The following is a 72,089-nucleotide window of genomic DNA, read 5'->3' as shown; positions in this document are numbered from 1 at the left end:
CCTTTCACATACTACACTTGTTAGTTTTCATCTGCAAAATCGTCAAGGATCAGTACTTGCATGTCATCATTGAGCAAATACCAATAACTGAATCTATGATGACAAGGAAATTTTTCTCCAAGAGAATCAGAATTTCAATTATTAACCAGTGGAAATAATATTACAAGATAAACCAAATAAGTTGGTTGAAAAAAAGTATAAAAAGAAATAGGTAAAAGAGAAGTACAATAAAATAAAGAAACACAAGGATAATGCTCCCTTCCAAATACTCTAAAAGACACCAACAATTGCTTAAGTAAAACAAGTAACAAGGTTTCAGTTAGAATCACTTGAAGGATGATCTACTTCTTACATCTCAATATACATATGTTGAATGTAGAACCTATTGTTTTCTAACTTTCAACAATCAAGAGGAAAATGAACAACTTTAGTTTTGTGTGGCTCATGTAAGACAGTACTATCATCTTAGTTTTGAGATAGAAGCCGTCGAAATCAGTTACAATAGAATAGTAGTCAATGGATAGAAGCAGCATATGTTAAATCATAATCTTTATAACCACAGTATGTGCATCTGTATTATTGTCAATTTTTCCTAGAACCTCTAGTATAACACAACAAAATAAACTGCAGACTCAGAGATATATAGAAACTGATCCGAGATAAAGAGTAGTTTAGTAATTAACTGCATATTATGTCAAAGTATATCAATGGGAAGGTCTCTTACCTGAGAAGAAACAATAAGCAATGAGTAAGGCTTGACCCGTGATGAAAACGATTAAAATAAGTACAAAATTTTCCATGGCAAAAATAATTAGCAAACAATTCGACATGATCCCATGGAAAATCTTGTCTGAGTAATTCTTAAGGACCTTTGAGAATCAAATAGGATTACTTAATGGTATATCTCAGCCCAAAACAGAAGTAGCAGTGTATATGTAACAAAAAAAGAATATCAAGAGATCAAGAAACATCATCTCATGTGCTTATTTAAATGTTAAATGGGATTAGCTAAGCAAATAAATCACAATGCAATAATGTTTGTTCTTTAAAGAAGATTTGAAAGTAAATTTGGATCAGAGTTCTGAAGCAAGGGATGATTAAAAGTAAAATAAAAACTAGCATCAAACATGTCCATATTAAACAGTCTCAAGTTGGATAATGTCAAAGTCCCAACACAAAATAATAGGATTTCAATTTTAAGATTTAAGAGTACAGATAGGATGCTGAAATATACTTACTTGAAACTCAATTTTCAAGAAAGTGTGATAGTGTAACAGCACAGGATTCCTAGGAAGAAAGTTAATATGTAGACAAATGGGTGAGAAAAAAAAGGAAAAAAGCAATACAAACTGGAAGAATAACAGCAAGGCAAATAATAGAAAAATTGGTTGACTTGTTCAGGGAGATGGCAAATTACCAGCAATTTCTCACTTGTTCCTCGAGCATACACAACGAATGCACAATAGTTCATTTGGAAATTGAGAAGAAATTGATTAATACAGTAGAAAAAAATAAAATACAAGACAATGGTGGCTTGAGGAGTTGGTCTTTACCTGAATATTTATACTTTGGATTTCATTTTCCATAAGTTCTTTTAGAAGAGGAACCAATGTTAATCGGCTGCCAGTGTAATTCGTTACGACGTAGTTATATTTTTTGTATTAAATTAGATACAACAAAAACCAATACGATGAGAACATATTGAGAAGAAACTCAGAGTATTCAATAAGAAATAATAAAGTTATACTAGCAAAATATATAAAAGAATGCATATTAGAGGCCACTAATCTTGGGTACAGAGGCAGACCTACCTTGTGAGTAGAGGGGTCACCAGCACCCGATAGCCTCGGCAAAAATTGTGTATATGTGTCTGCATATACATCCCGAAACTCTTATATAAATTAATTGTGCCCCCAGCATTCACAAAATATGAGCAGCTACGTTGGTCGAGCAGCCCGCTTGCACTCCTTCTGTACCTAGCCATCCAACATTCAAGACACAACTACGGCATAGTTACACATTTTTTGTTTCTCTTTTTTCATTTTTTGAATTCAACGGTAATAATAGTTCTCTGTATCTTGGCAGTTAACTTCATTTACATTTTTCTTTTATCTTTTATGAATTCAACATTAATTTAATAGTAGTAGCCAACTTAATTTATTTTTTTCTTTTACAAATCTCTCCCTCAAAAACCCCAAACCCAACTTCTATCCAATCTCCAGTATTGGAAAAAATGCACACTCTTGTGCATTTAACATTCACTTCGGAAAGTTGATGACCTTATTGCAGTGTTCTAAAGTCAGAAAAATAACAGAGAAGCCAAACACTTTTCTTATGCCTCTAAACTCTTGTGCATAATACCTAGGCATATATTGAATAGATATTTTAATACCTACAATAACTTCAAGAGAAATATTACCACCTTATTGATGCATCAAAGTCTGAAAATATATGCATATGCCAGATTGCCAATTATCAGGGAATTATTTGTAACACATGTCACAAAAATAAAAAATAAAAATAAAGTTTGAAATAGGGTAGTGCAAATCATAGCTAGTTAGTAGGGGCAAAATATTATCAAGATTCAAGATCTTGTCTAAATTGAATAACTCATTACCTGGTAAAATAGTCCTCATGATTACATCACAAGCTACGTAATTTTGAAGGCAGATATATGAATGCAACTGGTTTTGACATTTTAACAAATACCTAAAAACAATAATGAACAAAATTAGTTACCACATACTTGCATAGATATTTCTTGAGCTTTTCACAAATGTAACAACGACAAAGAGAGAAAGAATAAGGAAATTAGTAACCTTAACTATGTGAGTCACCTTAGGGTTTCTCCTCCCAATTTGTTGTACTTAATTTTGCTTCCCCTTCTCACCTTAACAGATATACCTTACTCTTCGATCGCAACAAGGAGAATTTTACGGAGATAATTGTTTTGGTAGGGTGGAAGGAAAAGTAGAGTGAAATCAAGTGGTTGAGGAAAGAGTTTGAAATTTTGATGAAGGCGAATGAAGTTAGCGAAGAGAGGGAAATGGAAAATAAGAACTTAGCTTTTGGAGGGAAGATGAAAATTAATGTTGTTGTTACGAAACAAATACTATAAAGTAAAGACAAGTATAGAGAGAAACTGATATATTATTCGAATTTAAACTGATGTACATAATGAACTGAAATCTCTTCTATTTATAGAAGAAAGGAAGCTGCTCTGTAAGCTGCTACTACAAGCTGCAGTGTAAGTTGTAAGCTGCTGTGTAAGTTGTTACTGTACCAGATATGGATAATCTTCTACTGAGAGCAATATTTATCCATAACGGAGTACTGAATGGATAAGCTTATTATACCCGGTATGGATAATCTTCTACTAGGGGTAATGTTTATCCATAACTGAGTACTGAAAAGATAAGCTTATTATACCTGATATGGATAAATTTCTACTGGGGGTAATGTTTATCCATAATCGGGTACCGAAGTGATAAGTTTCTTCAGGAAGCTTATTTCCAATATAGTACTAAATAGATAAACATATTTACGGTGGAGTCCCATATGGATAAGCTTCTTCAGGAAGCTTATTTACAACGGAGTACTAAATGAACATCCATAATATAATATATTTATAACACTCCCCCTTGGATGTTCATTAAAAGATAATGTGCCTCATTAAAACCTTACTAGGAAAAACCACGAGGGAAAAAAATCCCAGTGAAGGAAAAAGAGTACACATATTTAGTAAGACGCATTTCTAGGTGCCTCATTAAAAACCTTATAAGGAATACCCCATGGGAAAAACCTTAGTAAGGGAAAAAGAGTGCATCGCGTATTTTACTCCCCCTAATGAAAACCTTGTTTCAAATATTTGAGTCTTCGCATTCCAATCTTGTATACCATCTTCTCAAAAGTTGAAGTTGGCAAAGATTTAGTGAATAAATCTGCTGGATTATTACTTGAACGGATTTGTTGCACATCAATGTCACCACTTTTCTGAAGATCGTGTGTGTAGAATAATTTTGGTGAAATGTGCTTCGTTCTATCTCCTTTTATAAATCCTCCCTTTAATAGTGCTATGCATGAAACATTGTCTCCGTATAATATTGTGGGTCTTTTATCACATTCCAACCCACATGTTTCTCGAATGAATCACTGATCTCAATCATATGCATTCCCTGCTTGCCGGTTTGAAATCGAACTTTATGGGTATCGGATAAATAACCTGCATTACCAATATGATTTGCACCACTTTTGTTAGCATTAGCAAGATAAATAAGTGCATCATCTACACCGAGATAGAGTATTTCAGGACCAAGGAGTTCCTCGTCCTCTTCTGGAGGTCGGAACAAATCCTTATTTACTTCAAGTGATCGAACAACCATTGGTGTATTCAATGGGTGCGCTTTGTCCATGTAAAAGCGTTTTAAGACCCTTTCTGTATAGGCAAATTGATGGATAAAGATCTCATCTGCTAAATATTCAATTTGCAGACCAAGACAAAGTTTTGTCTTTCCAAGATCTTTCATCTCAAATTCTTTCTTAAGATATTCAATTGCCTTTTGAAGCTCTTCTGGAGTTCCAACAAGATTTATGTCATCAACATAAACAGCAAGTATAACAAATTCTGATGCCATTTTCTTTATAAAAATACATGGACAAATAGCATCATTTATGTAACCTTCTTTCAGCAAATATTCACTAAGGCGATTATACCACATGCGCCCAGATTGCTTTAAACCGTACAAAGATCTTTATAATTTGATCGAGTACATTTCTCAAGACTTTGAATTATATGCTTCGGGCATTTTCAATCCTTCAAGGATCTTCATATAGATTTAGCCAAATAAGTCATATAGGTTAAGACTTGTATCTAAATGGTATGACATCTTCAAGTGTCTGGACTGCTAGTCTGATCCTCACAATCGTTTACAATATTGTGCACTATATTGTATTAAATGTATCGTCGACGATCATTTTGTGTCAGTTCTGAAGCGACATAACTTGTGGAGATCTCATCACTTTCTTTATTTTCAGGTACCTGAACTTTTTCGGGAGTTTCATGAAATGTTATGTCGTGGGCTCTTCTAGAGCATATTTCCTCCTCATTATGATCATTTTGATCATTAGCTCCTACTATTTTTCAAGGATTGTTACCTTTGGAACCGATTGGTCTACCACGCTTATGCGTACAGTAAACTCTATCCTTCAGGGACTTTAATTTTAATAGGAGCATTTGCAGCTGAAATATGATATTTAATTTTAGATCAGCAAATGCTTCTGACATTCGACTTGAATTATCTTCTAAGTGAGGATCATGATAATTCGATTCATATAGCATATTTTTCAACTGCTTATTCCATCCCCCAAATGTTAGAAAAACTAACATATATCCCCAATCATCTTTGGGAAACATATCTTTGTGTATTATGGTAGAGAAATTAATCATATACCACGCAACAAAAGATAGTAAAAATATTTGGTTTCTGATCCTAAACCAATTGTGAAGGGAGGACTTATCATATATTGTTGATCTGATGCATACAAGTGCTGCTATATGCAATTTAGAAAATCTTAGACCAACACATGAAGCTTTGTTCTCATAAGCAATGTTTTAGACATTAATAGGAGGTATTCAATGCTAAACCAGCTTGGATATAAACCAGCATTATCAAGATGAACTATCTTGATTTCATAATCTGAAAATTATGCTCTTAATCGAGAAAAGCAATTCCAAATGCCAAACTGCAGGTTGACAATAATTTCACATGTAACCATCTCATATATGCACCTATAAGTGGTTCACATGATAGGTGAACGAGCCCATATTCACCTTTTATATATTTCAGAATTAGGGGTCTTAGTCCCAACTTTAGCTGGTATAATCAATTCATTATGAGAACAAGCAGCACATGAGAATTCCTGAAGAATCTTCTAGTTCTTTAGTATATGCTTATCTGAATTCTCAAATAGCTCATTTAAAAATGGCAAATGAAAACTTCAAGTTTATCATGTCATGTGCTATCTCTTAGTAAACTTCTGGTTTACTATGGCATAAACTTTTGCTTTAGTAAACTTCTGGTTTACTGTGATACATGATATAGTACAAATTAAAGAATAAGGCAGGTAACTTCTCACATACATATTATTTTACCCCTATGATTGTGGAAACATGAAGATTATCAATCTTCCAATCATTTGTAGTCTCAATATGATAGTCATTTGTATTAGTAAACTTCAGGTTTACTACAACATATGTTTTGACCATAATCATATAATATGAATGACATATTTATATATAAGCTCTTCGAGAGCCTTAATTTATTATCCACAATCTAATATTTATCTGGCACTACTGGTGTCATGTATTCTTTAGGCAAACATTTAGCTCTTCAGGAGTTATTGATATATTTTGTACTATCAAATATTGCTCAGACACTGCTGGTGTCATGAGAGAAAATCACAATCAAATAAACAATGTAAAACAATTGTTTAAGCACACGAAAACTCTTCTTCATAATATTTTTCCACTTCAGGAGGCAATTTCAACTGTGTTACTTCTTCAGGAGCAAATTTAAAATACGAAATATTGAGTATATATTCTCTCAATTATATTAACTCTTCTGGAGGTGAATTGTAATGTATTCACATCAAGAGCGCGTTCATATTTACCCGACTTATTAGTATTGTCACATTCACTTCAGGGAATGGATTAATATTATCAAAAGTTCTCATCCTTCAGGAAATCAAACATAATTATCTGAATGTGCATTAATCACATCAAATTGTGATGCCTCAACCTCTTTTAAAATATTTACTACTTCATGAGCAAATCGAGGCGTGCATTTAATATAGAGAATATTTATGTAGCTTATCTTCAATTGTAACTATAGAAAGCCTAAATTATCACTTCTGGTGATCATAGACATATACCACTTCTAGTGGTTAACAAAATATAATTACAATGAGATATATGAAATATAACTACTTCTGGTGGTTGTATATTTCTTGCAAACTCTGCTAGAGTTTAAGTTGATCTAATAATATTATCCATATTCTTTAAAATGACATAAATAAGATATATTATAGTAAACATCATTATCAAATCATAATTTTTCTTTATGTACAACAATTACATAACCATACTATCTATTACAAATAACAAAAATTAAAATATTTACATTTCTACAGATTCACCACCGATTACATGACTTGTTTCTCCTTCTGGGAGTGCAAAGTAATCAGCTACATCCAAATGCATGAAGTCTAAATTATCTTCAGAAATAAAATTTGCTTCAGCATTTTTCTCTGTCTTCTTCAGGGAGGCTTGATAAAGCTCAAACAGGTGCTTTGGCGTACGACAAGTACGTGACCAGTGCCCTTTTCCTCCACATCTATAGCATGCATTTTCTACATTTGGCGCTTGTACCGCTTCATGCTTTTGTTCTTTCCTTTTCCACTGCTGGTGGTGATGAGGCTTCTTTGGTGCATTATTATTACCATGATTGGGGTTTCTTCCCCGACCACGGCCATGACCATGACTGGGGCCACGACCTCTTCCACGTTTAGCTTGGTGGAAGTTCGTCTCATTCACTTCAGGGAATGGACAAGAACCAATAGGTCGGCTTTCATGATTTTTCATTAATAGCCCATTATGTTGCTCTGCTATAAGAAGATGTGAGATAAGTTCAGAATAATTTTTAAATCCCATCTCTCGATATTGCTGCTGCAGGAGCATATTCGAGGCATGAAAAGTGGTGAAAGTTTTCTCCAACATATCATGATCAACAATATTATCACCACATAACTTCAATTGGGAAATAATTCTGAACATAGCAGAATTATACTCACTGATGAATTTAAAATCTTGTAGCCTTAGATGAGTCCAATCATATCGTGCTTGTGGAAGAACGACCATCTTCAGGTGGTCATATCTATATTTCAAATTATTCTACAGTATGACTGGATCTTTAACAGTAAGATATTCCATTTTGAGGCCCTCATCAAGGTGATGGCGTAGGAATATCATTGCTTTGGCACGGTCTTGGTTTGATGCCTGATTTTTGTCTTTGATGGTGTCTGCCAGACCCATCGCATCAAGATGAATTTCAGCATCAAGCACCTAAGACATGTAGCTTTTGCCCGATATATCCAGGGCTACAAATTCAAGTTTAGAAAGATTTGACATTATTTAGGAAAAGAAAGTTCTTACCTCAGATACTTTCAAAATATTTGCTCGAGATGGTAGAGCTTCGTGCTGATAACGTGTTATGAAACAAAGACTATAAAGTAAAGACAAGTATAGAGAGAAACTGATATATTATTCGAATTCAAACTGATGTACATAATGAACTGAAATCTCTTCTATTTATAGAAGAAAGGAAGCTGCTCTGTAAGCTGCTACTACAAGCTGCAGTGTAAGCTACTATAAGCTGTTGTGTAAGCTGCTACTACAAGCTGCTGTGTAAGCTGTTACTGTACCAGATATGGATAATCTTCTATTGAGAGCAATATTTATCCATAACGGAGTACTGAATGGATAAGCTTATTATACCCGGTATGGATAATCTTCTACCGGGGGTAATGTTTATCCATAACTGGGTACTGAAAAGATAAGCTTATTATACCCGATATGGATAAACTTCTACTGGGGTAATGTTTATCCATAACCGGGTACCGAAGTGATAAGTTTCTTCAGGAAGCTTATTTCCAATATAGTACTAAATAGATAAACATATTTACGGTGGAGTCCCATATGGATAAGCTTCTTCAGGAAGCTTATTTACAACGGAGTACTAAATGAACATCCATAATATAATATATTTATAACAGTTGTCCCTTTTTAGTTTTTACTGGCAGATTTCTTTTAATTGCCGATAAAGATTATATTTTTGCTGCCTAATGTATATTTGCCGGTAAATGTTTTAGTTCAGGTAGTAAACTATCGTTAATTAGTCTATTGCCACTAAATAATTGTCGTTAAAAGTTTTTTTTTGTTGTAGTGAGACTTGGAGACAACATACTTTGATCGAACCATCAACTCGCTTTTTGATCTGCTCCAAACAAGCATTGTAGTTTCATTAGATCTGTTGTGTAACTAAGTGAGAGAAGAAAAAGATATAAACACATGTGAGACATTATATCAAGAAAAGAGAAGAGAGATATAGAGACTAAGCTATTGGTGTAAAGCTACGTCATTCAATGTGTACTCACGAAACAACGATCACTGAAAGAGAACACATTTGCAACCCAAGGGGACTGGACTAGGATTCACATTGAATCCGAACCAGTATAAAAATCTCGGTGTCTTTACTTCCTGCATTTAAATTCTGCATTTATTATTATTGTTTTATCCTTACCTCAAGTCAACTAATTGTTGATCTAGTCAACTATTGATAAAAGTTGAAAAAATAAGCAATCCACCTCCCCTCTTGTACTTTCAATTGGTATCAGAGCAAGGCTCACATTTTTCTTTTGTTTAACAGCGTGTGAGAAAAGATCATGGCAAATCAAGTTATTGTCGGAGCACTCTTCCAAGAAGGACCATCGCAAGTGAGACCACCATATTTCAATGGACAACATTTCTCTTACTGGAAAATGCTTATGGAAATATACGCAAAGCCTTATAATGTCAAGATTTGGCGAGTTATCAAAAAGGGGAACTACCCTCTGCCGGCTGCTGTTCAACCACCTATTGATCCTGAAGATATAGATGAATACATAGATGAGCAAATGACAGTTGTGCAAGTTAATGCTAAAGCAAGGAATCTGCTTTATAATGCTATAAGTGGTGAAGAATAGGAGAAAATCTCCAATTGTGATACAACCAAAGAGATGTGGGATAAACTTGAAGTTACTTATGAAGGAACCAGTAAAGTGAAAGAAACCCATATCAACATGTTGGTTCATGACTACGAACGTTTTCAGATGAAAGAAGGAGAATCTATTGAAGAGATGGTTTCTAGATTCAGCAAAATCATTAGCGATCTAAAAGCTTATGGCAAACCATACCCAAGTAGTGATCAAGTTACGAAAATTCTGAGAAGTCTACCCACCATTTGGCAGACAAAAGTGGTTACACTTGAATCATAAGATTTGAACAAATTATCGTATGACGAACTTTGAGGAGAACTTATAGTTTTTGAGAAAACTCATCTCAAGAAAACAAGCGAGGAAGAAAAGAAGAAAACAATTACTTTCAAGGCTACAACTGAAAGAGCAGACAATGATATTGATGACGACCCTGATGCTCTTCAAGAAGAAATCGCCATGTTATCAAGGAACATGGATGGTTTAATGAGGAGATACAAGAATACAAGAATAGGCAGGATACCATCCAGGCGAACTAGGCAATATAACGAACAAGACAAAAATGATGGTAAATGCTATGAGTGTGGAAGATTTAGGCATGTTCAAGCTGAATGTCCTAATCTTAAAAGGAAGGTTTCCATAGATTTTACCAAAAAGAAATCATTTGAAAGCTGGAGTGATGAAGACAATTCAAAACACGAAGAGATAGAAAATTTATGCTTCATGACAATACTGGAAAACGACATGAACAAACTCTCAGGGTGCTGGATAGATGAGGACACTTTAGATGACAATGAGAACTGCTTCATGGCACGAGGTGAAACAAGTGAGGTAAGATCTTATAATTGTGAAAAATGTAATAAACTGCAGGATATTCTTGACCTTACTTTGAAAGAGTCTCAAAAAATGATAAATGAACTAAAGATACTCAACAGAGGAAAGAAAGAATGGAACTCAAGCTTGAGTATGCGAAATTAAAAAAGAAGTACTTCAAGAAGAGTTTCAGGAATTGCAAATGCAACTCAATGGCATACGCAAATTCACCAGTCATAGCTCTGTCAAGTGGAACCAGGTGACTTACAAGTCAACTGGAGAAGGACCAATCAGAACAAAGTCCGCTAGTACTAACACAAATGGAAGATCCAAGAATGGATCAGGACCTACGTGTCACTACTGTAACAAAAGTAAACATAAATAATCTTTTTTCGATTTTGTAAATCAAATGTCTTGGGGTGGATTTGGAAACCCAAAAACAATCTCGAGTCTAGTAACACTAACCAACAAGTACCCAAGAAAGCTTGGGTACCTAAAAGGAAGTGATAATTATATTTTGCAGAAACACGACAGAAGGAGTCACAAAGGAAAATGGTACTTAGATAGAGCATGTTCCAGTCACATGACAGGTGACAAAAAACCTATTTAAAGAAGTTACAAAAATAGATGGAGGAAGTGTCAAATTTGGTGATGACTCAAAAGGAAAAATAGTCGATACCGAAACAGTTCTTTTCAATAATAACTATGATATCACTAAGGTTTATCTTGTTGACGGACTTAACTACAATCTTTTGAGTATAAGTCAGCTATGCGACTCAGGGTATGAAGTAAAGTTCAAGAAAACAGGCTGTCTACTGAAGATGAGACAGGTAAAATAATCGTCCCAGGAAAAAGATATGGAAATGTCTATATTCTTGATGGTTTTGAAAATATAGATGGTCATATTTGTCTAACATCCATATCTGATGATCCATGGTTATGGCATAAGAAACTTGGTCATGCAAGCATGCATCTGATAGAGAGACTTTTCAAGCATGATTCAGTTATTGGTTTGCCTAAACTCAATTTCTCTAGAAATTATATATGTGATGTATGTCAGATTGGTAAACAAACCAGAAACTCTTTCAAAAATAAAGATATTATATCTAATTCAAAGCCTTTGCAATTGCTTCATATAGACTTTTTTGGACCTACTAGAACTGCTAGAATAGGAGAAAAACGATATGCTTTTATTATTGTTGATGATTACTCACACTCTACTTGGGTGATTTTTCTATCTCACAACGATAAAGCTTTGAATTTTTTTAGATCTTCTGTAAAAGAGTCGAAAGAGAAAAAGGGTATCTTATTACAATAATTCAAAGTGATCATGGAGGAGAATTTGAAAGCAGAGCATTTGAGGATTTCTGCAATGATCAAGGATACATCCACAATTTCTCTGCTCCAAGGTCACCCCAACAAGATGGAGTTGTTGAGCGGAAAAATAGGACTCTGCAAGATATGGCAAGAACTATGATACTAGAATATTCATTGTCAAATCACTTCTAGGCAGAAGGAGTAAGTATCGTTTGTCACATACTCAATCGATGCCTCATAAGACCCATCCTGAAGATACCTTATGAACTGTGGAAAGGTAAACTACCCAATATAAGTTATTTTCATCCGTTTGGAAGCAAATGTTTCATCCATAGTAATAGTAAGGACAATCTTGGAAAATTCGATCCAAGAAGTGGCAAAGGTATTTTCTGGATTGTTCATTAAATAGTAGATCCTTTAGAGTTTATAATAAAAGCGCACTATGTGTAGAAGAATCAGTACATGTTATCTTTGATGAAAATAACACTTTGACCAAGAAAGGAAATATTGCAGGTGATGAAGATCAAATTCAAGAAATTAAGGAGACAAGCAAATCTCAAGAGTCGACTAATAAACCTGACGGTGTCATGGAGTCAACTAATGAGATTAGCAACATTCAACAGGAATCTCCGAAGGATTCAACTACTCATACAAGTAAAATTCGTCCAAATGAATGGAGAAGTGAACCAGAATATCCTCAAAAGTTTATCATAGGAGACCCAAGCGAAGGAATGAAAATTAGGGAAGCTCTCAAGAAGAAAGAAAACATAGCACTAATTTTCCAAATTGAACCAAAGAAAATATAGGAAGCTCTAAAAAACTGAAGCTGGTTACAAGCAATGCAGGAAGAGCTAGATCAATTTGACAAAATCAAGTGTGAAAACTGATGCCTAAGCCTGAAAATGCTCCTGTAATTGGAACAAAATGGGTTTTAAGAAATAAGCTAAATTAGGATGGAAATATTGAACAAAGACAGATTAGTAGCTCAAGTATACTCACAATAGGAAGGAGTCGACTACGACAGAACCTTTTCCCTAGTAGCTCGACTGGAATCAATACGATTTTTTTTGCATACGCATCCTTTAAAAGATTTAGGCTCTTTCAGATGGATGTCAAAAGTGCCTTTTTAAATGGTTTCATTGAGGAGGAACTATATGTAAAACAACCTCCTGGATTTGAAGATTCAAAGTTTCCCTACCATGTGTAAAAATTGACCAAAGCATTCTATGGACTCAAACAAGCTCCATGAGCATAGTACGAAAGACTCAGCTCATTTCTTCTTGATCACGAATTTACAAGAGGTAAAGTAGACACTACCCCTTTTATTAAAAGATCATCAAAAGGTAATCTCATTATTCAAGTTTACGTTGATGATATTATTTTTGGTAGTGCTAATCCTCTTCTATGCAAGGAATTTTCAAATCTTATGCAAAGTGAGTTTGAAATGAGTATGATGGGAAAGCTAACATTCTTTCTTGGACTTCAAATTCAACAATTTGAAGAAGGAACGTTTATATGTCAGACAAAATACATAAAGAAGTTGATTCAGAAGTTCCGTATGAGTAGTGCTAAAGCTATTAGTACGCCAATGAGTCCTTCAACGAGTCTTGACAAAGATGAAGAGGGGAATCCTGTTGATAAAACTAAATATCGTGGAATGATATGGCTCCCTTCTTTATCTAACTGCTAGTCGACTAGATATTATGTTTAGTGTTTGTAAATGTGCCAGGTTTCAGTCAGCTCCTAAAGAATCACACCTAACTGCAGTAAAGAGAATTATTCCATATCTTATTGGAACTGTTTCTCACGGATTATGGTATCCATGCTCTAACAATTTTAAACTAGAAGGTTTTTCAGATGCTGATTTTGCAGGTGATAAGGAAGACAAAAAAAGCACCAGCGGAACATGTCAATTACTTGGAAAAGCACTGATATCTTGGAACAGTAAAAAGTAAGGATCAGTTGCACTATCTACAACTGAAACTGAGTATATCAACATTGGACAATGTTGTGCACAATTATTATGGATGTTTCATCAATTGGGTGACTATGAACTATTTTTTAAACCCATTTCAATTTTCTGTGATAACTCTAGTGCTATATGCCTCTAAAAAAATCTTGTACATCACTCTAGGGCTAAGCATATAGACATCAAGCGTCATTTCATTAGAGATCATGTTCTTAAGGGAAATATAGAATTATCTTTTGTTGGTACTACTAATCAATTAGCAGATATTTTCACTAAGCCTTTACTTGAAGATAGATTTTGCTTTTTAAGAGAATTACTTGGTATTATTTCCATTGATCATTAATATTAGGACCTATGTGATATTGTTATATCTTGTATGCCTGATGTTTAAACTTTATCTTTTCATAGTCATTAATAGCGCCTCCGAATTCCCACTCTTTTCCTCTCCTTTCCCATCAGTTGCAGCTTTCAAAAAAGAAAAACCAATCATCATGCTTGTTCAACTGACACCCTTTCCTTTCTTGTACCCAACCGTCAGAACTCCCTTTTTTTAATCTCTGAAACACTCTTTCAATCTCCATCATTCCCATCACCTAAAACCCTCTCAGAAACTCTCTCCAAACAGTATATTCCATGGCTAAACACTCTAAAAATCCCTCAGCCTCCACCAGGAAAAGTACTCATTCCAGATGAAAACCTTCTTCGTGGCCTCCTGAACAAGTAGACCTAGGGTCCGACCACTTAGAAGGTTTTTGCTCCTCTCAGGCAAAACTCTCAGATCATTCTTATCTTTAGGAGAAAAAGCCCTAGGAAAAAGGTCTTTCAAAGAACCTCCTGAATCCTTTACTCCAAAGAAATCCAAAATAGATCTTTCAAGTTCTTTAGAATCTGACCTCAATTTCTGGGATTCTCCAAATAAGATTTTTTTCATTTCTCTGAAAGACAAGCCAATCGCTCATGGCAGAGTAGTCGACCTTGATGATATGGAAGCCCTAAACTGTAAGGTAAAAAATCTGTTTGTTTATCAAGGTTGGTCAAAATTCCTATTTGTTCCCCCTCCTAAAGTCTATGAACCCTTAGTGAGAATTTTTTATGCCAATCTTTGCTCTAGTAAGTCTGACAAGTTGGAATCCTCAGTGTTAGGAAAGCACATCGTTCTTGATTATGTCATGTTTGACTCAATTTTTCAATGTACGTGTTCTGGTTTTCCCATGCTTTTAAAATATTCTTGGCCTGATGACTTTGAAATCACCATTGATCAAGAAAAACATTGTATTGCTGAGTGTTCATCTGAATCCCTCCCTAACCAGTTAGGTCCAAGTGATGTTAGCTTTAAAACTCATGTTCTAGCCCATATTATTGCAACTACTCTGCTCCCTTGTACTAGCTCTTTCTCCACCTTCTTTCAACGAGATACCTTTCTTGTCTATTGCCTTGTGGCCATCACTCACATTCTTGAAGCTCACAATGCCTCTATCTCATCTCTGTTTCAAAATCTTATAATTTTAGTGCATTTGCTAGTATGGGATATGTGTGTGTGAAAGGCTTCTGGGTTAAGAAATAGGAAAGTGAAGTCAATCATGTTCAACCTAATCCCAAGATCAAAGCCTATGTTTCCCATCACAGGCTTAGTAATCCTAACCTTGCTGAGAAACTGACTACCATTGACAACCAGCTGAACACCATCAAAGATCTCCTTGCTGCTACTCAGTCCATTGTTGGGGACATACATGCAATCTCCAAAGAGAGGGTCTGATGTTTTAAAGATAAGGGTTGTGATTCTCAGAGTTAGGGAAAACACAGTCAAGGCATTCAAGGAAGTACACGATGTCACACACCCTTTTTCCTCCGCGGAATCGGGTTTATGACATTTTGGTAGGCAACTCATTCCTTTTGGAAAAGGGGGTTTGCAATTTGAAGAGTCGTCACCTAACGATTTAAGGTGCGTTAGGGCACCTATAGGGTTCATCTATAACTACGCTCGACAACCAGAGATAGGGTAAGGGCTTGAAATTATCCTAAGGGGAAGGTGTTAGGCACCCCCCAGGATCCACTAGTGTGGTTCCCGGCCAAACAGTTTTTTTATGAATTTGTACAATTAGCAAATAGCAAGTATGGATCAAATAGTAGGGGATTTAAGAACACAAATGTTTGAAAAGCAATTAATGAAAAGTAAGATTTTTGAAAAAAGAATTATAATCTAAGCATAAAGGAAAGGGGGTCCTAGGTTCCTTTATATTATAGATCACATCAATGCAATACCCGGTATGACACTCCTCAAAGAGGAGTTACACGTGGTATTAATACACTGATCATCATATCCATATCTACCCTTTCCCGCCCTGTGAAGGTAATTAAAGCGAGGGTTAGTCTCGACCCCTATTGCATGTTGTTACCCGTCCTTTCCTATCAGTCCCGAAGGAATTTAGGACTCATATCCTATATAAGAGGGTTCTAGGCAGACCCTCAGATTTAAAGGCAAAATACTAGGCGACAAACAAGAACACATAGGACTGCATTTAGGGGGAAAACACATAAAAACAAATAGAAGGCCCATATATACCTCCACAAGTAATGCACATGGACAACATGACTCAGACATATATAAGGTCTGAATTCAGGTCCTAAGCATGGTATCTAAGTAACAACTGCAGAACCAAATTTATTACATGACTCGGAAAAGAAGTTCGAATCAGGCTTGCCTACTAATTTTAACATGTTGGCAGTTAAATAAAGACAGTTATGGTTTTTTTATTTAAAGTTGTTACCTAAGGCTTGCCTAGGCGTAAAATAATATGCAGGAGGTACCAGAATTGTTGAAACAGTTTGGAAGTCATCTTTTACCTAAACATGTTGTTCTAAATGTTGATACGAATCTGAGAATGCAGAGATTGTTACCAGTTTTATTCAGAAAACATCACAACGTGAGATTATTATTTTTTAATTAACCTTTCATGAATCAGTAATTAACTAGGCATCTTAAACAAAATGTAGATAGGATCCTAGAACATGATATCTAATATGCACATGCAAATGGCACGATTGTCAAAAACAGGAATCCCTAAGGCATGATTTCTAAATGCGCACAAGAGTTGCAGAATTATTGAAATATTTCTTCTGAATGCACAAGAGTAACAACTTTTATGTCAATGTTGTTATTGTCCTAGGAGCAGGATTTCTAAGTGATAGACATAAAATATGGATCAGTGACGGATAAGATGTTGAAGCAAGAAACATGAGACCTAAGAGCATGATTTCGAATGCATGTATGAATCCTAAGCATAGTTTCTATTGCACAATTAGGAAAATAAACCTAATAATATGTTTTCTACCCTTAACAACTATAGCATGCATATTTACCCCCATCTCTTTTCACTAGCCAACCCCAATATTTGTTTACAACAGGTTATTACAGACCAACATTGAAATGAATTACATAAGTAGAAATGAAAATAAGAAGTTAAGCTATATGAAGCCTAATTAGGACTTCCTCCCTGAGTTATGTAATAAACCACCTCAAGTGTCAAGATTGTTCCATAGCCTTTCTCATATCTGGGTGTGTCAGAGTTTCCTAAAGACCTCAAGGGATCCCGGGCAGTGCTCACACCCAGATTTCATAGCCAAGACAGAGTAAGTGCAGTGTGGAAATGCCAGCTTTTATGTGTCCAAGTTCAAAAGGAGCTCAAGGGTCCCAAGGCAAGGCTCACACAAAAGGGGCAGAACCTAGTAGTCTAAGAGTATATGTGAGAGTGCTTGACATAGATTTAAAAGAGTTGAGTTGGAAACAGTTTTGACAAAGCATGTTTGAAATAAGTTTGCAAAACAACAGAAGAGTTGCTTAGGGAAAAAACAGTTTTGAAAGAAGAAGGGAATAAGAGCAACAACAACTTGGAACAAGCCAGCACACACAGAAAAGTTCAAAGAATAAGATCATTTCAACATTCACAAGCAGGAAAGTAAGGGGTTGGGGACATAGAGGGCCCAAATCAGAAACACATAAACATGGATGCGAAGGGAAGCATATAGACCAGCAGGTACAAAGAACAAATAGCAACTGATTGGCCTCCAGAACACAGAACTACTACTTCAAAGTGTTAACAAGGGAATCATGCTTGAAGTTAGAATAGTAATAGGCATAGAGATAGGGTATGAGAGTAGTCATGTTGCTTAGTACATTAAGAGTCTATGATGGCATACTAGTTAAAGGAAACAAACAAGAACTCAAATAGACATGATGATTACACTTAAACAAGAGAGGGCAAAACTTAAGCATGCTGAAATAAGCAGTAAACAAGAACGGTAATTTAAATACATAAGCCGTAAAATTAGTGCAGAAGGAGACATGGAGCACATAGAGTTGAGTTTCAAAATTGAACTAGGAACATACCAGTTAAAGAAGTAAAGTACAGAAAAGTAAAGCAAGTAGAGTTCCACAGTCTAGCCTTGGCTTTCAGCCGACTAGACAAGGAGTTAACACAAGTAGCAGAGAGAGAAGAGAGAATCTTATGTGTGTGTGTGTGTGTGTGTATTCTGAACTAATTATTCGTGTGTTAAAAGAGAATCAGAATGAGGTTTATATAGCATCAAGTAGAGTAAAGCATATAAGGTAAAGGAAATCAAGAGTTCACAAATAAGGCAAAGAGACCAATCAATCAGTCAATTAGGGCTTAACAAGATCAATTAATAGGCAGGATTCCGAGAGAGACCATTCAAATTAGGGAGAGATCAATTAACAGCCAAGTTACAGGTTCAATAAGGTACACAAATCAACGAGAGACCCTCTAGGAGTCGGTTTAGAACAATTAAATCCCATAAGCCAGGCTGATAAACCAATTAAGGCAAGTAGTACCAGTCATGAGTCACAAATAAGTAAAGAAATCACAGAGAAGTACCAATCTCGGTAAAAACTATAATTTGAACCCTAATTAGGCAAATAAAATCAGTCAATCCCTTTTAATTGACAGAACTAACGAATAACGGGCAAAATATTGAAATAATCAGTGAAATAAGTAGAAACCCTAGGGCTTAAAACATAGACACGAAGAATCAGTCGAACAAGTAAAAACACTTTAGGACTTTTGCAGAAAACTTAAAGGGAAGAAACCCTAGTTTGAAAATACTTAAAGAAGCAAACTTAAAGGCACGTCGACATATAAAGATTTGAACAAACAGAAGTCATAGAAGTCAAAACCTGAAGTATTGTAGCGTTTAAAAATCGGTCAGTAGTAAAGAAGTAAAAGAACCCAGAAGAGTAGCCATGGAAGTTTTTTTTAAAAAATGTTTCAGATACCCTGATATAACAAAAATGTCCAGACAACGATTAACTAGTAAAGAAGTAAAGGAACTTTTAGGAAAATCAATGATGAACTCAAGATCGTTCCAGATCTACGGAGATCTAAACCGATTCAAGTCCAAACATTGGGTTTCTTGAAGAAAAGAGAAAGGGTAAGAGAATCTAGCCTTTGAATAAGACACAGACCATAGACAGACTCTTGGAGAGTTTTGAACAAGATCTGGACTAGATCTCTTCAAAATCCTTCCATGAAATCACAAAAACGAGCAACCTATAGACGTAGGAGACAAGTATACGTCTCAAACAGCCATGAGAATCCATGGATCGAGTGAGGATCGAAGGGATTAGGGCTGGTTTTGGGTGGCGGCGGCTAGGGTTTGGTCTAGGTCTCAGAGAGAACTGGAGAGGAAAGGTGGTTTCAAGGCGGCCGTTTGGTGAAAATGGCTTAGGGTTTCGGGGGTTAGGTTAGATAAAAAAGGAAGGTTTGTTTTGGATCGTTGATCTCTTGAGATCAATGGCCAAGATTGGTTCGGGCTGGGCGGGTTATAAAATTGGGTTAGTTTAATTGGGGTGGGGTTTTAATTGGGCTGGGAATTGGGGTCCTTATTTGGCTATAATTGAAAGTCAATTTGGCTATAATTTAAATAGCCAATTTTTCCTATTTAATTTATAAAAAAATAGTAAAAATGTTTCTGAAAAATAATATAAAGGCTAAAATGATTTATAATACATACTTAGTAATTTAAAAATACAGTATCCAATTTTATGCATATAAAACATAATTAAATCTTAAAAGGGCTAATGTTGCAATTATATGCAATTTAGCTTTAAAAATACTAAATGTTATTATAAAAATATATAAGAATTAAATTAGCCATATTTTGGCATAAATATAGAAATCCAATAGATGAATTATCAAAACAATAATTTTGGAAATAATTATTGGAGATTTTATGGATAAAAAGGGAGAAAATAAATCAATTTAAAACCTTTAAATTATGGAAAAAATAATAAAACCTTGGGCATACTTATGTATGCATATATATGCTATTTTGAAGGTATTTTATTTTAAAGTTATTTACATATTTTAAATATATAGGGAAAAAATTGGGTATCAACAACTGCCCCTCTTTACCCAGGAAGGATGAAAGAGTTGTCGGGTAAAGATATGATGGCTAGTTTTGACCGAGCAAAATAGTTCAAGAGATTAGGCTGCACCCTGGCTTCTGAGTTGCCTACATATCCCTGGTTTTACAGGAATCAGGCTGTATGCAGTTTCGGATCCATCGGCGGAGTATACCGGTGAAGCCATTTCAAGAACGGACGCAATATCTAGGGCTGGGTGAGTGAAAGGTTTACGGGAATGGTTAGGTTTGATATTGCTGAGGGAACTGGAGCGGGATAGCTTCTGCTGGGATAGCCGTTGCTCACTGGGTTACCTGCCAATAAACGATACAAGCATATATTGCATAATTTAAACATGATGCAAATTCCCGTTGGACCATGAATGTTGTCTTCGGACGATGAGGATAATGTCCTTAGACCATGATATCCTGGGCCATGAAGCATATGATAAGGGATTCGCAGGCCATGAAATGATGTTCTCGGGCTATGAGGATGGTGCCTCCGAACCATGACGCCTTTGAATAATGATATGTAAAAGATTAAAAGAGATCCTCAGGCCATAACATGGTGTTCTCGGTCTATGAAAATGGTGCCTCCGAACGATGACGCCTTTGGATGAGTTGGCGATATTTCAGCCTATGAAGGATGCAATAGTATGATGCGGACAAGACAGAGCTTAGTCTTGTGAATTGAAGGGCAAAGCTTAGCCCGTAAGAGAAGCGAGATAAATAGTGCTTGGGATAGTGCTTAGTTTCGAAGAAAATTGGAGGCCGAGCTTATCCTTGAAGGCAGAATGATAGCCTTATGCAAAGATGCGAATGCAGATGGAGGTAGAGCTTAACCTCGGAAGGTATAATGGTAGCCTTATGCAAATCGGAAGGCAGAATAGTACCCTTATGTGATGCAAATGCAGATAGAGACATCGTTTAGTCTCGGAAGGCAGAATGATAGCCTTATGCAAGAATGCAGATGGAGACAGCGTTTAGTCTCGGAAGGCAGAATGGTAGCCTTATGCAAATCAAATGCAGATGGAGACAACGTTTAGTCTCGGAAGGCAGAATGGTAGCCTTATGCAAATTGGAAGGCAGAATGGTAGCCTTATGCAAATTGGAAGGCAGAATAGTAGCCTTATACAAAGATACAAATGGATACAACGTTTAGTCTCGGAAGGCATAATGGTAGCCTTATGAAAATTGGAAGGCAGAATGGTAGCCTTATGCAAATTGGAAGGCAGAATAGTAGCCTTATGCAAGTTGGAAGGCAGAATTGTAGCCTTATGCAATGCAGATGTAAACGGAGACAACATTTAGTCTCGGAAGGCATAATGGTAGCCTTATGCAAATTGGAAGGTAGAATAGTAGCCTTATGCAATGCAAATACAGATGGAGAGAGCGTTTAGTCTCGGAAGGTAGAATGGTAGCCTTATGCAAGAAATAAAATAACGAATGACAGTAAAGTTTTCTTAGCTGATAACAGATTGCGGCATTATAATTACTGGGAGCATCGTGACATACGGAACATCACTGGTATGTGCTGATAGCAAATGTTGGCAAGTGCAACGGTTCTGAGAGTTGTATTTTGAACAATGTTTGTCCCATGGGCGTACAATGTGTTTAATGATTTCGCTATCCTAGCGCCTGCATCCAAAGAGAAATCATGAGTTTTGTAGGGGAGAGGCTAGTTCGTATCCCCGCTGGCTTTTGCTTGACTCGTTCGACTTTGATCTGGTGATACGGTCTGTATCATTGGGTAGCATTGCTAAACAAAGCAGCTTCAATAATAAACATGTATGATTTTGTAAAACTATGACATAAGTGTATAATTAAAAATAACTTTAGATGAACCGACGGCTGTGACGTGGTTCAGGATATTACAACCTCTCTTGCTATGGAATTTTGAGGGTCCTCCTCAAAATTCTGCCCCAGTTTTCAATTGCGGGGGAAATGAAATTTTTACTGAATTGTGACCGAACCCATAGGGCTGCCTACGTATCCCCTCTTAAACAGGAATTAGGTCAGGCATAGTTCAATTTACATCATATAAGGAAAGCATAAAGATTACGCATAGTAACGCTTGACTACATCTGAATTGATCGGCTTTGGCTAGACTTCTCTGTCCATTTCTACAAGTATGAGGGCTCCTCCTGTCAAAACCTAGTAAACCATGTATGGACTCTGCCAGTTTGGAGAGAACTTCCCTTTGGCTTCATCTTGATACGAAAAAAATTTCTTTAACACCAGCTGCCCCGGTGTGAACTGTCTTGGCTTGACTCTTTTGTTGAAAGCTCTGGACATTCTGATCTGATAGAGTTGACCATGACAAACTGCATTCATTCTCTTTCCGTCTATAAGGGCTAGTTACTCAAAACGACTTTTTACCCACTCTGTATTATCGAGCTCAACTTCTTGTATGATCCTTAGGGAAGGAATTTCCACTTCATCGGGAATGACAACCTCTGTACTGTAAACCAGCATATAGGGGGGTTGCCCCAGTTGATGTGCGGACTGTGGTGCGATACCCCAGTAGAGCAAATGATAACTTCTCGTGCCACTGTTTATGCATCTCTATCATTTTCCTCAATATCTTCTTGATATTCTTATTGGCGGCCTCTACAACTCCATTTATCTAAGGCATGTAGTCTGTGGAATTCTTGTGTTTGATCTTGAAAGTTTTGCACATAGCTTTCATCAAGTCGCTGTTGAGGTTGGAGCCATTATCAGTAATGATTGACTCTGGAATTCCGAATCGACAAACAATGCGGTCGCGAACGAAGTGTTCCATGACTTTCTTAGTCATTGCTTTGTAAGATGTTGCTTCGACCCATTTGGTGAAATAGTCGATCGCTACTAGGAAAAACCTGTGTTCGTTGGAAGCAGTAGGCTCGATTGGTCCAATAACGTCCATTCTCCAGGCGGCTAACGACCACGGTGAGTTTGTTGTGTTAAGCTCGCTTGGAGGTACCTTTATCATGTCTACATATATCTGACAGCGGTGGCATTTCCGGACATATTGGATGCAGTCCGTTTTCATAGTCATCCAAAAGTAACCAACCCAGAGTATCTTCTTTTCTAAGACAAAATCGTTCATATATGGACCGCAGGTCCCAGCATGAATTTCCTCTAGTAGCCTGGATGCTTCCTTTGCGTTGACACATCTTAACAATCCTAAATCGGGAGTCCTCCTATACAGGATTCCTCCACTATGAAAGAAGTTAGTGGACAATCTCTGAAGTGTGCGTTTCTGAGTAGGATTAGCAAGCTCCGGGTACTTTCTTTTAAATATTCCTTGATATCATGAAACCAAGGCTTTCCATTTGCTTTCTCTTCAACATGGGCACAATAAGTTGGATGATTGTGGACTTTCACTGGAATGGGATCAATGAAATTCTTGTCGGGATGTTATATCATGGATGATAGGGTAGCCAATGCATCGGCGAACTCATTCTGGATTATGGGAACATGCTGGAATTCCATCTTCGTGAACCTCTTTCTCAATTCCTGTACTTGATGCAGATACGGGAGTATCTTAGAGTTCTTGGTCGTCCATTATCCTCGTATCTGATGTATAAGCAAGTCTGAATCTCCAATCAGCAGTAGCTCTTGAACGTTCATGTCAATGGCCATTTTGAGTCCTAAGATGCAGGCTTCATACTCGGCCATATTGTTGGTGCAGAGGAACCTGAGTTTGGCAAACACCGGATAATGCTGACCGATTTCTGATATTAGGACTGCTCCTATGCCAACTCCTTTGAGGTTTGCTGCTCCATCGAAGAACATTCTCCAACCGTCATAGGATTTTGCAATGTCTTCTCCTATGAATGATACCTCTTCATCAGGAAAATATGTTTTCAGGGGTTCGTATCCTCCATCTACGAGGTTTTCAGCAAGGTGGTCTGCTAGTGCCTGTCCCTTGACCGCTTTCTGAGTTATGTAAACAATGTCGAACTCACTCAATAGGAAAACGATTAGTATGATGGTACTTAATAATGAAAAAATTATTATGTGGTGATTAATAATAAATAAATTGGTAAGTAGATTATTTATTTTACAGGGCATTTCTATATTAAAATAGTTTAGTTCATGCACCACTAAAACCACATTATTATGTCTCATAAATTAATACATAAATTCTCACGTAATTTAATGGAAAAACTATTTTTCTTAATTCATCCAACCAAAGTTGCACTGTATCCTACGCAAAACAGGATGCTGCCATTATTTTCCTAATCCATCTAATTTTAAATATTCAACCACAGTTAAAACTAAGTGGGTTGTCACTTTTATTAAAAGAAATAATTACTCTCTTTATTACTTGTGGCAACAATGCTATCAAAATTGATTCATATTTTACCTTCTTACCCAATTTGGCCCACTTTGTATATAGTTTGATTTGAATTCTTTTTTTATCCTTTAGTCCAATGAAAAAGATCCAGAAAGTTGGGAGGACCCTTTTAATTTCAAGCCAGAATTGAAGATTGAATATTAGGGTAAAAATTTTGGGTTCGTCCAGTTGGTGCGGGGATAATGATTTGTGCTGGAACTCCACTCACTCATCGTACGTTGCATGTGCTATTTAGATTTTTGCTGCATGAATTTGATTGGGAGATTGATTGTACTTTGTTCTCGATGAGATTTTGGATAGATGTCGCATGCACAATATTTTATCAGCGGTATCACAATTTAAAAAAGTAGACTAATAAACAAATTAATATAATAATAAATAGTGTCATTTTTTATGTTATCCTTAATATTTTTATTTTTCCTATACATATTTATAAAAAAAATGGACGAAGGAATATCCCGCGACAACGCATAGAACACCCTCACTATCACAAATTAAACCAACTGAAAGCAATTCCAATAGAGAAAACGAACTCTAAAATTTTAGATTTAGTAATATGTAAAAAATGACTTAGATAAATTTTTAAAGATTGTGAAGTTTAGTATTCGATCTTGTCTACTAGTTGATTGAAAACTTGGAAGAATAGAAATCCACAATTTAAAGCCGTGCAAAGCTCGCTTCCAATCAATTGGAAACATCTAAAGGAGTTCAGGATTTTAATATGAAGTGGGGCTGCTTATCAGACGGATGGGTCAGTTATTTATTCTTAACGGTTCGTTTATTAGTTATCCGCTTTTAAATGTGTTAATCCGCTAGCCACCCGATAAGATATCGAGCGGATTTGTATCGATTTAGCTATTATCGAGCGATTTATCAACCTAATTGAATATGTATTACAGAGGTCTATTTTGGTCCTTCGTGTTACACTATTACTAGTAAATACCAACAAAAAGCCAGTTTACTTTGAATGTATTCCCGCCATTTTTCACTGTTACCTTCAATGGTCGTAAAACACAAGCTATTGCTTGTTACTATCTTCTTTTGGCCAACAATTTGGTCCATCTGGTGGCATTAGAATCCCATTTACCTATATATTTATAACATGCAAAGAAGAAGATTGTTGGCATGTTATAGGTTTGAGCAACAGAAAAAATAAAAATTCTTCAACAGTGGATAAGTGGAACTGTGGAAAAGATATTTAATACACATACACACACACACACACACACACACATATATATATATATATATATATGTATAACGGAATTAACGGTTTTTCCGATAAGAAAATTGAATAATCCACCCCAAACCAATAAACCGTTAATAATAAAAGTTCAATCTGTTCCCCATCCATTAACCCAATACCAATAAGCCATTAAGCCACTTTTGCGGTTTGATTTTCGATTTTGGTTCGATTTTGAACACCCCTAATTTGGAGTAGATTGAGCTAGGTCTGAGTTAAATTTCAAATGAGGGACAAGCAAGATGGCGAAGTTAGTTTTTTGTGTAATAATATATAATAGTGTATATGAGTGTATAAATACCTCTTATACATTATTATACGCCTATATACATAATGTACCTATATTTGTAAAAAAAAATGTATAGTATTGTATAAAGCGCTTGTTGACAAACTTCTTCTAAGGTTTTCAGTTGTAATTTTTGTTCAAAACCCCAAATCTTCTGATTTTAAATTTTGTAAACAACCTCCTTAGATTATTTCTAATAAGTCTAAGCAACGCCCACTCCAAATTTCTCACAAAAATCAAATTCAAAATTTAAACCCACTTATTTAAGCTTGTCCAACAATGCTATATATCATCTTAAAAATCTAATTTCACCATCCAAATAGATTTGATTTGTTAAACTAATTTTTGACAATTATTGATTCAGAGATTAAGTTAGAAACTTGAGCTTTTATAAAAAATAAAAAAAATAGAGATCTCGAGAACCTATTTGGAGTTGAATATTGAATCGTAGTTGTTTTTGAGCTATAGCATTACGGAATTGTAGATAAACTATTCAACTGCAATATTGTGTATAAATTATACTTATATGTAATTCTCTCCGGTAGGGGTGTCAATAGTTCGGTTTGATCAGTTATTTTATAAAATATGCACCATACCATTTTTTTGGTTATTCTATTATGTATAACCAAAATTAGACTTTTCAAAACCGTCCCAATCATGTCGGTTTTTCTTCGGTATCGGTATGGTTCAGTTAATTTTTGATAATTTTTTTAAATGTCATGCAAAAGTCACTAGTAGAAGTAGAATGCAATAACATGTGTACTTTTATAGGACTTAACAAAACTCTCTAGATATTTTTATAGTTTAAAAGGTGATGAATTAAGAAAATATGAAAGATGGCTAGAGTATAGATCCATCAACTATTCTACAATAGCGTAAAAGAAGCTAAGCAAATGCAAAGAAAATATAATCACACGAGTAAAGATATTAACCAAGTTGGAATTCAAGAATAAAGTCTATAGAAGATTAAACTTTCAAAAAGAAAAAACTAAATCATGCGAAAGGAAACATATTCAGTGCATTTGTCACGATCCGAATTTTCCACCCTCAGGAGTCGTGATGGCGCCTACTCGTGAAAGCTAGGCAAGCCGACGATTATAGTTTTTACTACCATTTTATTAATCAAACAGAATCAGATATTAGCTAAGCGAAATAATTAAGAAATACGGAAGTAAAAGAACAATGCCACAACTCAAGTACATAATTACCCCATATAATCTGGTGTCACAATCCACGAACGACTAAGATTTACTACAAATACAAGTCTGAAAGAAGAACAACTGTTCTCGAAATGAAAAGAGACGACATAAAAAATCTCAAACGGGGAAAGGGGGACTTCAGGCTCTGCGGATGCCAGCAGATCTACCTTGGTCTCCCTGGACCGAAGGTAGCTACCTCAGCTACTCACCAGGTTCGACACCGAAATCTGCACAAAAGAGTGCAGAGTGCAGTATCAGTACAATCGACCCTATGTACTAGTAAGTGTCGAGCCTAACCTCGACGAAGTAGTGATGAGGCTAGGACACGACAACCATATAAACTTGTGCAATTAAATCATATACAAACAGAATAATAGTAACAGGAAATCAGATTAAGATGGGAAGGGGACATGCTGCGGGGAATATCAAATTCTAATAATGGACCAATAGAGAAGCATAATGAACATCATATTTGAATCAACAAGAATAATGAAACAGTGACACATGCACGACATCACCCTTCGTGTTTTTACTCTCGTTCTCACCATATGAAACAACAGAAACGGCACGACATCACCCTTTGAGCATTACCTCTCATAATCATGGCACGACATCACCCTTCATGCATTAACTCTCAAAATATCGGCACGGCATCACCCTTCGTGCATTATCTCTCAAATCATGGCACGACATCACCCTTCGTGCATTAACACTCACAAATATCGGCACGGCATCACCCTTCATGCATTAACACTCACTCACAATATCATGCACGACATTACCCTTCGTGTTTTATACTCTTCCTCACCCAAACAATAGAAACAATACATCCCAACAAGGGAATAAACAATATAAACAATAACATCCTGACAAGGGAATCAGCTATAACCAATTCCGTTTCAACAGTTATTTCACAAAATAAATCTCAACTTGAGCCAATACTTAACAATGATCAATTACCAAGAAACTTTTATAAGTCTTATTCAACATTGATAATCATCAATTTAAGCATGAATGGTACTTATTAGAGTCACAACAATCATGGTATAAGACTCACGGGCATGCTTGACACCAATGTATAGATACTCGTCACCACACCTATACGTCGTACTCAACACTAACACGTAGCAACTAAGACCACAACTCCTATTCCCTCAAGCTAAGGTTAGACCAAACACTTACCTCAATTCTACGGATAAAATCAAGCCTCAATTACCGCGTTACCTCTCGGTTCCACTTTCAATCTGCATGTATCTAGTTATAATTTACTTAATAACATCAATAAATGCTAAATAAACCAATCCTAATGCATGAATATAGATTTCCAATGTTTTCCCCAAAAAGTAAAAAATTGTATCTGGGCCCGCTTAGTCAAAACTCGAAGTTCGAACCAAAACCCGATTACCCATTCACCCACGAACTCAAATATGCAATTGGGTTTGAAATCCGATCTCAAATTAAGGTCCAAATCCCCAAAATTTGAAAATCCTAATTCCTACGCCAAAACACCCAATTTTCCATGAAAACCCCTAGATTTTGAAGTGAAATCATATAAAAAGATGAATTACATTGAAAAAGATGAGTTAGAAATCACTTACCTATGATTTGGAGAAGTTTGGGTCTTTGAAAAATCGCCTAGAGATGTTTAGGGTTTGAGAAAATTGTAAAATGATGAAAATCCCGTCTGAAATCCCACTTAACAGGCCGCAGTTATTGCAACTGCGATCAGGGGTTCGCAAGAATACTGCTGCCTTCTCATTTGTGAAGAAAATGTCGCATTTGCTACTGAAGGGCCTTCGCAATTCCGGCCCAAAGTTTGCATTTGCGAGGGTGCCTGCCCAGGCCTGGTTCGCATTTGCAACATAAATGTCGCATTTCCCAGGCCTGTTCACTTCGCAATTGCAAAGCCTGATCTCAATTGTGAGATCAGAGGCCTGTGCAAAAATACTAGATACACAGCTGAGTTTCCTAAGTCCTAATCACTCTGTGACCTATCCAAAACTCACCCGAGCCCTCGGGGCTCTAAACCAAACATGCACGCAAGTCTAAAAATATTATACATACTTGCTTGTGCGATCAAGTCATCAAAATAACATCAACAACTACGAATTTAACCTCAAATTCATGAAATTCATAAGATAGTTCAAATTTTCTCAACCTCGGGTTCATTTTATATCAAATCAACTCCGATATTTTGCCTATAAAAAACTAAAATTAAAGTTTTTAATGCAACTTGGATACAAGTTAGGTGTTTGGCCTATCTCATTTACTTTCGACTTAAATATTATTTTAAATCTGTACCGCGCTCCGGAACCAAAATACGGGCCCGATACCATCAAGAACACACACCATTTCATTTTCAAAAGTCTTTATATTTTTCAGTAAATAATTTCTTTAAAAATTCTTTTCTCGGGCTAGGGACCTCGGAATTCGATTCCGGGTATACGCCCAAGTCCCATATTTTATTATGGACCATACGGGACCTTCAAATTACGGGTCCGGATTTGTTTACCAAAAATATTGACCGAAGTCAACTTTAATTAATTTTTAATGCCAAACTCAATATTTTTCTTAAATTTCACATAAAAGCTTCCCGGAAACGCGTCCGGACTGCGCACGCAAATCGAGGTGAGACAAAAGGAGGTTTTTAGGGTCTCGGAACACAGATTTGACTTCTAAACAAGAGAGGTCATCTCAACATTGTAGTTTGCTACACATAATCGCTACAATACCTTGTGTCTTGCTAGTGAATATGCTGGAAATAATTTAGTTTCAATAGAAGTAGCATTGTAGGTTTAGGAATTAGAATTTTGAGTTTAATTACTTGTTGGCTTGTAACTATTTCATAATTCCTAGGCCCAAGAACAAATTTAATGCTTTATTATTTTTTAAACTTAACATATAAATATATTTTTCACGTTGTAAATTTATTCGGTACAACTTGGTATTTTTCAGTTTATTTTCATAAAATAAAGAATATACCATAATTATTGGTACGGTTATACATTTATATAAAAACCAACGATTTACTAAGAGAAACCTAAAAATCGGTTCGACACGATACGATTCGGACGATTTAGTAGATTTTTAAAATATCCATGGATACCCTTACTCTCCCGTAAAAAAAAAAACTTAAAATCCATACGTTAGGACCATTAACAACAATGCACATTTCCAATACAGAACTAGATAAAATGGTAGAGAATGCTCATGCAGCTATGATGATCAACACAACTCCAAAATATGGGCAGCCACAAGCTCGAGGCAGTAACACACAACAACAAAAGTCCAAGAACACAGGTGAACGACTCATTACTTCGAAGGACATTGTTCCTGTTGATGCGCAAAATGCAGAGTTACACAGCTCCAATGCACCTACATTGCACTTCTCCAATCCACAGGTTGAACACATCATTAAAGATGTTCAAAAAGAAATGATGATGAACAATCCCATGGTCAAACAACCTTTGGTCACCTTAAACAAATCTGTGTTTGAGGTTCCTTCGCAGTCAATGGAATCTTGTGGAGGGGTTGAAGGTGAAACTGGGCTACTTATGTTATCAACGGGGAATAACAATGAAGTTACACAAGGAAATTTGAGGTTGATGGCTATCAAGTCCAAACTTTGGCTAGATCAACGAGATGATGATGATGAAGAGGATTGGGAGATGGTTTTGCTGGTTATTCATCAGAAGAAGCTGATCGTGAGGCTAATCATGATAGTGCAGGTGAGGAGATTGATTCCTTAGCGATGGTAAAATCTAAAAGAATGCCAGCAGCAAGTCCAATGAGCAATTTGAACTCCAATGCTCCTGCTTTCATTCCCAAAAGTCCTTCATCTCCAGCTATTCAAAATGGAGTAGCTGGAACACCTACAACTATTGTGCAGCAGCAAGTTATTCCCAACACTTCAAATGTTACTCATACTGCTGCTACTCATCTACGTGATCGAGAAGTCACAACAACAAATTCTGGACAGAACTAAATTGTTACAACCATCCCAGATATTTCAGAGGAGGAAAGAAGACTCTTGGATGCAATGGTGAGTTTTAATCCCTTAAATCCTGTAAATCCTACTGCTTCTAGCATTGGAATGTTGAGTAAGAGCAGGAACAAATTGCAAAAAATAGAACAACATCAAAGCAAGGCAATGGTGACAAATACACAAGGTCAATCTGCATTGGAGACAATTGTTATCGACCAAAATGTTCCACAACCTGTGCACCTAGGGAGAGACTTGTTTGAAGACGGAGAGGAAGAAGCAATGTTACAACAGTGTAGAGCAGAGGCATCAAGAAAATGGGATCTATCACCAATGCATAGCGGCAAAGGTAAGAGGACTCATACAAGGAAATTTAGTTGGGACGACAAGGTTAGTGATTTTTTAAATGTTAGGCGACCTCCAATGAGAGTTGCCAAACAAAAGAAGGCCGCCCCAACTACATCTACAAAGTCCAATCGTTCAAAAAAGAAATCATGAATTTTGAATATATCTTGAAGAATTGGGATTGTGATGAAAAAGAGTTACAAATTGAAGAAATTACAAGTTCGGACAAGAAGGGACAACATTTTAATTCCTTCATCATTTTATTCTACCATTATATTAGTATTCTCATTTGTAATATCATCACAGAGTATGTTATAAACTCTGTGATGATCATTGAATATTTGGTACTTTCCAGTTCTTATTTTTTACATGCATGTTAGTAGGTGAGGCTATTTAAAGCCTCAATAGGATTAGTAAGGTAAGGTTTAGCCCGGTTTGAGTTGCCTTGGTCCTATGCCTTTGGAAAAATATCCACACGGCTATGAGATTATATGTCCTCGTGAGACTTTGCCGGCAGCTACACCATGAATCCTCTACATGAGGCTGCCATCATAATGCAATGTGAGGCGCAGATGAGTGATTATATAGCCAAGGCATATGGTTAACAATACCGATGCTATTGTCCCCCTTATTTGTACTTTTCCGAATTGTTATATATATAACTTTTTCTTTTATTAATAAAAAACTAACCCTTGGCGCTTGGCTAGCGGATTGATTGCATTGTTTTGCTATAAATTGTGGATACGGTGAAAGGGGATGGTCCCATTTCATAAATCAAAATCCACTAAAACCTGATTCATCAACCAGTTATGGCTAATCATGCTATTATTCATAATTGAAAGACTGATAATACACCCCAAAGAGACCAAAATCTTTACTTTCAAATTTGGCATGTGGGAGCTATTAATCATCAGAGCCAATAAGTAGCATTATTATCTAGTTTTAAAAATAATGCTCAAAGCTATACAGATTCTGGGTTCATCTTCTGGGTCTGTATCCTCTAGATTCAGGAAGCCTCAACAAAATTCTGGGCTTTCCTTAATTTCCACAAGAAAATCCATTGGCACAATAAATATAAAGACTGATTCTTTGTTATTGCCGGCTTCTCATTATAAGGGTCGTTTTAGAATGTCTTCAACTCATTCTCAATCAAACCCAGATGGCCCATCTTCATCCCAACCTTCCTTTTCATCTGTTGCAGCAATACAGTCAACTGTGAGTTGTTACTACTTAATAAAAAAATGGGTTTAAATTTCTTGAAATTGTTGTCTATTCCCTACTTGTCTTATTAATTGTGATAATTCATAATTCTGTAACTTTTCAGCTTGTTTGGTGTTTTTTATCCATTTCCAAGTATTTGTAGTTTTGATTATTTTTTGGGTATTGTATGCATAATTACAGATATTCAATTCTTGGTTTTTGTAGAGTACCAATTGTTTTAGTTGGAAAGTTTTGTATTTTCAAGATTACCCTTTTTACAGATTTATGTTGGAGTTTGAGTGGTTTGTTAAGCCATGGAAGCGACGACTAATGCTTGTATTAGGGTACATCGCACCCCTTCTGGTGCGGCCCTTCCCCGGACCCTATGTGAACGCTGGATGCCTTGTGCACTGGACTGCCCTTTTGCCCTTTTTTTGAGTGGTTTGTTTACTTTTTTTGATAGTTTTAGATTTACTGATACTGATGAGTGATGGGTCAAGGTGCTAGATTGTGTGATTTCTAGTGCCTTATCTGTCTTTGTTGGTTGAGTGGTTGTGCTTTATGTTTGATGTTGCAAGTTGGTACATTGAATTGGATTCAAAGTAGATTTAATACTAGTGTTTGGAAACCACAGGTTTAAGTGCTACTTAGGATCCTTTAGTTGGATAAAAAGTAGATTACTCGAACGAAAACCTTCTCTTATTTTGGTAGGTATGAACCAATTAACTCTTTCACCTCGGACACAACAACATAATTTGTAACCGAAGAGCCAGCACTTAGTCCCTACATTCAATCATCTATATTATTCTATACTCTAAGGCCTTAAGTTTAGGTTAAAAATTCTCGCTTTTTTTAAGGCAGATTTTTTTGAATATTGTGCACTTCTTTTGATGGTTGTTGATTTACTAAAACAGATGACTCAAGATGCTGATTTCTGTTGTTTCTGGTGCCGTTTTCTTTATATGTAGTTGGTTGGTTGTTCTTTATGTTCGAGGTTGCGTCTTGGCACATTGAATGAGATTCAAAGTGGTCTTAGATTAAAAGATATTTGTGAAAGCACAGGGTCAAGTGCTACCTAGGATCCTTTTGTTGGAGAAATTGATGGATTAGTTGAATGAAAACGTGTTCTTATTCGGATTGGTATCAACCATCTAGCTTTGTACCTCTTACACTAAAGTTTTACTATGGAGTGAAGCCTCAACATTTAAACCCTAATTAAGTCATACATACTCGGTATTTATTGCCCCGTTCTCACTCTCTTCCTTTAAATTTTCTCTGAAGAAACTCTGTATATCTTCTGACAATTAAAACTTCTAAAAGAGAAGTCTGGACTTAGAGGGTGTTTGGATTGGCTTATTATAAGTGCTTATTGGCTTTTAAGCACTTTTTTAGTTTGTGTGGTGTTTGGCAATACTAAAAAGTGCTTAAAAATCACTTACTTTTAGGCATGAAAAGTACAAAAATAAGCCAAAAGCCAAAAGTTGGGTATTACCAACTTATGACTTTTGGCTTTTAGCTTAAAAGCTAGTTTTTATAGGCCAATCCAAACACCCTCTTAGACATTATGGATTGAATTTGAAAGAAGCTAAAGAGACTTCATCTCTCTTTCTCCTTTGTACTCTGGTATACCCTCGTTTACCTCATATTTTCTCCGGTAGCTTGCTTAATAATCTAGTATGCCTACTTTAGTCAATTTCCTTCAAACATGCGAAATATAAATAAGCCTGTCATCATATCTTCAGTTTAGAGCTATTTGTCTGCTTCCTCTGAGCAAAATGAAACTTCCAACAGCAATATAATTTGGTGAAATGGGGCTACCTGCCTAGGACCATCTGTCAACGGTTCAACATGGGCATCATCCCCTTCTTTTAGAGCTAGATTTTCACCATCACCTACAAAGAATTTGGGTTTTGAGATGATGTTGATTTGGTATATGAATTTTGATAAAAGGCAAATATCGACAAATTTGAGCTTGCCACCATCATTTTAGTTGTCAAAGAAAACAGCATTTCACCTTTTCTTGTAGACGAGTTAGATCATAGAAAGACATTGGATTTGTTATGATTTGTCGGAAAAGAAAAGGTTGGTTCTTTAATAGGTTTTGGAGGATAAACACTTGCATCAGGTTAATGTGCTCACTACTCAATATGTAAGACATTTGTGAAATAGGAAAAGGGTCTAGTTGTTTTATTGTTAAATATCAGCACTATTTTTTCCCCTTTTCTTTGGTAAATCAACCTTCAAGTATCACAACATATAAGTGCCTTAACAACGTATATCTATCTAGCTATCCCAATATTCTATACATAGCGGTAATTTTTCATCACATAAAAAAATAGATGAAATAAAAAGAATCTTGTTATACTCTTTACATCTCTTTCAGTATTATGAAATGATCTCCTATCTCTTCATTTCCAACTATTCCAAAAGAAACACAATGGTGTCCTTCTCCAAACTGCTGCTTTCCTTGTCCCCAGTATGACTCTTGAGATATTAAATAATAAACACGCAAGATTCGGAAGTTGAGTAGTGTATTTAAAATGGACCAAAAGATCATCCATGTGTTCTCGCTAGTTCTTACATAAACAACACCAATTGACCATCATTGATCTCCTCATCCTCAAGTTATCCTCCGTTAATATTGCATCTCCTATTGCACACCTAGTAAAGAATACTACTTTTTTTTATGGGCGGGGGCTTTCTATAAACCCTTTTTGAAAATATTTACAATTCTTGGATAAAGATTCCAGGATCCTAGGAATTCAGCACTGTTGACTATTAACTTTTATTAAACTAAGATCACAGGATTTACTTTCTGTATGATCATCCACCAACACTATCTGCTCTCTATTTATGTGGTATATTTGTTCGAAGCAGAACATGGTAGCCCTCATTTTTCTCCCAGCTAACAACTTGACCCATAGGCTTAGCGACAATTGTATGAGCATTCCATAGAGGGAACAAAGAGGACTCGGTACACCAATTAAATAGCAGGAGTATTAGCAATAAGAATTGATACGACACTTCCTTTAGTAGAAATGATTGGTTTGAACAAAAAATTCCCATGTTTAAATCTCTGTATTAGATTCTTCTGTGGTGGAATTGTCTCTCCTAGCTTGGGGCTAGATTAAGAGTGAGTTTTGTCACAGAAAAGGGGCTAGGTATTCAGATTATTTATTGATTCTTCAAAGAAGGATTAGGCAAATCCAACCAGTGGAACAGACAGATAATAACAAAGATAAAAGCGTTGCATAGTTGGTGAACTGGAACTCTAGATAATTGAGTTTTTTCCATAATCATGGATCAATAGTAGGTACCACAAATCAGAATCTTGGTGTATAGCCAACCTTCAATAATTGTTAGTACAGAAGCGAGGTTCGGCTTTGTTAATTGTATTAGCAATCTCTAATTGAGATGAGGACTAAATAAAATTTGGATATTGACATGTTATTAGTTTTTAACCACGGCCAAAAGTGCAAAGCCTATGGGCTATGATTGGCCATGCTTCTCTTGATCCTACCTGTCACTGGTAAAGGCAGGTCAAGATCAAATGGACGCTTGAGATTGTTAGTCACTTTATCTTTGTGGAGGTAGGAGAATTTCTTTTGTACTTGTAAAGCATGCTAATAAAGAGAAGAATCTTTTGAGGAGCACCTGCGGTAATAATTTCAGTCGTCAACCCAAGTTTTTTTGTTGTGTATTGATGCATGATGTGAATTTGAATCAGCTAAGAATATGTCTAATTGGCGGAGAAGTGATCTAAAAGGCAGGAATATTGTTTGTATAGCTATCAAGTATGTTAACTATTAATTGGTCTTTGCAAGATTTGTGCTTAAGGTGTTCAAATGCAAAGTGAAATTTCCTTTTTCAACAAGGGCTAGATATTGCCATATAAGAAAAACAAAATACATAGTTTACCCATCAAACTTGCACCGAAATCCCTGTTACACACTTTTTTTTCACGAGTAATCTTTTACGCACTCAACCTTTCAAAAGTGTGTCTAATACACACTTTTTTGATTACGAGTCACTCGCGTGTTTTTCACACATCAGAGGCGAGTGGACAATTATAATTCTGTGTCTGAAGGCTCATTTTGACAGCACTTGTCCTGCCTTTTCATTTTTTTCATTTTTCTAAATCCTTTTCGTCATTATTTAGAAAAAAACATCCACTATTATTTTCCATCTTTTTCCATTATTGCACCATCGCCTTCTTCTACCACCATACCACCAAATATTTTTGCCAAGATTTAAAGGAGGATAAAAAAAATCAGAGTTTCATATTTAACATAGGAATCGCTGAATGATTGTGTCACGGTTGAGTTGCCTGGGTGGCCAAAAGCTGAAGGGAAAATTCGTGGAGTTCTTCATATATGTTTCATGAGAATTTGTGGGTTCTCATTGGGTATGTGGAGTTTCTTCCATTTCAGCCATTAATAGGTTGGGAATTTTGAGCTCTTGGGTTTTATTTTGTTGTCACTGTTTCTTGTGTAAGCACATTTGGTACTCAAACTATATAATTAGTTAGTCAATTTGAAAGAGGCAAGATACAAATACGAGGAATTTTAGGGAAAATATTTAATCGGCAATGATGATAGAAATTCAATGTTGTCCTAATAATTTGAAAATTAAAATTAAAAATAAAGGTTCATGGTTGCTGGTACAAATTACTCACTTGGAGAGGGGGGGGGGGGCCATGGTGGTACAACTTGGGGAAGATGAAAAAGATGGATATAATTGTAAATTCAAGTTTTTTTTTTAAAGCCAATAACACGTGTCACATTCTTATTGGTGCATGACTACACTTGATGAGAAAAAAAGGGGTCAAGTACTGAAGAGGTGTGTTTTAGACACTTTTTAAAAGTTGAATATATAAAAAGTTTCTCGTGAAAAAAAAGGTGTGTAGCAAGGATTTTGATGCAAGTTTAATGGGTAAACTATGTATTTTGCCTAGAAGAAAAGAAATCAGGCAATATAGGAGAAGAAAATTGGAAGATTATCAACCGCGTTGGTTGTGGTACCATTTGATCTTACCTACAAGAAAATAGAAATATGCATACACTAAAAAAACTTCTGCAAATAAATTGTGAATGCATTGTAGGATAAATTCTTGAAGAAAAACTGTCAAAATAAACTTTACATGAAAAAAGACTGTTATGCTTCACATATGTTCCTGGCACTACAATGTATGGTCATATTACTAGCTTTAATAAGTTGGCGATAAATTTGCAGAATATAGACGATGGAGATATGACATTAATGTTATTAAGTTTACTTCTCGATGAGTACGAGCACCTCAAAACTACTGTATTTCATGGGAATGATGAAGTATCTCTCAAAGAAGTTTGTTCTGCCTTATACAACTATGAACAAAGAAAGAGAGAAAAACAAAAGAATGGAGAAGGAGAAGGAGAAGCACTAGTCGTGAGAAGTCCTTCTCAAAATCAGATGAGAACGAAGAAAGGAAGATCGAAGTCAAGATCCAAACCCCGCAAAGATGAATGTGCCTTTTGCCGAGAAAAAGGGCACTGGAACGAAGACTGTCCAAAGTTGAAAAACAAGGCCAAACCTAACAATGAGAAGGCTATCATAATTTCAAATATAGCTGATTGTCACGACTCTGATTTCTCAGTAATTACCATACAGCTATTCAAACCATATAACATATGGCTGATGGATTCAACTTGTAGCTATCATACTTCGCTCGTTCGGAAGCCCCTTTAGAGATAAGGACGATCTAGGAGCTTACTTCAAGTATTTATAACTCTGGTGGCAACACGTGACAGGCGAATGACATGATTCTCGAGGAGTTACACGACGGCCATGTGATGATGCATCAAATAGATGCAAGGGTGGATGACTCAGTAGGTCCTTGTATGGACTGATTGTGTTCCCCACAGGGAGAGCTTTAGAGGAAATAGGAGTGGACATCTATATGGGCTTCATGTGATTCGAACCCAAACGTGTCCCAACAAGGACTGGTTCATTACTTTTCAAGAAGGAGAACGTGGAATTATTCACATCGCAAAAAAATAATCATTTCACTGCATATGATATTGGTTCAATCCGATTAAGGAACCATGATGGATTGATCAGAATATTAACAGGTGTTCGATACGTACAAGAATGGAATAAAAATCTCATATTTGTAGGAGCCCTAGAGTCAAAGAGGTTCAAAGTCGTTACAGAAAATGGGGTAATAAGAATATGCTCCGGTGCACTTCTGGTATTGAAAGGAATTCAGCGAAATAATAACATGTACCACTATCACGGTAGTACAGTTATTGGGACAACAACAGTGACATCTAGTGATAACAAGGAGGCAGAAGCAATCAAGCTATGTCACATGCGCTTGGGACAAACTGGAGGAAACAAAACCCTTGCTATTTATATAAGGGAAATGACCTTAATAATGTCATGCATGACATCACATAAAGTGTGATTATGCAATGTAAATGCATGAAAAATGCATCTACAAATTTTTTCCTAAAAGGAGGCTTTCAAATGTTCACACTAGTTCACATGAATCTTGTCAAATTTAACAGTTAGCAAGTATATGCATGATCCGGGAAAGGAGCATTGACAAGCTGTGAAATGGATCTCATTTACTATTTATTAGCTACCTTTAGATATAGTAGTTGTGATTTAATCACTCTCTATATATTTGGCTTCCGCAACAAATAGGAACTCAGTATTCCTCCTTTTCCTTTTCCTTTCTACCTCCTGGTGCAGAGTGTTGGGGGGAGGAAGTTAATAAGTTGCATTTGGCTGCATCATATAATGTATAAGGGATTCAAATGGAGGATATGTATAGCAAGAGTTTTTATAGCCGACCCCAACTAGCTTGGGATTGAGACTTAGTTATTATATAATGATTAATGCGTGAGGAAAACAAGCAACTGGGTCATACCAAAAAAAATGGAAAAATTATGGAAGCTCTAATTTTCAACCAAGTAAAACCCCTTCTGAAATATGAGTGTCAAGACATATATTCGGAAAATTTGAGGCAAAAGGCTTTAGTCTAGTTGGATACTGGTTGATACTAAAGTAGAAGTGGGACTTTAGGTAGCTGATAGATTATCATTGATTAGTGAGAAAATTAGGAGATAAAAAAGATGAAACTAGTGGAATCTTTGATATTGCATTCATATATAAGTATTATTCGCAAATGTGCAAATTATATGACACAATTATTGTTTGGAAGATCAAACAACGTTTCCTAGTATACGTTTTAAATATTTCTAAATTTCAAAGACATGAGTTTACAGACCTTTTTAGGTCGTTCTCAATAGGCAAATGAACTTTGAAAAATAATCCAATCTATGGATGCTCCATATAACGATTCATTTGTGATGGAGAAAGTATTTTCTTTTTGAAAGGTAAGTTGACTTTTCATAAGAAGGTAAAAGTATTTCATCGGCAGTATAGTTATCCAACTCATAGTTCTGGCATAAATCATGGCATGAGCAGTTGGAAATTTTTCTAGTAAGAACTATCGAGCTACAAGCTTCTATTCTGATAAAATGTCCTGCAAAAGCTTCGACGTAATATCTGATAGAAAGCTTCTAAATGCTAACATGCCTATACTTGTGGACATCTTATGTACATCTAGCTGTCAGAGTTAGAAACAACTTAAATCTATTATGAAATGGTGGCATTCAGCTGGAGTTTCTCTCTCCTCTTTCTCTTCAGCTTCGTCTTTTGTTTCTCTTCCTGTACTAAAAGTTAGTTTGCAGTCTGCACTTTTGCAAATTGGGAAGAAAACTGAACCTTGAGCTTAACTCAACCTCAGAAAGCCAGCTCAGAGGTGAGGATATCTCAACATCATGTAAGGGGATAAGAGCTCTTTCCTCGACTAATGTGAAACACTCTAACCTCCAACTCCCACAACCCGCACGCCCAAGGCTGGACATTGTGAGCATGGGCAACTTGACTTGGGAGTCCAGCATTGGATAAACCAAGAACAAGATAGGTCTGACTCTAATACCATTTCGAGAAAAATGAATCTTTCGTCTAACTCAACCCCAAAAATTAACTCATGATGTGAGAATACCAACCCACTTGCTCAAATAACGTTGACAATCTAACACCAGCCAATTCTTTTTAAAAATTATAGCAATAACAAAAAATCCAGTGTAGTCTCATAAGTGAGATCTGGGAGGGTAGTGTGTACGCAAACCTTACCCTTACCTTGAAAGATAGAGAGACTATTTCTGAATGATTCTCGACTCAAGAAAGATAAGAAGAAAGGAGTAACAACAAGTAATAACACCAGCAAGCCAATCAGAAAATCGAAGTGAACGAAACAAGTGATAACAGAAACATGGGCGGATCTAGTATGTAATCTACGGGTTCCCGTGAACCCGGTACCTTTTGTCCAAACAGTGTAAACGTGTTTTAAAAATTCATTAAATATCTACAAATATTTAATTGTGAACCCAGTTACTATTGAAAATTTACTCGAAGTCGTTGCAGGAACCCATAAATATTAAATCCTGGATCCGCCTCTGATTACAGAAATATAAGAATAAGAAAATACAAGACTAACACTAAGTAGCACATTAATACCACTGGTATGAACAAGGAAAACAGAAAATAGTCGGCCACCTAACCTTCTATCCGAATTCTCGATCTCCACACCTTGCTATCAAGGGTCATGTACTCGGTAACCTGGAGCATTGTCATGTCTTGCCTCATCACCTCACCCCAATACTTTTTCGGCCTACCCCTACCTCTCCTTGGGCCCTCTAAGGCCAACCTCTCACACCTCCGCATTGGGACATCAGTGCCTCTCCTCTTTATATGCCCGAACCATCTAAGTCTCACTTTCGCATCTTTTCCTCCGCAGGGGCTATGCCATCTTTTTCCGAATATCTTCATTCCTAATTTTATCCAACCTGGTACACCCACACATCTATCTCAACATCCTCATTTCTGCTACCTTCATCTTTTGGATATCGGAGTTCTTGACTGGCTAACACTCAACCCCATATAGCGTAGTTGGTCTGACCATCGCTGTGTAGAACTTATCTTTAAGTTTTGGTGGCACATTCTTATCACAAAAAACACTGGAGGTGAGCCCCCATTTCACACACCCTGCTCCAATACGATGTGTGACATCCTAGTCAATTTCCCTATTCCCTTGTATAACTAACCTAAGGTACTTGAAACTTCCTTTCCTAGGGATGACTTGTGTGTCAAGCCTCACGTCTCCACCCGTGCCGTTTCCTGAGTCACCCCACTGAACTTACATTTCAAGTATTTTGTCTTGGTGCTGCTCAACTTGAAACCTTTAGACTCGAGAGTCTGCCTCCAAACCTCCAACCTCGCATTAACACCGCCTCGCGTCTCATCAATCAGTACAATGTCATCTGCAAATAATATGCACCACGGCACCTCCCCTTGAATGTGGCGTGTCAGTGCGTCCATAGCCAGGGTAAATAAAAATGGGTTGAGAGCCAATCCCGGGTGCAACCCCATCACCACTGGGAAGTGTTCCGAATCCCCTCCTATTGTCCTCACCCGGGTCTTAGCTCCATTGTAGATGTCCTTAATCGCCCTAATGTAACGCAATAGGTACGCAATAGGTACACCTCTTAAAAATTACCTATATGTTATTTAAATTTGAATAGATATGAGAATGTTTTTGTGTTTTATAAATTTTCCATGTCCCTTTATCTTTTCCCTGATCCATTCAGTTCAAACAACATGTAGGGCAATATTCGCAAGGTCAACTTCTGCCAGTTTTGTGGAGGCTCAACAAAGCATGAGATACCTGATGGTGAGGAAAAGGTGAGAGCTATCTGCACCCGCTGTGGGAAGATTATCTATGAGAATCCAAAAATGGTAAGATTTTATGAAGCTTTACGGTCTACATTTTTCCGGCATGGATTCTCGAATCAAATGCAGATTAATCATTGTATTACCACTTGAAATTGTAATGATTACATGATTTTCCCTTTGGCTTTTCATAACATAGATGATTGGTGGTTAATATTCAAAATTGATGGTTGAAACTTGAAAGTGGGAGTGTCCATCTTTGTTTAGAACCAGATAAATTCCCCAAACCAAATCAGTTTGGTAACCTTGTTTCAATTATTAAGTCTACTTATTTGAATTTTTATCAAATTCAGTTTTGTTTGGGGGACAGTTTGAAATATGCATATACCTAGGAATAAGGAAAACATAGCACAATTTGTTAAGCGACAGTGGAAGACAAAAGATAGCTAAGCTAGTTGAGATATTGCTGCAAAGGAGCAAACAGTATTGGTCAAGAGAGAGTGGGTAGAAAATTGCCAAAGATATAGCTAAGCTAGTTTAGATATAGCTAAAAAATAAGAGTGCAAGAAAGGATGGTAAGCCAAAGAACACAACCTTGTATGGCTTTTGTGGATGTTTATTTATCAGATAGGTTTATCCTTTGTTTGCTTGCATTCTTTAATTGTGAGGTTAAAGAGTCTATTCAGACTCTGTTTTGCTTTATTTTGCATTTTGGATAGTTTGGGAACTGGCTAAACTTCAGGTAGGTGTTCCATGGGAAATAGTTATTATGGTAAATTTACCCAGTTGGTCTGCACACCCTGGGAGGGCTGCTCAAGCATGCTAAGGGGGACAACCCCCCCCCCCCCCCCACACACACACACACACACACAATTCCTATTGATTCTAGTTGTTTACTAATCTGAATCTCATTGATTATAGTTTGTCTTACTATGAACTTTGAGGTTGCAAGACCATAATTACTCTCGTTTATAGTAGCCATATGAATTAATATGATTCTTTCTCCTGTTGTGGTTTTATTATTCATTTGTGCAACGCACAACAAACACAGAGTTTTATCCTGCATTGTACTAAGGGAATAATATTTGTAATCATCCACAAATACAGGTTGTTGGTTGCCTTATTGAGCACGATAAGAAGATATTAATGTGCAGGCGGAAAATTCAACCATCGTACGGCCTTTGGTATGTGCCTGCCAACAATATTTAGTGAGGCAAAAGGAGGTCTTTCACTTACCTCCCTAAGAAAGTCCTTTTTTTAAAATTCCCAACATCCAGAAATGTAGAAAGTGGTGAAGTACTTCAAACTCCAGTATTGTGAGTTTATCTTCAAATATTGTTGTACTGGTAGGACACTGCCCGCTGGCTACATGGAAATTGGTGAATCTGCTGCAGAAGGAGCAATTAGGGAAACTCTAGAAGAGGCAAATGCAGAAGTAGAGGTTCAGTCACCTTTTGCTCAATTAGACATCCCTCTTATAGGCCAAGTGAGTATAAGCATCTTGAAGATGACAAGTACTATCTATGAATTGAGACAGATAGTGATGACACTTGTTCATTGTGTTGCAGACGTACATGATTTTTTTGGCGAAGCTGAAAACTCCCCACTTTTCACCAGGTCCAGAATCATCTGAATGTCGGCTTTATGAGCTTGATGATATTCCTTTTGATTCTTTAGCATTTTCATCAATGCTGGTGACCTTGAAGTTGGTATGTTTATGTTACGAGGTTAAATATGTACTTAATGGAAAAAAATGCACACACACACACACACATGTATGTAAAAAAATAACATTTTCTTCATTTGCTTGCTTTTTCTAATTTTAAGTGACCTTTCTTATTTCATGTGATTGTAGTACATTGAAGATATTAAAGTTGGAAGACCGAAGTTTCATTATGGAATCATTAACAAGAGGTATTTTGGTCAGCCTATATGATAGTTTTCACTTCGCTATACAGATCCTTTATGAAGCTTAAGTAGTCTGATGAGCAATGTATTAGATGAGTCCTATTTGAATATGTATAACAAACAGAACAGAGAGCATTGTTAGTCTACACAAGCATTTATAGCTACACCAAAAACATGAAATGTCGTTCATTTGAAGACGAAACTAATCGGAAAAATCACAAACCATAAGTGTTCCTTCCATTAGCTGTAAGTGGTACTGTAACTTTTTCTTTCTTATATTTCATTTCTAGAGCGTTAGAATTTGTCTTCTGGTTATTAGCAAGCAGTGAATCGGTTATACTCAACCATGTTGTCTTTCAATAACCTTTGATTTGGAAAAGAAAGTGACCCACTAATGGCAACTTGATTAACGTTATCGCTTTGAGTATGCTCTGCACTGGTGGTGGTTGTGCATTTTGTAAGGCTTGCTTTTCAAATTAAATTCTCTCCTTCCCCTTTAAATTAATTTCTCTGACATTGCAATCTGTTTTGTCTGTTTGGCATTTCTTTGCACGACATCAACTCAATTCTAAGCTGAGCCGAACTTGATTCCCTCTTACTCCTTATCTTTAGTGAAAGCTTAAATTAGTGTAGAATGTAGATTAGTTTGCTGTGTTTGTCTACTAGAACCAGTTAAGTTCATATTTTTATCCTTTTCAACTCCCCATGGTTTGATGGAATCCTGTCTTGGATTGACATGCAATGAGTAGTATATAGCCCTCTCAGAAGAATAATATGCATCTGACAGATGTAAGGAAGCACATTTCGAACTTTATGAATTCATCTGCAGCAATTTAACTTTCAAGTTGAGATACATCGTACTCCCCAACTTTTTTTTTCAACATTTTTTAACATTAAGTTATTTGTCCACTTTTGATGCTCGACTTCAAGGGTTGAGCGCTTGCTGAAAAGTATAAGTTGTTTTAGACCTAAAGATTAGACCGGGAAAATTCTTTCTGGATATTGTTGCTTGAGACTACTCTACTTTGGTGTAATATTAAATCTCAACTATATCCTACTTTGGTGTGTGCTGGTCTTAACCATGTCAAGAAAATCCAATTTGCTGGAGTTGGTTCATTAGCCAATGGTATAATGTAAGCTCTTTGATGGATTCCAAACCTTCTTTTCTTCTGCCAAGAGCTTGTCTTTAAGTTGCATTTCTTTATCTTTTTTCCTTCCTAATGTGTGAAGTCTTGTTTCCAGGCCTGGCACAAGCCCTTCTGAAATCCATGCCTACACTTTGGATTATCATATGCAATCCTAACAAGCATGTAGACCAGAAGATGGGGTGATGTGAAACAGTTAATTCTGACTGTTTATCCCCCATAACAGACTCAACAGTGCTGATGCATTCTGATCTTCGTCCAGATAGGAAGAGTTTCCGGTGTTCTCACTCAATGAAAGCATCTGGAAATGAATTTCTTTCATCATAGATCTATTGTTGTGTTGATATTTCCATTCTTTTAACCATCTTGTAAAAAGTCTCCCTGGTTTGAGTAGTACAAATTGTCTTTCTTGAGTTGTGATGGATGCAGACTGAACTTTATTAACATTTTTTATCGTTTTCTTAATTAAGCAACGATATAAAACTAGTAGAAAAAACATGTTTGTTAATTACATGTGATACGTGTATTGTTGTTCCACGTCCAATTCGTCGTAAGATAATACATCAATTGTGACAAAACTAATACACAGATAATTAAGGAACGAAACACTGTATTATTAATGAAGAATAACGTATGTCCTATATTTTTTATTAATGCGTCTAAGCAAACAGTCCTTTATTGTTATAACCAATTTAATCTGGATTTGACTTGGGGCATTTGCATCTATACCCGCTTTTTGTGTCACGTTTTAACTTGTACCCGCTTTGCAAAAAACAATTGCAAGCGTACCCGCTTTTTCGCATAACTTAAGCATGCGGGGCTGAAGTAGCAAAGGCAATCACGCAAAACTTCAGCATTCTAGTAGCCGGACCTGAAGTTCAGCTCTAGAGCTGAAGTTTTTGTTTGTAAGCTTCAGCTCTAGAACTGAAGTTTTTGTTTTGGAGCTGTCGAACTTCAGCTCTAGAGCTGAAGTTTTTGTTTGTAACTGGAGAACTGAAGTTTTAGCCTATTTACACCATGAGTGTAATCCTCCCCTTGTTCATAGGTATTTGTTTCTTTCACTTTTGCGACTCTAACCAAAACATAAAAGGAAGAACATATAAAACCATTGCTCACGCTTACAATGGGAATATGTGTTTCCTTCTAAGATTAGCTATAAAATAAAACAAAAAAGAAAATTTACTTAGGGAATATCATCAACCAGTTGAGTCCAAAATTGCAAATACTAAGTTTTTAAGTAGAAATTATTTTTTATTAAAGGTCTGCTTGATCCAAAGCAATGAGTCATTTGGCAGTTGAAGATTGTCTTTTCCTTAGTGAGAAGTCGGGAACAAAATACCATAAGCAACAGACAAGTAAAAGAAACTTCATTTCTTGAGATTGTCGTCTGTATTTATAAAATTTTTTGACCAAGTCTTAATTTTCAGTTGTTAATAGAAGAACAAGAAGAAAACGAATGAGGAGGAAAAAAGGGGTGAAGTTGTTTAAAAAGTGGGTACAAGTTAAATATTTTAAAAAAAATGGGTATATGTTAAATGGGGGCGATCAAATAGGGCAACCCGTACAATTTCTACATTTGACTTAGATACAAATAGTGGCCAATTTTGGGCTGGATAATGTCCAGAAATTCCAAAAGAAAAACAAAACAAAGAGAAATGAAAAGACCATGAAACGAAAATGGATTTGGAATTATCCAAAAGTTATATCATAGCGTGACGATTATCCAAGATCATGTGAGGAGATAATACTCAATTTTCATTATCAATGTTGAACAATCTAACATCCTTGGACAACAAGAGTTGCATAATGTTACATGGGGGGGTTCAAAGTTGGGCAAAAAAATAATTGGATATGAATCTGGCTCTAATATCATTTAAGTCATATAGACATTGAGTCTATTTTATCCCCAAAAGCAAGCTAATGAGAAGAATAATTACTGAGAAAATCACGTTTTGTGGCCCCCTAACAATTTATTAGCCCATATTTTTCCTATTGAATCAAAATAGCCTTTAGGCCCAATTTATTAATAAGTTATAGCCACTATTCCCAATTCACATATTTTCGAGATTTTTCTTCTCTTGGCCCCTTAAGTAATAATTCTTTTTCGGGATTTTTACCTAGTTATACTTAGAAACTTATTTACCTATGTTCTCTATGCTTTGTAGTTTTTAATAAGTATATAGGTTTTTCTTACAAATTGTATACATCGCTCTTTAAAAAACTCTCACCCCATTATTAGTGCCTTCAATTAAGAGATTCAATTACATCCTTTCTTTTTTCCCCCCTCTCCTTTTCTCTCTCCTTCCTTTTTTTCTTACATCAAAATCCCTTAATCTACTCCCAGAATCTCCATCTTTTCTCTTCCCACCATTGCTGACAGCTTTATATTATTAAAAAATCGTCAATTGCATCGTTCTTTTGCTGGGAGACTGGACAACACTGAAAATGAAGAAAATATTCAGGAATTGTATGATAAATGTATCATAATTATATATGAATCGTATAAGATACATCAATGCCTAAAATAATATATATCATACTTGTATCACGATTGTATCTAACTTGTATATGGTACATTAATGCCCAAAATAGTACTTGATACGATACAAATAAATTAATAAATAATTATCATATATTTGTGATACAAACTGTGAAAATCGTTACGAACTCACAACTGCTCCTAACAATGTACAATGAATATAAAATTATCATACATTTGTAATACAATTCCTTCAACAATTATGATACATATACAATTATAATATAATCGCGATACATTTTTGAAAAATTATGATACAATTATGATCTTTATCTTCTTCAAGTTTTAATCACAACTCTACACTAAAAATCTAATATAATCGTATTATAATTATATTAGTATTGTATCAAGTATTATTTTAGGTATTGATGTATCATATACAATAAACATTTTAGAAATAAAAAAAACAAGATTCAAAACTTACCCACAACATGATTCTAGAGCAATATTTTGAATGTCGTCTGCATTGTATTAATAAGAAATAGAGATTTTGGGTGATTAGTAAGAAAGAGAGAATTTGGATTTTAAAACCTTTAGAAAAGGAAAAGAATCGGATATTTTTTTTGGGGGGGGGGATGAAACGACCCAGCTTCTCCATGTTGTATTATGGTTATGTGATTTGCCGGGGGTGTTTGGTTTTGGTTTGAGTGAGTTTCGGAGTGAAATAGGACACATAGTCCCTAAGTTGGAGCCTTAAGTTGAAAGAGTTGACCGTAGTTTAACTTTTGTGTAGACGATTGCGAAATAGTCCATAGGTCGTTTCGGCTTGAGTTGGCGAAAGTTAAAAATGTTAGAGGTGTGGAAGGTTGAGAAGTTTAATTGAGAGTTGACTTTATTGATTTCGGGGTCGCATTCCAATTTCGTAAGTTGGAGTAGGGATGACATGTCATTTATGAGTTGTGTGCAAAATTTGAAGTCAATCGGAGTTGTTTTGGTATGAATCAACATTAGTTTTGGAATTCGGAAGTTCATAGTTTCAATAGGTTTGAATTGGATTGCGATTTGTAGAATCGATGTGGTTTGATGTGATTTTTGGCCTCGAGTAGGTCTGTTATGTATTTTAGAATTTGTTGGTATCGGATGTGGTCTCGTGGGCCCCGGGTGTGATTCAGATTGAATCCGAAATAATTTTTGACCTTATGCATTGTTGAAGTTTAGCTGTGACTGGTGCAATCGCACCTGCGCATTTTTGGTCGCAGGTGCGGCGCCGCAGGAGTGGCCCTCGAGCCGCAGAAGTGAATATTTTCATGACCAGCTGGGACCGTAGGCACTCCATGTTCCGTAGAAGCGAACTCGCCGATTCGGAAAATGCATCGTAGAAGCGGATATAGATAGGGAGGCCTGGGATTGCAGAAGCGGACAACATGCGCAGAAGCATGTTTTGTCCGCAGAAGCGGAAGTGCAAAAGCACGTTTGGTCCGCAGAAGCAAAAATTTGTGACTTAAGCTGCAACCGCACCTGAGATGGTTTTTCGATAGGTGCGGCATCACAGACGCGACTGAGTGACCGTAGATGCAGAATCATTGGGCAAAAAAAAAAGCTAAGTTCGAGGGTTGGATTTCATTATTCATTTTTGGACCTAGAGAGCTCGATTTGTGGCGATTTTTTGAGAGATTTTCAAGAAATTCATTGGGATAAGAGGTTTGGTTTTGGTTATATTACACGAATCCATTGTTATTTTCATCATTTGATTAGTGTTTTGAGTTGGAAATTTGGGGAAAAAATTGTGAAAACTTCCTACACTAAATTTTAGGGTCTTAAAAGGCGATTTGAGGTCGGATTTAAGTAATTTTTATATGATTGGACTCGTTATCGAATGAGTGCTCGAATTTTATAATTTTGGTGTCATGACCCCGGTTCACCCTCCGTGAACCATCGTGACAGCACCTAGTCTCTACGACTAGGTAAGCCTAAAACGCGGAAGAAAAACCAATTTGCGGAAGAATACAATTTAAATAGAAATAATGTAATAAAACAACATTTTAAAAGTGCCGCTCAACATACGAAATATAACTCTCAAATCCAATATATATCTCTCCCAAAACCCGGAAACCCATGAATCACAAGCTAACGATATTACATAGTGCTATAACTCCAGAATAGTCTAAAACAAGTAAATACAGAAGGGCTGTAACTACAAGAGAGAACAGAGAGAGACTCCTCGGTCTGCGGATGCGGCAGGTATACCTCGAAGTCTCCGAAGGGTCACCTTGCCTCAAGGATGGTAAGTCTGAGTCAAGGTACCTGGATCTGCACATGAAAAACATGCGCAGAAAGGGCATGCGTACACCACAGCGGTACTCAGTAAGTGCTAAGCCTAACCTCGGTCGGGTAGTGACGAGGAAGGTCAGGGCCCTACCGAGATAAAATAAAAATACAAAGTATGACAGTATAAGATGAGCAGTACAGTTGAAAGCGAACAATAAGAATTAAATACAGGAATATAAGGAACTCAATAACTGAAATAGAGGCAAAACCAATCACAGGGATAATAACCGGGGATCTCTCAGTATCCCGAGGATCTCTTAGTACCCTCAATATATGCCAGGGATCTCTTGGTATCCCGAGGATCTCTCGGTATCCTGAATATATGCCAGGTATCTCTTGGTATCCCGAGGATCTCTCGGTATCCTTAGTTCAAATCATAAATACATACAGGGGATCTCCTGGTATGCCGTCCCATAGTCCCAAAGTAAAAACACACAGCAACAACACAAGAATACTCAATTAAGCTCAATTTCGTATCAAGTAAACAGGTAATTCTAATCTATCATACTTCACGTAATTCATTTAAGACAGTTTAAGCAAATAAATAGTTAAGTCAATTAGACATGCTTTTTCTAAGTTAATAGCAGGTTTAAATTGCAAGTAAAATGAAATAGGAAAAGGAACACAATTAAAATTACTTAAAGAAAAATCGGATTTTCAACAATTATCTCAAGTATGAACTCATCACCTCACGTACAAGGTATTTCAAATATCAAATATACCAAATCCTAAGGGGAAGGTCCCCCACACAAGGTTAGACAAGCCACTTACCTCGAACCAGCTCAATAATCAACCCGAAACCATGTCTTTGCCACGAGTACTCGACTCCAAATGGCCCAAATCTATTCAATTCAATTGCATAATGTAAATAACACTTCAAGTAACTGATTCTACAAAGAAATTCTAAGCTAATACGCAAAATTAGGTAAAATGACCAAAACGCCCCTCGGTCCCACATCTCGGAATTGGGTAAAATTTATATTTTTAGAATCCTCATACTCTCACAAGTTCATGCATACCAAAATTATCCAAATCTAAGGTCAAATTCCCAATCAAAAGTCGAATTCTAGGTCTAAGAACTTTCTTCCAACTTTTCCCCAATTTTCATCTCCAATCCGAAATTAAATGATGAAACTAACTATAGATTGATGGAATATAACTAGAAAGGGTTAAAGAATTGTTACCCAATGATATCCTCTTCAATTTCCTCTCAAAATCGTCCTCTCTCAAGCTCCAAATCGAATTTCCAACTTTTGAAACTAAACCCTCGAAATTTCCTATTTCTGCCCAGCTGTTATCGCATTTGCGGTCCTGGGACCGCTTCTGCGGTCCTGCTTTTGCGGAACACTGATCGCATCTGCGATTTCTCACTTAAAACCCATTTTCCGCATTTGCGACTACTTATCCGCAGATGCGGTACCGCTTCAGCGGAAATCCTACCGCTTTTGCGGTCCCTGCTGAACTTCCCCATTTCCGCTTCTGCGATTGATCTACCGCTTCTGTGGCTCCGCACCTGTGGTCCCACACTCGTAGGTGCGGCTATGACTGAAAACAGCTGAAGCTGCAACTTCAAAACTCCAAAATCCTTCTGTCAACCATCCGAAATCATCCCGAGGCCCCCGGGATCTCAACCAAAAGCACCAACAAGTCCAATACCACTGTCCAAACTTATACCAATCCTTGAAACACCTAAAACAATATCGAAATGACGAATCAACCACAGATTCAAGCCTAAGAACTCCAAAACTCTAGAAATACGCTTTCGATCAAAAAGTCTATCAAACCTCGTCCGAATGACCTGAAACTTTGCACGCACGTCACATTCAAAACTACGGAGCTATTCCAACTTCCGGAATTCCGTTCCGACCCTCGGATCAAAATCTCACTATTGAACCGAAAATTTCAAAATTTGACATTTCGGCATTTCAAGCCTAAATTAGCTACGGACCTCCAAAACACAATCCGAACATGCCTCTAAGCCCAAAATCACCCAACGAAGCTAACAGAACCATCGAATTTCCATTTTGAGGCCGTCTTCACATTGTCCCGACTACGGTTAACTTTCCAACACTTAAGCTCTCATTTAGGGACTGAATGTCCCAAAACTCTTTGAAACTCACAACCGAACATCCCGACAAATCAAAATAGCAGAAATAAACACGGGGAAAGCAGTTAATAGGGGATCAGGGTGTAAATTCTTAAGACGAGGGGCTGGGTCGTCATATCCTCCTACACTTAAACATTCGTTCGTCCTCAAATGAGCATAAAGACATACCTGAAGTAGTGAAAAGATGAGGGTAACGGCTGTGCATATCTTGCTCGGTCTCCCAGGTCGCCTCCTCGACCGGTTGACCCCGCCACTGAACCTTTACTGATGCAATGTTCTTTGACCTCAGCTTTTTAACCTACCTGTCCAATACTGTCACTAGCTCCTCAACATAAGATAGATCCTTGTCCAACTGGACCGAACTGAAATCCAACACGTGCGACGGATTGCCGTGATACCTCCGAAGCATCGAGACATGAAAGACCGGATGAACTCCTGCCAAGATGGGAGGTAAGGCAAGCTCATAAGCAAACTTTCCCCAACACGCCTCAAAATCTCAAAAAGCCCAATAAACCTCGGACTCAACTTTCCCTTCTTCCCAAATCTCATAACGCCCTTCATAGGCGAAACCCGAAGCAGAACCCGCTCTCCAACCATATAGGAAACATCATGAACCTTCTGGTCCACGTAAATCTTCTATCTGGACTGAGATGTACAGAGTCTATCTTGAATCACCTTGACCTTCTCCAAGGCATTCTGAACCAAGTCTGTGCCTAATAATCTGGCCTCATCCGGCTCAAACCAACCCACCGGGGATCTACACCATCTACCATATAAAGCCTCATAGGTGCCATCTGAATGCTAGACTGATAGCTATTGTTGTAAGCAAACTTTGCCAATGGTAAGAACTAAACACAAGACCCTCCAAATTCGATCACACACGCACGGAGCATATCCTCAAAAATCTGTATAGTGCGCTCGAACTGTCCATCCGTCTGAGGGTGAAATGCTGTACTCAACTCTACCCGAGTACCCAACTCATGTTGAACGGCTCTCCAGAACCGTGATGTGAACTGAGTACCCCTATATGAAATGATGGACACTGGAATACCATGCAGACGTAATTTCTCCCGGATGTAAATCTCCGCCAACCGCTCCGAAGAATAAGTAGTACACACAGGAATAAAGTGAGCGGACTTGGTCAGTCGATCCACAATCACCAAAAAAGCGTCGAACTTTCTCAAAGTTCGTGGGATCCCAACTACAAAGTCCATGGTGATCTGCACCCACTACCACTCCGAAATCTCTATCTGCTGAAGCAGCCCACCCGGTCTCTTGTGCTCATACTTCACCTGCTGACAGTTGAGGCACCAAGCTACAAATCCAACTATATCCTTCTTCATCTGTCTCCACCAGTAGTGCTGCCTTAAATCCTGATACATCTTCGTGGCACCCGGATGAATGGAATATCGCGGGCTATAGGCCTCCTCCAGAATCATCTCCCGAAGTCCATCAACATTGGGTACACAAATTCGACCCTCCTCAATACATCGTCGTCACCAATAGTCACATCTCTGACATCATCGTGCTGAGCCTTGTCCTTGAGGACAAGCAAATGAGGGTCATCATACTGATGCTTCCTGATACGATCAAATAAGGAAGACCGAGAAACCATGCAAACTAGAACCCGACTGGGCTCCGAAAGATCCAATCTCACAAACTGGCTGGCTAAGGCCTGAACATCCATCGCCATAGGCCTCTCCGATGCTGGTAAATAAGCCAAACTCCCCAAACTCTCTGCCTGACGACTCAAAGCATCGGTCACCACATTGGCCTTGCCCAGGTGATATAAAATAGTGATATCATAATCCTTCATCAATTCTAACCATCTCTTCTGGTCCAAATTTAGATCTTTTTGCTTGAACAGGTGCTGCAAGCTCTGATGGTCAGTATAAATCTCACAAGGAACCCCGTATAAGTAATGTCGCCAGATCTTCAGGGCGTGAAAAATGGCAACTAACTCAAGGTCATGGATAGGGTAATTCTTCTCATGTACATTCAACTGTCTGGACACGTAGGCAATCACCCTACTGTCCTGCATCAACACCGCTCCGAGGCCAATCCTCGAGGCATCACAGTAGACTGTATAAGACCCCAACCTGTAGGTAGTATCAAAATTGGGGTTGTAGTCAAAGCTGTCTTGAGCTTCTGAAAGCTCGCCTCACACTCCTCCGTCCACTGGAATAGAGCACCCTTCTGGGCCAGTCTGGTCATATGGGCTGCAATTGATGAAAACCCCTCAACAAAACGGTAGTAGTAACCCGCCAAGCCAAGGAAACTGTGGATCTCTGTAGCTGAGGATGGTCTAGGCCAACTCTGCATGGCCTCTATTTTCTTCAGATCCACCTGAATACCCTCACTCAACACCACATGGCCTAGGAATGCCACTGAATCCAACCAAAACTCACATTTCGAGAACTTAACATATAACTTGTTCTCTCTCAGAGTTTGAAGCACAGTCCTCAGGTGCTACTCATGATCTTCCCGACTACGGTAATACACCAGAATATCATCAATAAAGACAATGACGAACGAGTCAAGATACGACTGGAACATACTATGAATCAAATGCATAAAGGCTGCTGGGGCATTGGTCAACCCAAATGACATAACAAGGAACTCATAATGACCATACCGAGTCCTGAAAGTAGTCTTCGGGATATCTGACTCCCGAATCTTCAACTGATGGTAACCTGAGCGTAAGTCAATCTTAGAAAACACTCGTGCACCCTGAAGCTGGTCAAACAGATCATCAATACGAGGCAAAGGACAACGGTTCTTAACTGTAACTTTGTTCAACTGGCGATAATCAGTACACATACACATAGAACCATCCTTTTTCTTCACAAACAAGACAGGAGCACCCCAAGGTGATACACTGGACTGAATAAAACCCTTATCAAGCAATTCCTATAACTGATCCTTCAACTCCTTCAACTCGGGAGGAGCCATACGATGCGGAGAAATAGAAATGGGCTGAGTGCCCGGCAACAGATCAATGCCAAAATTAATATCTCTATCAGGCGGCAAGCCTGGAAGATTAGATGGAAAAACATCGGGAAAATCCTGTACTACTGGAACTGAATCAACCGAAGGGGTACCAATACTAACATCTCTCACATAGGCTAAATACGCGTCACACCCCTTCTCAACCATATGCTGAGACTTAAGAAAAGAAATAACTCTACTAGGAATGTGATCTAAAGTACCCCTCCACTCAACACGCGATACACCTAGCATAGCCAAAGTCACGGTTTTGGTGTGACAGTCAAGAATAGCATAATGGGGCAACAACCAGTCCATGCCCAAGATAATATCAAAATCTACCATGCTGAGCAACAATAAATCGGCTCTGGTCTCAAAACCACTAAGAGCAACCAAACACGACTGATAAATGCAATCCACAACAAGAGAATCTCCCACAGGAGTAGAAACATAAACATGGGAACTCAAAGAATCCCAAGATACACCCAAATGTGGAGCAAAATAAGAAGACACATAAGAGTAAGTGGATCCTAGATCGAATAGAACCGATGCATCTCTGTGACAGACCAATATAATACCTGTGATGACAGAATCAGAGGCAACAACCTCGGTACGGGCAAGAAGGGCATAGTTTCTCGCCTAGCCTCCCCCTTTAGGACGACCTCTACCTCCCCGACCTCCACCTCTGACTGGCTGAGCAGTTGGGTAGAAACTGGAGCTGTAACCATAGCCTAAGAACTCTGCGGGGTGCGCTGTGGATGAGAAGTCTATAAAGGCGCACTCCTCCCAAGTCTAGGGTAATCCCTCACCACATGGCGTGTGTCACCACACTCAAAGCAAGCTTTGGGAGGACGTGGTGGCTGTGATTGGCTCGGGCCAGGTCTGCTGGACCGACCTCTAAAAGCACCCCGCGCAGGAGGTACGCTAGATACCGGAGGTACATAATAAGGCTCCTGAGGTCTAAGAGGAGCTGGAGTACCACTGGCTGCTGGAAGAGCTGAATGAACAGGGCGACTCATATAACCCCTACCATGACGACCTACTGTTGGGGCATAGGCACCAGAGAAATGGCCCGACTCTCGAGACCTCTTGGCCTCCCTCTCCTCTCTTTCCCTAGCATGCATACCCTCAATCCTCCTAGCAATGCTCACCACTTGCTGATAAGAAATATTCATCTCCAACTCACGATCCATGCTAGACTTGATGCTGGGAATAGGGCCCTCAATAATTCGGCAAACCCTCTCGCGAACAGTAGAAACCAAGGCTGGCGCATGTCTAGCCAAACTAGTGTAACAGACAGTGTACTCTGAGATAGTCATAGCACCCCGGCGCAAATACTCAAACTCTGCGTGCCATGCGTCCCTGAGGCTTTGAGGAACATACTCCCTCAGGAAAATATCTAAAAACTGAGTCCAAGTTAGTGAAGCAGCCTCATCCGGACTGTCTAACTCATAGGTACGCCACCACTCATAGGCGGCCCATCGAAGCTGGAAAGTAGTGAAGGAAACCCCGCTTGATCCTGATATACCCATGGTACAGAGAATGCGGTAACACTCATCTAGAAATCCCAGTGCATCATCCGATGCTATACCACTGAATATATGAGGCTTGTACTTCTTGAACCTCTCAAGCCTCAACTGTTCATCCTCGGAAGTTGCTGCCCTGTCCTCGGGCTGATCTCGGACTGCAGGCTATACAGGAATAATCTCAGGGACCTGCTCAACATGCACTCACTGCTCAAGAGTGCGGGCGGCAGGAGTCTGTGCTCCTCCCCCGGCCTGAGATGTAGCAGCAGCAAGGGGAAACAACCATGCCTGAGCCAAAGTGGTTTACAAGCTCATGAACTATGCCAGAGTCTCCTGAATAGCTGGAGTAGTGGTAGCAGTAGGCGTATCAGGTGCCTGGACTCCGGCTGGAACTGCTGGTGGTACCTCGGCAGTAGCTTGTGCAGGTACTCTAGCTGCACCATGTGCGCGTCCTCGGCCTCTAGCCCGACCTCGGCCTCTAACGGCTGCAGTAGGGGGCGCGAGTGCCTAATCAACTCGGGTAGCGCATGTCCTCACCATCTGTGAGAGAATAGAAGACAAAAGTTTAGAATTGTGATATCAAAATCTCACACGACAAGGAAATCAAATAAAGTGGAATTTTTCCTAACGGTTACATTGCCTCTCATAGATAAGTACAGACGTCTCCGTACCGATCAACGAGACTCTAATAAATCGGCTTGTGATCCATGACTCCTATGAACCTAGAGCTCTGATACCTACTTGTCACGATCCCAGTTCGCCCTTCGTGAACCATCGTGACGGCACCTAGTCTCTACGACTAGGTAAGCCTAAGGATATTACATAGTGTTCTAACTCCAGAATAGTCTAAAACAAGTAAATACATAAGGGATGTAACTAGAAGAGAGAATAGAGAGAGACTCCTCAGTCTACGGACGCGGTAGGTATACCTCGAAGTCTCTGAAGGGTCGCCTTGCCTCAAGGATGGTAAGTCTGAGTCAAGGTACCTGGATCTGCACATGAAAAACATGCGCAGAAAGGGCATGCGTACACCACATCAGTACTCAGTAAGTGCCAAGCCTAACCTCGGTCGGGTAGTGAGATAAAATAGAGGCGAACAATAAGAAGGCAAAAACACTAACTGAAGTATGACAGTATGACAGTATAAGATGAGCAGTACAGTTGAAAGCGAACAATAAGAATTAAATATAGGAATATAAGGAACTCAATAACTGAAATAGAGGCAAAAACAATCACAGGGATAACAACCGGGGATCTCTCAGTATCCCGAGGATCTCTTAGTACCCTCAATATATGCCAGAGATCTCTTGGTATCCCGAGGATCTCTCGGTATCCTCAATATATGCTAGGGGTCTCTTGGTATCCCGAGGATCTCTCGGTATCCTCAATATATGCTAGGGATCTCTTGGTATCCCGAGGATCTCTCGGTATCCCCAGTTCAAATCATAAATACGTACAGGGGATCTCCCGGGATGCCGTCCCATAGTCCTAAAGTAAAAACACACAGCAGTAACACAAGAATACTCAATTAAGCTCAATTTCGTATCAAGAAAACAGGTAATTCTAATCTAACATGCTTCACGTAATTCATTAAGGCAGTTTAAGCAAATAAATAGTTAAGTTAATTAGACATGCTTTTTCTAAGCTAACAACAGGTTTAAAATACAAGTAAAATGAAATAGGAAAAGGAACACAATTGAAATTACTTAAAGAAAAATCGGATTTTCAACAATTAGCTCAAGTACGCACTCGTCACTTCACGTACAAGGCATTTCAAATATCAAATATACCAAATCCTAAGGGGAAGGTCCCCCCACAAGGTTAGACAAGCCACTTACCTCGAACCGGTCAACCCGAGACCATGTTCTTGCCACGAGTACTCGACTTCAAATGGCCCAAATCTATTCAATTCAATTGCATAATGTAAATAACACTTCAAGTAACTGATTCTACCAAGAAATTCTAAGCTAATACGCAAAATTAGGTAAAATGACCAAAAATGCCCCTCGGGCGCACATCTCGGAATCGGGTAAAACTTATATTTTTAGAATCCTCATACTCTCACGAGTTCATGTATACCAAAATTATCCAAATCTAAGGTCAAATTCCAATCAAAAGTCGAATTCTAGGTCTAAGAACTTTCTTCCAACTTTTCCCCAATTTTCATCTCCAATCCAAAATTAAATGATGAAACTAACTATAGATTGATGGAATATAACTAGAAAGGGTTAAAGAATTGTTACCCAATGATATCCTCTTCAATTTCCTCTCAATATCGCCCTCTCCCGAGTTCCAAATCGAATTTCCAACTTTTGAAACTAAATCCTCGAAATTTCCTATTTCTGCCTAGCTGTTACCGCATTTGTGGTCCTGGGACAGCTTCTGCGGTCCCTCTTTTGAGTAACACTGGTTTCATCTGCGACTTCTCACTTAAAACCCATTTTCCGCATCTGAGACTACTTATCCGCAGATGCGGTAGTGCTCCTGCGGAAATTCTATCGCTTCTGTTGTCCATGCTGAACTTCCCCATTTTCGCTTTTGCGATTGATCCACCGCTTCTGCAGCTCCACACCTGTGGTCCCACATTTGCAGGTGCGGTTATGACAGAAAATAGCTGAAGCTGCAACTTCATAACTCCAAAATCCTTCCGTCAACCATCCGAAATCATCACAAGGCTCCTAAGACCTCAACCAAAGGCACCAAAAAGTCCAATACCACTGTCCAAACTTATACCAATCCTTAAAACACCTTAAACAACATCGAAACGCCGAATCAGCCACGGATTCAAGCCTAAGAACTGCAAAACTCTAGAAATACGCTTTCGATCAAAAAGTCTATCAAACCTCGTCCAAATGACCTGAAATTTTGCATGCACGTCACATTCAATACTACGGAGCTACTCCAACTTCCGGAATTCCATTCCAAGCCTCGGATCAAAATCTCACTATCGAACCAGAAACTTCAAAATTTGACCTTTCGGCATTTCAAGCCTAAATTAGCTGCGGACCTCTAAAACACAATCCGAATACGCCCCTAAGACCAAAATCACCCAACTAAGCTAACAGAACCATCATATTTCCATCCTGAGGCCGTCTTCACACTGTCCCGACTACGATCAACTTTCCAACACTTAAGCTTTCATTTAGGGACTAAATGTCCCAAAACTCTCTGAAACTCACAACCGAACATCCCGACAAATCAAAATAGCAGAAATAAACACGGGGAAAGCAGTTAATAGGAGATCAGGACATAAATTCTTAAGACGACCGGCCTGGTCATCATATTTGGTCGGGTTCCGAGACGCGGGCCTAGGGTTGACTTTTTGAGTTGACTTTTTATTTTTCTTTAAAGATCGTAACCTTATTGTTCGGAATAGTTTCCTATAGTTTATATTTATGGTATGAATTTTTTTTGGCTATGTTCGAGCCATTCAGAGTTGGATAATTGAGGGAAAGGCTTACTAGTGGATTGAGTTAGCATGTTTTGACGTAAGTGTCTTGTCTAATTTTGTGCGGGGGAATTACCCCTTAGGATTGATGATGGTTTGTGTCAATTGTGATATATGAAAGCCGTGTATACAAGTTGACGAGTTTGTGCATGGGCTAAATGCAAAAATTTAATGATTTTAGCTATGTAGTTTCCTTTCATGCCTTAATTGAGTTACCTTATCATGTTATAATCATCATCATTAGTCTATCTTCACAAGCTCTACTTGTCTTATCTCTTACTTGTTAAATGCCTTTACATGTTTAATTGAAGTACCATTTCCTCTATTCCTTATTCATTATTTATCCGTTGAGTTCCTTACTTGAAGTTGTTATTTTTGGAATATCGTGTTTTTGAAATTGGTATTGAGTTATAAAGGCTATGATTTACATTGAGGTAGAGTTGTAAAGTTGTGAAATACCATTCTTTTTAAGTTATTCACTTCCGATTGTTATTGTTAAGATTCTTGTGCATATTGTGGTTGAACCATGTGCTACTTATTGTGAAAACATAATTGTTATTGGTTTCTTGGCAAGTTATGATACTGGGCACTAGAAGTGCGATTTGTGATATGTTATGATATTGATACACATGTAGTGGTATAAGATTTTTGGATTGAAACGCATGAGGTGAGATAAGGTGGGCTTGATATGCGTGCTGCTAGTAGGGGAACTACTTGGAGCCACACAGTGTGATAAGGTGGGCTAAAATACGGGAAGCTATTTACGGAAAAATGTTTTTTCAAAATTTAATGCAAGGCTCCAGCGGTGATATAAAGAAAGATTGTGGAATGATTTGTGATTTGGGACTACGAGGCGGTACCTCGGTAGTGATTCTTGTTGATACTTCTCTATTACTTCATTTGTGTTTTGTTGCTTTGTTCCGTGTCATAACATTCCTTGCTTTATTCCGTGATGCATTATTTGCCTTAGTTCAGTGTAGATATTCTCGGTGTATTTCTTTATTGTCTCATTTCTATTATTATCATCATTACATTGCTATATACCTGTTCGGTTTCGTATTTATTCTAGTAGGGGCTTGACTTGATCTCATCACTACTCTACCGATGTTACGCTTGTCACTTACTGGGTATTGTTGTGGTGTACTCATGTTATGCTTCTGCACATCTTTTTGTGTAGATCCAGGTACCTCCTACCAGTCCAAGTAACAGTGAGATGAGCTTAGTCTCATAGACTTCAAGGTATACCTGTCGGTGTCCACAGGCCTGAGAGTCTCCTTTTATCTAGTCTATTTTCTTTTTTTCCTTTTATAGACACAATGTTTTATATGGATGTTCAGCACTATCTGTAGAGCTTGTGACTTGTTATCACTAGGTTTTGGGAGGTTTGTACATGCTGAGTTGCAGAGTTTTCTTTATAATAATCGTTGAGTATTTGAGAGTTATTCGTTATTTCAGTTATATTCTGCATGTGTGTTAGGCTTACTACTCTTAGAGATTAGGTGCCATTACGACATCCTATGGATGAAAATTGGGGTCGTGACAGGGGAGTGTATAAAAATAAACGAGAGATTTTGGGTGGATATTAAGAAAGAGAGAAAATGCTTTTGACATCTTTTGGAAAAGAAACAGAATCTTAAATGTATGGGGTTATTAAAAATGAGGGATAGGTGTCGTGTAACTGACATGCTAAAATTAAGGGATCTTGATTTTTTTCTTCTTTTTATGGTTTTGTATATAACTTGTAAATATAGATATACAAAGTAATTAATAAGGAACCTAAATAAAGTTGATAAATAAGTTTCTATTATAGTATAGTATAAGTAGGTAAAAATTCCTATTTTTTCTCTGCGGAGGGTATATTTCCCTTCTCAATGTAATTTACTTCTCTTTCTACGTCCCCCCCTCCCCCCCAACTTTTTCTTTTCCCAATACCTTTTACTTCTCTCTCTCATTTATATTTTATTTGTTTTTTTGGTTACTTAGCATTTAGCAAGTGACTTTTACAAAGACATTTGTATAAAATTGGATGTGCACAATTTCATCAATAACTTCATCACTGTTGGTTTCAATCTCGTCGGATAATGTCTCCCTTAACTCTTGAATCTTTATTACCCAATTTGGTTTTCATCGAAAAATTCAAATATATTGTTCAGGTTCTCATCATTGCCCATCTTCCTAAGATGGGCTGAGATGTTAGTTAAAAAAATGAAGAAACACAATAATTTTGCTTCTTCTGTACAAAGAATTAGTTCTTACTCTTCTTATTTTTGTTGATGTGACTGTTTTTTCTTTATCTTCTTTTTCTTCTTCATTTTTGGGTCCTAATGGTATTTTTATAATAAAGATCTTTTGAAGTGAGTGATGAGCTAGAATTTTAATGGTAGTTGGAAGATACATTATAATTTCATATAAACCTTTAATATACACTCTGTATATAAGTTGTATATGCACGTTTATAGGTATATAATTACATTCTATATAATAATGTTATGATAAAAATTATATATAGACTGATATACAATGTATAAAGACTATACATATGCTCTTATATTGTGTAAATTTTGTATATAAAGTGTATTATGTATTTTTCAGTGTATATTATTAAAATTATATATAGACTATTATACAAGTATAAAAATTATATATATATATACACATACAAACACTATATTACATTGTATAAATTTAGTTTATAAAGCGTATCCTATATTTTTCAGTGTACCCCTATAGTATTTAGTGTATCCCAAGCATTTTAGTGTATCCAAAGTATATATACTGTTCTTGTCACGACCCCGGTTCACCCTCCGTGAACCACCGTGATGGCACCTAGTCTCTACGACTAGGTAAGCCTAACAATGCGAAAAATAAACCAATTTGCGGAAGAAATATTAAAAACCAAAATAGTGAAATAAAATAGTGTTTAAAAATGTCGCTCGACATATACAATATCAACTCTCGAAAACTAAATACACTTTCTAAAACACGGAATCTCATGATCACAAGCCTTTGAATGTCTACAAGTATCCAACTCCAGAATATCTAACAAAGGAAAGAAAATACAGAAGGGCTAATACTTAAAAGGGAGAGTAGAAAGGGGCTCTTCGGTCTGCGGACGATGCAGATATATCTCAGAGTTTCTACAAGCGCCTCGTCTCAAGCGTGATAAATCTGAGTAAAGGTACCTGGATCTGCACATGAAAAACATGCACAGAAAGGGCATGAGTACATCACAGCGGTACTCAGTAAGTGCCAAGCCTAACCTCGGTCGGGTAGTGACGAGGAAGGTCAGGGCCGTACTAAGATTAAATGAAATATAAGGTGTGATAGTATAAGATAAAGCAATACAGTTGAAAGATAACGATAAGAATTAATACAGGATAATAAGGATAACTATAACTGAAACAGAGGCAAAAACAATCACCAGGAATACCACTCTTCACAAGATAATAACCGAGGATCTCTCAGTATCCCGAGGATCTCTTAGTACCCTCAATATATGACAGGGATCTCTTGGTATCCCGAGGATCTCGTGGTATCCTCAATGTATGCTAGGGATCTCTTGGTATCCCGAGGATCTCTTGGTATCCTCAATATATGATAGGGATCTCTTGGTATCCCGAGGATCTTTTGGTATCCTCAATATACGTGCCAGGGATCTCTCACTATCCTGCACCTCAGCTCAAATCATAAAATACGTACATGGGATCTCCCGGGATGCCATCCCGTAGTCCCAAAGTAAAACACACAGCAATAACACAAAGAATACTCAATTAAACTCAATTTCGTACCAAATAAAATAGGTAATTCTAGCCTAACATGCTTCACATAATACAAATAAGGCAATTCAAGCAATAAGGCAATTAAGTCAATTAAACATGCTTCTCTAAGCTAACAGTAGGCTTAAATTTCAAGTAGAATAAGCAGGAAAGGAAAACACAATTAAAGTTACTTTAGTGAAAACAAGATTTTCAACAATTAGCACCAGTACGCACTCGTCACCTCACGTACAAGGCATTTCAATTACCACACATACCAAATCCTAAGGGGAATGTCCCCCACACAAGGTTAGGCAAGCCACTTACTTCGAACCAGCTCAAATCAATCCGAAACCATGCTCTTGCCACGAGTACTCGACTCCAAATGGCCCGGATCTTTTCAATTTAATTGCATAATGTAAATAACACTTCAAGTAACTGATTATATAAATAAATTCTAAGCTAATACGCGAAATTAAGTAAAATGACCAAAATGCCCTCCGAGCCCACGTCTCGAAAATGGGTAAAATCTACATTTCCAGAATCCTCATACTCTCACCAGTTCATTTATATCAAAATTATCCCAATCCGACATCAAAATGGTGATCCAAATTCAAATGTTAGGTCTAAGAACTTTTCCAACTTTTTTTCAATTTTCCACCCCAAATTCGAATTTAAAGGATGAATTTAAGCATAGATTCGTGGAAAACAATCAAAACCGAGTAAGAATTGCTTACCCAAAATACCCAGGTGAAAATCCCTCTCAAAATAGCCAATCCTGAGCCCCCAAATCAATTTCTAACCTTTTGAAACTAAACCCTCGAAACTCGGATTTTCTGCCCAGCAAATCCGCATCTGCGGTCCACCTTCCGCATCTGCGGTACCGCTTCTACGGTCAAGGGGACCGCTCCTGCGATTTCCACTTAAAACCCCTTCGCCGCACCTGTGACCCAGAATCTGCATCTGCAGTCACGCACGTGCGGTACATCACCCGCTTCTGCGGTTCCCTATTTTTCCTCAGCTAGCTGCTTCTGCGGCTTAATTCCGCATCTGCGGGAGTTGCAACTGCAGCCTCTCAACCGCAGATGCGGTTATGACAGCAGCCCAAAGAACTTCAGCTGCAAATTCCAAGTTTCCAACTTCCCGTTAACCACCCAAAATCATCTCGAGGCCCCCGGGACCTCAACCAAAAGCACGGACAAGTCATAGACCACTATCCAAACTTATGCAAATCTCCAAAACACCTCAAACAACATCGAATTAACCAATTAGCATCGAATTCAAGCTTAAGAACTTCAAAAAGTCTCAAAATACGCTTTCGATCAAGAAGTCTATCAAACCTCATCCGAATGACCTGAAATTTTGCACACACGTCACATTAAACACTACAGAGCTACTCCAACTTCTGAAATTCCATTCCGACCATCAGATCAAAATCTCACTATCTAACCGGAAACTTCAAAAATTCAACTTTCGGCATTTCAAGCTTAAATTAGCTACGGACCTCCAAAACACAATCCGAACACGCTCCTAAACCCGAAATCACCCAATGAAGCTAATGGAACCATCAAAATTCCATTCCGAGGCCGTCTTCACACTGTTCTGACTGGTCAAATTTCCAAAACTTAAGCTCTCATTTAGAGACTAAGTGTCCTAAAACTCTTCGAAACTCCACATAATTCCTCCCAGCAACTCACAATAGCAGAAACAAACATGGGGAAAACAGTTAATAGGGGATCGGGGCATGAATTGTTAAGACGACTGGCCGGGTCGTCACATCTTCCTACACTTAAGTATTCGTTCGTCCTCGAATGAGCATAGAGACATACCTGAAGTAGTGTAAAGATGAGGGTTACGGTTGCGCATATCCTGCCCGGTCTCCCAGGTCGCCTCCTCGATCGGGTGACCTCGCTACTAAACCTTCACTAATACAATGTTCTTTGACCTCAGCTTACTAACCTGCCTGTCCAATATTGCCACTGGCTCCTCAACATAGGATAGATTCTTGTCCAACTGGACTGAACTAAAATCCAACACATGCGACGAATCACTGTGATACCTCCGAAGCATCAAAACATGAAATACCGGATGTACTCCTGCCAAGCTGGGAGGTATGACAAGCTCATAAGCAACCTTCACAACACGCCTTAATATCTCAAAAGGGCCAATAAACCTCGGACTCAACTTCTCTTTCTTCCCAAATCTCATAACGCCCTTCATAGGCGATACCCGAAGCAGAACCCGCTCTCCAACCATATAGGAAACATCACGAACCTTCTGGTCCGCATAGCTCTTCTATCTGGACTAGTCACCGGGGACCTACACCGCCTACCATATAAAGCCTCATACGGTGCCATCTGAATGCTGGACTGATAGCTGTTGTTGTAGGCAAACTTTGCCAATGACAAGAACTGATCCTAAGACCCTCCAAACTCAATCACACATGCACGGAGTATATCCTCAAGTATACGAATAGTGCACTCGGATTGTCCGTCCGTCTGAGGGTGAAATGTTGTACTCAACTCCACCAGACGGATGAAATGCTGTACTCAACTCTACCCGAGTACCCAACTCATATTGTACGACTCTCCAGAACCGTGATGTGAACTGAGTACTTCTATCTGAAATGATGGAAACTGGAATACCATGCATACGAACAATCTCCCGGATATAAATCTAAGCTAGACGCTCCAAAGAATAGGTAGTACACACAGGAATGAAGTGCACGGACTTGGTCAGCCGATCCATAATAACCCAAATAACATCAAACTTTCTCAAAGTCCGTGGGATCCCAACTACGAAGTCCATGGTGATCTGCTCCCACTTCCACTCTGGAATCTCTATCTGTTGAAGCAACCCACCCAGTCTCTGGTGCTCATACTTCACCTGCTGACAATTGAGGCACCGAGCTACAAACCCAACTATATCCTTCTTCATCTGCCTCCACCAATAGTGCTGCCTCAAATCCTGGTACATCTTCGCGGAACCCTGATGGATGGAATACCGCGAACTGTAGGCCTCCTATAGAATCAACTCCCGAAGCCCATCAACATTGGGTACACAAATCTGACCCTGCATCCTCAATATCCCATCATCACCAATAGTCACATCCCTGGAATCACCATGCTAAACCTTGTCCTTGAGGACAAGCAAATGAGGGTCATCATACTGACACTCCCTGATACGATCAAATAAGGAAGACCGAGAAACCACGTAAGCTAGAACCCGACTAGGCTCCGAAAGATCCAATCTCACAAACTGGATGGCTAAGGCCTAAACATCCATCGCCATAGGCCTCTCTAATGCTGGTAAAAAAGCCAAACTCCCCAAACTCTCTGCCCGACGACTCATAGCATCGGCCACCACATTGGCCTTGCCCGGATGATACAAAATAGTGATATCATAGTCCTTCAACAACTCTAACCATCTCCTCTAGCGTAAATTTAGATCCTTTTGCTTGAATAGGTGCTGCAAGCTCCGATAATCAGTATAAATCTCACAAGGAACACCACACAAATAATGAGGCCAAATCTTCAGGGCATGAACAATGGCAGCTAACTCAAGGTCGTGGACACGATAATTCTTCTCGTGAACCTTCAATTGTCTGATCGTGTAGGCAATCACCCTACCGTCCTGCATCAAAACCGCTCCAAGGCCAATCCTCGAGGCATCACAATAGACAGTATAAGACCTCGAACCTGTAGGCAATATCAAAACTGGGGTTGTAGTCAAAGCTGTCTTATGCTTCTGAAAGCTCGCTTCACACTCTTCCGTCCACTGGAACGGAGCACCCTTTTGGGTCAGCCTGGTCATAGGGGCTACAATTGATGAAAACCCCTCCACAAAACGACGGTAGTAACCCGCCAAGCTAAGAAAACTACGAATCTCTATAGCTGAGGATGGTCTGGGCCAACTTTGCACTACCTCTACTTTCTTCGAATCCAACTGAATACCATCACTCGATACCATGTGGCCTAAGAATGCTACGGAATCCAACCAAAACTCACATTTTGACAACTTTGCATATAACTTCTTTTCCCTCAGTGTTTGGAACACTATCCTCAGGTGCTACTCATGATCTTACCGACTCCGGAAATACACCAGAATATCATCAATAAAGACAATGACGAATGAGTCAAGATATGGCCGGAACATACTGTGCATCAAATGCATAAAGGCTGCTGGGGCATTGGTCAGCCTAAATGACATAACAAGGAACTCATAATGACCATACCGAGTCTTGAAAGCAATCTTCAGGATATCTGGCTCCCGAATCTTCAACTAATGGTAAACGAAGCGCAAGTCAATCTTAAAAAACACTCGTGCACCCTGAAGCTGGTCAAACAGATCATCAATACGAGGCAAAGGATAACGGTTCTTCACTGTAACTTTGTTCAACTGATGATAATCAATACACATAGAACCATCATTTTTCTTCACAAACAAGATAGAAGCACCCCAAGATAATACACTGGGCCGAATAAAACCCTTATTAAGAAATTCCTGTAATTGATCCTTCAACTCCTTCAACTTAGGAGGATCCATACGATACTGAGGAATAGAAATGGGCTGAGTGCTCGGCAACAGATCAATGCCGAAATCAATATCTCTATTAGGAGGCATGCCCGGAAGATCAGCTGGAAACACATCAGGAAAATCCCGTACTGTTAGGACTGAATCAACTGAAGGGGTATCAATACTGACATCTCTCACATAAGCTAGATACACGTCACACCCATTCTCAACCATTCGTTGAGCCTTACGGAAATAAATAACTCTACTAGGAGTATGATCTAAAGTACTCCTCTACTCAACACGCGATACACCTGGCATAGCCAGTGTCATGGTTTTGGCGTGACAATCAAGAATAGCATAATGGGGTGACAACCAGTCCATGCCCAAGATAATATCAAAATCTACCATACTGAGCAACAATAAATCAGCTCTGGCCTCAAAACCACTAAGAGAAACCAAACACGACCGATAAATGCGGTTCATAACAACATAATCTCCCATAGGAGTAGAAACATAAACAGAGGAACTCAAAGAATCCTGAGGTACACCCAAATGCGGAGCAAAATAAGAAGAAACATAAGAGTAAGTGGATCCTGGATCGAATAGAACCGATGCATCTCTGTGACAAACTAGTATAATACTTGTGATGATAGAATCGAAGGCAACAACCTCGGTATGGGTAGGAAGGGCATAGTATCTGGCCTGGCCTCCCCCTTTAGGGCGACCTCTACCTTCCCGACCTCCACTTCTAGCTGGCTGAGTAGGTGGGGTAACAACTAGAGTTGTACCCATAGCCTGAGAACTCTGCGGGGCGCGCTGTGGCTGAGAAGTCTGTGGAGGCGCACTCCTCCCAAGTCTAGGGCAGTCCCTCACCACATGGCATGTGTCACCATACTCAAAATAAGCTTTGGGAGGACGTGGTGGCATTGACTGGCTCGGGGCAGGTCTGCTGGACTGACCTCTGAAAGCACCCCGCGTAGGAGGTGCGCTACATACAGAAGGTGCATAATAAGGCTCTTGAGGCCTAGGAGGAGCTGGAATACCACTAGCTACTGGAAGAGCTGAATGAATAGAGCGACTCATATAACCCCTACCATGACGACCTGCAGTTGGGGCACAAGCACCAGAATAAATGCCCGACTCTCGAGACCTCTTGGCCTCCCTCTCCTATCTCTCCCTAGCATGAGTATACTCAGTCCTCCTAGCAATGCTCACCACCTGCTGATAAGAAATATCCATCTCCAACTCACGAGCCATGCTAGACCTGATTCTAGGAATACGCCCCTTAATAAACCGGCGAAACCTCTCATAAACAGTAGAAACCAAGGCTGGGGCATGTCTAGCCAAACTAGTGTAACAGACAATATACTCTAAGACAGTCATAGGACCCTGGCGCAAATGCTCAAACTATGCGTGCCATGCGTTCCTGAGGCTCTAAGGAACATACTCTCTCAGGAACAGAACTGAAAACTGAGTCCAAGTCAATGAAACAGCCTCATCCAGACTGTCTAACTCATAGGTGCACCACCACTCATAGGCGGCTCCTCGAAGCTAGAAAGTAGTGAAGGAAACCCCGCTCAATCCTGATATATCCATGGTACGAAGAATACGGTAACACTCATCTAGAAATCCAAGAGGATCATCCGATGTTAGACCACTGAATACAGGAGGCTTGTACTTCTTGAACCTCTCAAGCCTCAGCTGCTCATCCTTGAAAACCACTGCCATATCCTCAGGCTGATCTCGGACTGCGGGTTGTACAAGAATAATCTCAAGGACCTTCTCAACATGCACTCGCTGCTCAGGAGTGCGGGCGGTGGGAGTCTATGCTCCTCCTCTGGCCTGAGATGTAGCTGCAGCAAAGGGAAGCAACTCTGCCTGAGCCAAAGTGGTTTACATGCTCATAAACTGTTCTAGAGTCTCCTGAAGTGCTGGAGTAGTAGTGGCAATAGGCATATCAGGTGCCTGGACTCAGGCTGGAACTTCTGGTGGTACCTCGGTGGCAGCTCGCGCAGGTGCTCTGGCTACACCACGTGCGCATTCTCGGCCTCTACCCTAGCCCCAGCCTTTGACGGCTGCAGTAGGGGACGCGAGTGCCTGATCATCTCGGGTAGCACTTGTCCTCACCATCTGTGAGAGAATAAAAGACAGAAGTTTAGAATTGTGACATCAAATCTCACACGACAAGGAAATCAAATGAAGTGGAATTTTCCTAACAGTTACATAGCCTCTCGCAGATAAGTACATACGTCTCCATACCGATTCGCGAGACTCTAATAAACCAGTTTGTGATTCATGACTTCTATGAACTTAGAGCTCTGATAACAACTTGTCACGACCCCGGTTCGCCCTCCGTGAACCATCATGATGGCACCTAGTCTCTACGACTAGGTAAGCCTAACAATGCGGAAAATAAACCAATTTGTGGAAGAAATATTAAAAACCGAAATAGTGAAATAAAACAGTGTTTGCCGCTCGGCATACACAATATCAACTCTCGAAAAATAAATACACTTTCTAAAACCTGGAATCTCATGATCACAAGCCTTTGAATGTCTACAAGTATCTAACTCCAGAATATCTAACAAAGGAAAGAAAATACAGAAGGGCGAATACTTAAAAGGGAGAGTAGAAAGGGACTCTTCGGTCTGCGGACGCGGGAGATATACCTCGGAGTCTCTACAAGTACCTCGTCTCAAGCGTGATAAGTCTAAGTGGAGGTATCTGGATCTGCACATGAAAAACATGCACAGAAAGGGCATGAGTACACCACAGCGGTACTCAGTAAGTGACAAGCCTAACCTCGATCGGGTAGTGATGAGGAAGGTTAGGGCCCTACTGAGATTAAATAAAATATAAGGCATGACAGTATAAGATAAAACAGTACAATTGAAAGATGATTATAAGAATTAATACAGGATAATAAGGATAACTACAACTGAAACAGAGGCAAAAATAATTACCAGGAATACCACTCTTCACAAGATAATAACCGAGGATCTCTCAGTATTCCGAGGATCTCTTAGTACCCTCAATATATGCCAGGGATCTCTTGGTATCCCGAGGATCTCGTGGTATCCTTAATATATGCTAGGGATCTCTTGGTATTCTCAATATATGCTAGGGATCTCTTGGTATCCTCAATACACGTGCTGGGGATCTCTCGGTATCCCGCACCTCATCTCAAATCATA

General features: G+C 38.2%; 1 protein-coding gene and 1 long non-coding RNA gene across 12 annotated transcripts in view; one reads left to right on the top strand and one right to left on the bottom strand.

Moving 5' to 3' along the window:
- The window catches only part of LOC107817379 (uncharacterized), a 3,437-nt gene extending 271 nt beyond the window's left edge, over positions 1–3,166 (bottom strand). Inside the window, exons 1-7 of one of the 11 annotated variants that reach the window (XR_012710282.1) lie at positions 2,820–3,165; positions 2,618–2,709; positions 1,812–1,976; positions 1,418–1,620; positions 1,239–1,287; positions 684–724; positions 1–31 (exon numbers count right to left, since the gene is read on the bottom strand). The exon at positions 1–31 is cut by the window's left edge and continues 271 nt beyond it. This is a non-coding gene — a long non-coding RNA (uncharacterized LOC107817379). Of the gene's footprint in view, positions 725–1,238; positions 1,621–1,811; positions 1,977–2,617; positions 2,710–2,819 lie in introns of all 11 variants that reach the window. The other 10 variants (XR_012710279.1, XR_012710276.1, XR_012710277.1 and 7 more) reach the window with 10 other exon arrangements.
- Positions 3,167–32,491: 29,325 nt separating this feature from the next.
- On the top strand, positions 32,492–46,290 carry LOC107813369 (nudix hydrolase 23, chloroplastic-like). The gene is made up of 7 exons (XM_016638627.2): positions 32,492–32,935; positions 42,635–42,766; positions 43,808–43,884; positions 44,051–44,186; positions 44,269–44,409; positions 44,556–44,614; positions 45,851–46,290. Exons 1-7 carry the CDS (start codon positions 32,672–32,674, stop codon positions 45,909–45,911), a joined length of 870 nt encoding a protein of 289 aa, XP_016494113.1. The 5' UTR covers positions 32,492–32,671; the 3' UTR covers positions 45,912–46,290.
- The last annotated feature ends 25,799 nt before the right edge of the window (positions 46,291–72,089 follow it).

This window comes from Nicotiana tabacum, chromosome 6 (assembly GCF_000715075.1).
Source record: "Nicotiana tabacum cultivar K326 chromosome 6, ASM71507v2, whole genome shotgun sequence".
Taxonomy (NCBI): Eukaryota; Viridiplantae; Streptophyta; class Magnoliopsida; order Solanales; family Solanaceae; genus Nicotiana; species Nicotiana tabacum.
Note: the sequence above shows the minus strand (reverse complement) of the source record. Positions and strands in the feature narration are given on the sequence as shown.

Excerpts from the sequence above, each read along its gene's own strand:
- LOC107813369 (XM_016638627.2), top strand. The coding sequence starts at position 32,672 with ATGCTCAAAGCTATACAGATTCTGGGTTCATCTTCTGGGTCTGTATCC. Across the intron at positions 43,885-44,050 it reads CAACCATCGTACGGCCTTTG|GACACTGCCCGCTGGCTACA; the intron begins GTATGTGCCTGC and ends TTGTACTGGTAG. Across the intron at positions 44,410-44,555 it reads TGCTGGTGACCTTGAAGTTG|TACATTGAAGATATTAAAGT; the intron begins GTATGTTTATGT and ends ATGTGATTGTAG.